The sequence below is a fragment of the Acomys russatus genome, chromosome 2, assembly GCF_903995435.1.
Source record: "Acomys russatus chromosome 2, mAcoRus1.1, whole genome shotgun sequence".
NCBI lineage: Eukaryota > Metazoa > Chordata > Mammalia > Rodentia > Muridae > Acomys > Acomys russatus.
The window spans coordinates 686362-753215 of record NC_067138.1 but is presented as its reverse complement, the minus strand read 5'-3'; the positions used below and the strand labels follow the sequence as shown (position 1 = coordinate 753215).

General features: G+C 51.9%; 5 protein-coding genes across 6 annotated transcripts; 2 read left to right on the top strand and 3 right to left on the bottom strand.

The window, feature by feature from the left end:
* Positions 1 to 8454: 8454 nt before the first annotated feature.
* Tln1 (talin 1) lies at positions 8455 to 40059 on the bottom strand. The gene is made up of 57 exons (XM_051157162.1): positions 39737 to 40059; positions 34023 to 34185; positions 33623 to 33720; positions 33186 to 33315; positions 32932 to 33084; positions 32612 to 32754; positions 32081 to 32208; positions 31363 to 31423; positions 30520 to 30624; positions 30173 to 30328; positions 28562 to 28663; positions 28353 to 28429; positions 27536 to 27716; positions 27269 to 27382; positions 27054 to 27162; positions 26646 to 26854; positions 26432 to 26530; positions 25274 to 25441; positions 24797 to 25091; positions 24072 to 24238; positions 23159 to 23287; positions 22610 to 22726; positions 22396 to 22509; positions 22100 to 22234; positions 21836 to 21964; positions 21583 to 21685; positions 21258 to 21466; positions 20859 to 20978; positions 20485 to 20682; positions 20174 to 20313; positions 19930 to 20023; positions 19760 to 19849; positions 19528 to 19650; positions 17717 to 17860; positions 17140 to 17301; positions 16802 to 16942; positions 16532 to 16713; positions 16305 to 16437; positions 15629 to 15730; positions 15378 to 15548; positions 15141 to 15290; positions 14934 to 15035; positions 14739 to 14858; positions 13512 to 13658; positions 13227 to 13393; positions 12952 to 13135; positions 12736 to 12861; positions 12526 to 12642; positions 11504 to 11689; positions 11311 to 11418; positions 10764 to 10869; positions 10326 to 10450; positions 10087 to 10212; positions 9891 to 9953; positions 9595 to 9777; positions 8960 to 9088; positions 8455 to 8852 (listed from the first exon to the last, which is right to left on the bottom strand). The coding sequence occupies exons 2-57, from the start codon at positions 34150 to 34152 to the stop codon at positions 8727 to 8729; spliced, it is 7626 nt and encodes a 2541-aa protein (XP_051013119.1). The 5' UTR covers positions 34153 to 34185; positions 39737 to 40059; the 3' UTR covers positions 8455 to 8726.
* Positions 40060 to 40336: 277 nt separating this feature from the next.
* Positions 40337 to 44832, top strand: Creb3 (cAMP responsive element binding protein 3). Of its 2 annotated transcripts, XM_051157126.1 has the most exons (9): positions 40337 to 40578; positions 40669 to 40825; positions 40906 to 40976; positions 41091 to 41180; positions 42767 to 42873; positions 43316 to 43384; positions 44180 to 44264; positions 44349 to 44433; positions 44513 to 44832. In XM_051157126.1, exons 1-9 carry the CDS (start codon positions 40432 to 40434, stop codon positions 44830 to 44832), a joined length of 1131 nt encoding a protein of 376 aa, XP_051013083.1. In that variant the 5' UTR covers positions 40337 to 40431. The 2 variants fall into 2 exon arrangements, with proteins under 2 accessions (XP_051013083.1, XP_051013090.1); XM_051157133.1 differs by lacking the exon at positions 43316 to 43384.
* Positions 43967 to 56947, bottom strand: Gba2 (glucosylceramidase beta 2). Its single transcript, XM_051157147.1, has 17 exons — positions 56529 to 56947; positions 52649 to 52740; positions 52340 to 52455; positions 49370 to 49588; positions 48894 to 49133; positions 48406 to 48508; positions 48113 to 48266; positions 47916 to 48041; positions 47556 to 47728; positions 47247 to 47351; positions 46959 to 47066; positions 46706 to 46857; positions 46486 to 46592; positions 46227 to 46369; positions 46033 to 46148; positions 45754 to 45945; positions 43967 to 45500 (listed from the first exon to the last, which is right to left on the bottom strand). The coding sequence occupies exons 1-17, from the start codon at positions 56861 to 56863 to the stop codon at positions 45222 to 45224; spliced, it is 2760 nt and encodes a 919-aa protein (XP_051013104.1). The 5' UTR covers positions 56864 to 56947; the 3' UTR covers positions 43967 to 45221.
* A 478-nt stretch (positions 56948 to 57425) lies between these two features.
* Positions 57426 to 62273, top strand: Rgp1 (RGP1 homolog, RAB6A GEF complex partner 1). The gene is made up of 9 exons (XM_051157104.1): positions 57426 to 57547; positions 57860 to 57994; positions 58403 to 58539; positions 58804 to 58887; positions 58985 to 59134; positions 59368 to 59514; positions 59724 to 59851; positions 60006 to 60195; positions 61546 to 62273. The coding sequence occupies exons 2-9, from the start codon at positions 57879 to 57881 to the stop codon at positions 61767 to 61769; spliced, it is 1176 nt and encodes a 391-aa protein (XP_051013061.1). The 5' UTR covers positions 57426 to 57547; positions 57860 to 57878; the 3' UTR covers positions 61770 to 62273.
* On the bottom strand, positions 61987 to 63010 carry Msmp (microseminoprotein, prostate associated). The gene is made up of 3 exons (XM_051157115.1): positions 62834 to 63010; positions 62530 to 62638; positions 61987 to 62167 (listed from the first exon to the last, which is right to left on the bottom strand). The coding sequence occupies exons 1-3, from the start codon at positions 62961 to 62963 to the stop codon at positions 61987 to 61989; spliced, it is 420 nt and encodes a 139-aa protein (XP_051013072.1). The 5' UTR covers positions 62964 to 63010.
* Between the last annotated feature and the right edge of the window lie 3844 nt (positions 63011 to 66854).

Below are 66854 nucleotides of genomic sequence, written 5' to 3'. Positions count from 1 at the left end.
GCACAGAGTGAATCCCCATCCGCTTCGCTGTCTGCTAACTAGACTCACACTAACTAGCGCACATATGACTTGAACTGGGAGTTGACCCCAGCCCACCGCTCGCTCTGTGTCTCTTAAACTCCGTGAAAGAAGAAGATGTCTCATCTATCCAATAAACCCCTAGGGTTTAGCTTTCTCCTTCTCCTCCAAGTTCTTCGCTTTTCTTTCTTTCTTATTTATTTATTTTATTTATTACATATGAGTGCTTTGTCTGCAGAAGAGGGCACCAGATCTCATTGTAGATGTTTGTGAGTCACCATGTGGTTGCTGGGAATTGAACTCAGGACCTCTGGAAGAGCAGGCGGCACTCATAACCACTGAGCCATCTCTCCAGCTCTCTTCACTTTTCTTATGCACAAAATTGTGGAGATCCTTTAAGCCACGAATTAGATGGCTCCTCGAAGTTGAAGTGGGCTCTGAGCTTGCATTCTTGCACAGTTCCTGTCACTTCCTGGGTCCGGTGTGTGGCCTTTCTTGTTCTCTAGTTTGTTCATTTATTTACCTACCTCTGCTGCCATGTGTGTATAACACAAACACACACACACACAAATATTAGGTTAGTGAAATAGAAAAAAATCCTCCAATGCCCCCTCTGTATTCTTTTTGCTCCTTCAAGATTAAAAAAAAGAAGAAGAAGAAGAAACTCACTCACATTTCTTAATATGGTAGAACCGCCTGCTCTTTGGGTCCCTGCCTACTTCGCCTCCCTCATCTGCAGTTCCCAGCCTCACTCCAGTACGCAGACTTCTTCTTAGCATTCACGCCCAGCTGTGGACAGGGGCTGGAAACAGCCATACTTTCTTGACAACCTCCACATTTCATGCATTCTGTTCCCGCTCTAGAACACTCTTCCCCTCAACTGATTCCTGTGGCCTTTAAGGCTCAGATCAAGTGTCAGCTTTTCTGGGAAGCAGTCCCTGGCCCCTTCCATCTGGCTGGCACTTGTTTTCCAGTGTGAGCGAGCTCTGATTCTCAGCCTGGTCTCCTGCTACAAACCTGTTTGTCGTGTGTGTCCTTCGGGGGAAAGGACTAATTACTGTTCTCTGTCCTGAGTCTCTGACCCCTTGTATGGTCCCAGGCTGAGAGCAACACTTCATAAACATTTGGCAGATGTGGTTTTTACACAGAGGCGTGCAGGCCCTCAAATATAACAACGAATATGGTGAAATATTTTTGGTGTCAGAACCCCTCAGGCAGCTGTGGTGGCACACTCGTTGGATCCCAGCACTTGGGAGGCGGAGGCAGGAGGATCGCTGTGAGTGAGTCCAGGACAGCTAAGGCTACACAGAGAAACCCTGTCTTGAAAAACAAACAAAAACAAAACAAAACAAAACAAAGCATCACAAAAGTAAAGGCTGGAGATGTAGTTTAGCTAATAGTGTTCGCCTAGCATGCCCCGAACTCTAGCATGCTGTGAACTGAGCAGGTGGCGTACACCTGTAATCTCGGCACTCAGGAAGTAGAGACAGGAAGAGCAGAAGTTCTAGGTCATCCTCTGCTACATATCCAGTTCAAGGCCAACCTGGGCTATGGTTAGACCTGCCTCAAACAAAACAACAACAACAACAACACACACACACATCTACTACACACCATCACGTTAATATAAATAAACTTGAATTTAAAAGTGTATCTTTGGGGTTGGAGAGATGGTTCAGAGATTAAGAGTACTGGCTGCTCTTCCAAAGGTCATGAGTTCAATTCCCAGCAACCGCACAGTGGCTCACAGGACCATCTATAATGTGATCTGGTTCCCTCTTTTGATCTGTAGGCAGAACACTGTAAACATAATAAATAAGTAAATAAAAAATAAACCTTTAAAAAATTTTCTTTGGGGGCTGGAGAGATGGCTCAGAGGTTAAGAGCACTGACTGCTCTTCCAAAGGTCCTGAGTTCAATTCCCAGCAACCACATGGTGACTCACAACCATCTATAACGAGACCTGGTGCCCTCTTCTGGCTCGCAGGCAGAATGCTGTATACATAATAAATAAATCATTTTTGGAAAAGGTATATCTTCCTCTCTCAAATTAGTGAAGCATAGCAATTATTTTTTCTTGGAGGGGGTTGAGACATGGTCTCATGTACCCCACCCAGGCTGGCTGGTCTTGAACTGATGAGGATGACTTTGAATTTGGAGGAGGGGGTTGGGTCTCTCTTTGTAGTCCTGGCTAACTTGGAAATTGCTCTCTAGATTGGCTAGCTTTGACTTCTTAGTCACCTTCCTCTGCCTGGGACCAAAGGTGTTTGCCACCATGTCCACCTTGAACTTCTTGTTCCTTCTGGGTAATCATTTACTCCTACATAATTTTGTTATTCATTGGTCATTTGGAAAATATTGATTCACTGAGCCACACAGATTTTCCAAATATTGACACATCTCAATAAATGCATTATATCAAGTGTCACATTCTTTAATATCAAGATTTGTCAGAGAGTCTACAATTATGTTGTAAGTTTGGGGAAGCTTTGAAGTCATAGTGTCAGAGAAAAGTTATTCAAAATTAGAATTTTCACTTGAAAATTTGAATTGTATAATTGGTAGCAAATACTGTCAGATCTTTCTCTGAAGTGACTGAGTCATCACTCCTTTTTGAGAACAGGTCTGCCAGATATCTAAGTCTAAAGACCATAGTTTGTCAGTCACTTTTGAAGTAAATGTGCTATTACACATACACTCATATATGGTCACACCAAATAATTCACATTTTAAAGTGCTCTGCTTTTCATCACCCTCCAGTATGCAGAAGTGTGTCATGCATGCTTTAGAGTTCATTGGAAGGGTTACCTAAAAGGCATTTGTGTAGGCATAGCTACACAATTCCAGCACTTGGGGAGTAGAGACTGAAGGCTGAGGAGTTCGAGGCCAGCTTTGGCTACATAGTGGATTTGAGGCCAGCCTGGTGGTTTACATGAGACCCTATCTCAAACAACAATAACAACAACATACGGAGAGGTGAGGAGAGGCAAAGCGAGGTGAGAAGAGGCAAGGAGAAATAAGTTTTTGCTTAAAAATTAAGATCCAGGGCCTGGAGAGATGGCTCAGCAGTCAAGAGCCCTGGCTGTTCTTCCAAAGGACCCAAGTTCAATTCTCAGCACCTACACGGCAGCTCACAGCTGTCTATAACTCCAGTTCTAGGACTCGACATCCTATCAGAGACATACTGTAGGCAAAAAACACCAATGCACATAGACAATTAAGAAGAAGAAGAAAAAGAGGAAGAAGAAGAAGACAAAGAATAATAAGAAGAAGACGAAGAAGAAGAGGAAGAAGAAGAAGACAAAGAAGAAGAAGAAGAAGAAGAAGAAGAAGAAGAAGAAGAAGAAGAAGAAGAAGAAGAAGAAGAAGAATTAAGATCCAGGGCCAGGGCTGGAGAGATGGCTCAGAGGTTAAGAGCATTGGCTGCTCTTCCAGAGGTCCTGAGTTCAATTCCCAGAAACCATATGGTGGCTCACAACCATCTATAATGTGATCTGATGCCCTCTTCTGGCCTGCAGGAGTACACACAGGCAGAGCACTGTATATATAATAAATAAATACATTAAAAAAAAAAAAAAAAATCCAGGGCCAGAGAGCTGGCTCAGTAGTTAAGAGCACTCGCTGCTTTTGCAAAGGACCTAGGTCTGGTTCCCATAGAGGCTCACAATTGCTCCAGAGAATACAGGGCTTTCTTTTGGCCTATGCAGACACTTTACAAATGTAGTGCACATATACACACTCAGGGTGAACACACATGAACATAAAATAAAATGAGAAATCTTTCAAACCTGGAAAGCACAGGCAGGCAGATCTCTATGAGTTCAAACCAGCCTGGTCTACACAGCAAGTTGCAGGCCAGCCAGAATCATATAACTGAGACTATTTATTTATTTACTTATTTATTTATTATGTATACAGTGTTCTGTCTGCATGTACACCTGCATGCCAGAAGAGGGCATCAGATCACATTCTAGATGGTTGTGAGCCACCATGTGGTTGCTGGGAATTGAACTCAGGACCTTTGGAAGAGCAGGCAACACTCTTAACCTCTGAGCCATCTCTCCATCCCCCAATGAGACCCTTCTTTTAAAAAAACAAAAACAAAAACAGAAAACCCCACGACTAACTTGTAGAATGTTTGACTAGTACATACAAGCTCTTGAGTTCAATCCCCAGAACTAAATAAACTGGGCATGGTGGCACACACTTATAATCCTAATACTTGAGAGATAGAGACGGGAGGATCAGGAGTTCAAGATTTCCCTTGCCTACATAGTAAGTTCCAGGCCAGCCTGGGTTATGTGAGCCCCTGATGCTGGTTATCTGGATGTGTGTGTGCTTGGCTGTACACGCAGGTGTGGAAGCCAGAAGTTGATACCAGGCATCTTCTTCTATGGCTTTCTCCCTTATTTTTATTATGCATTTTACTCTTGAGACAGGGTCTCATAATGGATATGGAACTTGCTACTTAGGCTAGACTGGCTGGCCGCTGAGGCCCCAGTACTTGCCTGTCTCTGACTCCTAGCATTGGGTTATAGCCACACCCAGCTTTTATGTGGGTACTGGAAATCCCAAATTCAGGTCTTTGGGGGCTGGGGAGATGGCTCAGCAGTTAAGGGCACTGACTGCTCCTTCAGAGGTCCTGAGTTCAATTCCCAGCAACCACATAGTGGCTCACAACCGTCTATAATGTGATCTGATACCCTCTTCTGGCCTGCAGATGTATGTGCAGGCAGAGCACTATATATATAATAAACAAATAATAAATCTTAAAAAAAAAAAAATCACACCCAAAATCATGTCTTCATGCTTGAGGCATCTCCGCAGCCCGGAGATGTTATTTAAAAGTTATTATTATTAAGGGGAATGAAGTGATGGCTTTAATGGTAAGAATTTACTGAGCTAGCATGAGGCTTGGAGTTCATATCCCAGCACCCACATAATAATCTGGGTGTGGCCTTTAATACAACTTTAACCCCAGCATGGTGGGAGGTGGAGACACCAGCCTAGACCAGGCTCAATGACAGAGCCTGTCTCTGGGATAAGATGGAGAGGAACAGAGAGAGCAGGGCACCAATATCTCTCTCTGGCTGCCTCACAGTGACATGCTTGTGCACACAGGCTCATGCATGGGAGCACACATATTTATACACAGTAAGTGCACATACACCTAAAGACAGTAAAATTAATCTTTTTTTTTTTTTTTTTTTTTTTTTGGTTTTTCAAGGCAGGGTTTCTCTTTGTAGTCTTGACTGTCCTAGACTCACTTTTGTAGATCATGCTGGCCTAAAACTCATAGCAATCTGCCTGCCTCTGCTTCCTAAGTACTGGGATTAAAGGCGTGCACCACTGCCCAGCCAATTAATCATTTTTTACAATTTATTCGGGACATTTTTTTTTCTTCTGAGAAAAGGTCTCATAGAGTATATAGTTCAAACTGGCTTTGAACTCTGGATTCTTCTGCCTCATACTGGAATTATAGAAAATGTCAACATGTCTGGGATAGACAGGGTTTCTCTGTGTAGCCCTGGCTGTCCTGGACTCAGTTTGTAGAACAAGCTGGCCTCAAACTCACAATGATCCGCCTGCCTCTGCCTCCCTGGGATTAAAGGCGTGCACCACCATGCCCGACTCACCCCCTCCCCCGACCCCCACCTTTAAAACCTTTATTTTATGTGCATTGGTGCTTTGTCTGCAAAGCATATGTGAAGAGTGTCTTACAGGCAGTTTGAGCTCCCATGTAGGTGCTGGGATTTGAACCCTGGTCTTCTGGAAGAGCAGTCAGTGTCCTTAACTGCTAAGCCATCTCTCCCACCCTAAGAGCATCCCCCCCCCCCCCCCCCCGCCGCCAAGAATATTCTTAAATAAGCACGACATGGTGGCTTATACTGCTAACCTCAGCACTCACGTGGCAGAAGTGGGTGGATCTCTGTGAGTCCCAGGCCATCCTGGTCTACAGAGTGAAACCCTGACGCAAAAATCCCCCACAAAACCAAACCAACAAAAAAAGAACATTCTTCAGTAAACTTGCATTTATGTCTTATACGCTAATGTAGTGAGTAAACAGCCATTAGAGGTAGCTTTACGCCACAGTATTTTTACACTGTGCAGTGTTGATGCTGTGAAAAAGCTCTTCTCAATGTTTCATTGTGAAACTAATTTTAAAGATTTATTATTTATACAGTATTCTGCCCACATGACAGAAGAGGGCGCCAGATCTCATTATAGATGGCTGCGAGCCACCATGTGGTTGCTGGGAACTGAACTCAGGAACTTTGGAAGAACAGCCAGTGCTCTTAACATCTGAGTTTTGACCTCTGGATAGTTGAAAGGGTCTTGGAGAGTCTTCAGATGGGAAGACCTCATCTGAAGAACAGCTGAAGGCGGCTGGAGCATCCTTCCAGGCTTCCAGGCTGTTGCTGTGGAGATGTACGTGATAGCGGGAACAAACAGCTGTCCCGGGCTCATGGCTGGACCTCAGTCTAGATTACTATTTGTGTGGGAGGCTGTGGAAGTGACTTGGTTTCCAAGGCCCTCAAGTCACAGTATTCTGACATTGAATCTGGGGCCCAGGGCCCACAGCAGTGTGTAGTAGAGCTACCAGACTGTGCGTCAGAGAAGTGATAATACATCTTGATTTTCCAGGGCTTAGCACAGGCATGGCTTGGTAAATATTGAGTGAATGAATCACAGGTGACAGGAGTGATGGTGGGACGTTGGCACGGTCCCTAATGGGCTGCCCTGGGGAGGACAAAGTATTTCCACCCACTTTAACCTTACGGTAATGGGAGGAAGCTGATGGTATAGGCTCCCACAGTAGCAGCAACTGAGCACTGTTTTCTACTAGGAGGGAGAAGTATTGAAACAGTACACTGGGCAGCAGGGCTGGCTAAAAAAACAGCCCCACAAAGGAACACTAACACAGGAGACTGTCCTGCTATGAGCAGGGGAGGGGTGGAGTGAATGCTGAGGGAAGCGGGAGACAGTATGCATATACCTCCTTGACTGGCTCCCTCATTGTAACCTTCAGATAAGCCAGGCGGCCATAGTCAGTAACCAACGCTTGCCTGGCCACCAGGGGGCACTCTGCCCTTCTAACTACAAGGTCTCAAATAGCCTCAAGTTCCCGTATTTTTGGTTTTGTTGTTGTTTGTTTTAAACAGGAGCACCCCAGGCCAATAAACAATTATACTACCAGAGAAGTCAAAAGTCGGATTATTTGCTTGAGAACTGCATTAGCTAATCTCTCTTTCCTTCCTCCCCTGCCACCTCTCATAAACACAAACACACAACACACAAATTTTTGACACAAGGTCTCATTATATAGCCAAACTCAGAGATGCACCTGCCTTTGCCTCTTGAGTGCTGTCCACCCCCCCCCCCCCCCGCCCCAGACAGGGTTTCTCTGTGTAGTCTCTTGGCTGTCCTGGATTCACTTTATCGACCAGGCTGGCCTCAAACTCAACAGTGATCCACCTGCCTCTGTGTCCCATGTGTTGGGATTAAAAGCATGCGCTGCCACACTTGGCTTGAGTGCTGGTATTTAAGGCACCATGCCTACAGATCACACACACACACACACACACACACACACACACACACACACACACACACTCTTCTAGTCTTTATTTAATGTGCATGTGCTATGTGAGTTTAAGTGAAGGGGCATGCGGTTGAAAGCAGGCATTGGATCTCCAGGAACTGAAACCAGTCAGTTGTGAGCCACCATGTGGAGTGTTGGAAACTGAGCCCATATCCTCTGTAAGAGCAGCAAGTGCCAGGCATGGAGGTTCACACCATTAATCTCAGCACTCAGAAAGCAGAGGCAGACAGATCTCTGTGAGTTTGAGACTAGCCTGGTCTACAAAAGAGGGTCCACAGGCCAGGAGTGGTGGCTCACGCCTGTAATCCCAGCAATCCTAGCACTTGGGAGGCAGAGGCAGGTGGATTTCTGTGAGTTCAAGGTCAGTCTGGTCTAAAAAGTGAGTCCAAGACAGTCAAGGCTGTTACACAGAGAAACCCTGTCTGAAAATAACAACAACAAACAACAAAACAAAACAAAACAAAACAAAGCACAAAGAAGAATGGAATTTGGCTAGGATCTAAATCTGAAATCTCTGTATACTCTTGACTGCCTATGAAGAATAAAGTGTACTGGTAATCAGTGAGCAGTGACGGTTGGGTACCAGGAGGAGAAAAGTGCTCGATGGGCGGAGCTTGCTCCTCCCTTCTCCCATGCCCCTGGGGAAGATCTCCCATCTCCTCACAAAGCCAGGCTGCAGCTGTAGGTAGAATCACCTTTATTGGAGCATGACCTGTGACCTGTTTGGGGTTTGCAACCCTCAAGCTCCATAGGTAACCGGGGTAGGGGATATAGTATCAAAAAGGGGTGAGTTGAGCTGGTGTGGGCACCGGGACTGGCTGGAGCAGCTGGCAGGCTGGAGCAGCTGGGCCTGGCAGGTTCAAACTGAGGTACAGCAGCGATGGGCGTTAATACTCTGGGAGGGGTAGGCACTTAGGGGTGCGAAGGCACTTGGAGTCAGAGAGAGGACAGGGCTGCAGGCGGACTGGGCAGGGCCAGGCCCGGGTTTGGCAGGCACTTTGGGGAGTGCTGGGGCTGGGCAGGCTGGGCCCTCACAGCCCAGGAGGCTTTGGTAGTGGCAGGCACAGTCTCTGGGCTGGGTCTGCTTTAAATACAAGGGACACCCTTATTGCTCATCCCGAAGCTCTGAAGGCAAAAACTTGTACTGCTGCTGCCGGATCTGGGCAAGCTTTTTCCGAGCCTCTTCTAGCTCTCGCTCCTTCCGAAGCATCTCTTCCTGTGCTGCGATAATCTGAGGAAGGAAGGGCCAAGCAACTCAGCAAAATGCATTAGCACTGGCAGGTGGGACAGTGCAGGCAACATGATGGGTTCCCAACAGTGTCCCTCTGAATAGCTCACCTGGGCAATGCCCCCGACCATTTTCTCCTTCACCACCACTGTCTCATTCTCCTGGTCTTCAAAAGCTGCAGCCTTCTGGGCCGCCTTTACCAAGTTATCTGAGGCCCTCTTCACTGCATTGCCAGCAGCCTGCACAAGGAGCAAAGAGCGACTCATGAGAGCTCAGGGTTCTAGTTCAGAGAGTCCCTTGACTCTGCAAACAAACGCTCTCGGGTGTGATAGTGTTAGCTGTCACCTTTACACACTGTGGGGCCACCTGGGAAGGGAGCATCAGCAAAGGACTGTCCGGATTAGGGTGGCCTATGGGTTATCGCTGGGGAATCGCCTTGACTACACTGACTGATGTGGGAAGACCTGCCCACCGTGGGTGGCACTATTCCTTGGGCAGGAAGTTTGGATTCTATGAGTAGGAAAAGCTCAACACTAGCTTTTTCCTAGTAGTGCACGGCTCTCGGTTCTTGACTGTGAATATAATGTAACTGGCTGCTTCAAGTTCCTGCTGAGCTCCCAGTAACGATGGTCTGTGACCCAGAACTGTGAGCCAAATACACTCTGCCCCCTTTCAACTGCTTTTGTCAGGGTGTTTCCATCAGCAGCAGTGCAGCTGAGGGACAGTGGGTGGGTCAGTTTCTTACCTGAAGCCGTTTCATTGCCTCAGAGTCCTGATCTGCTTTGACCTTGCAAGCTACCAGGAGCTGGGCTGTGGAGGCAGCTACCTGCTTGGCTGAGGAGATGAGTTTCTCCTGGCTGGCATGGCCCTGGACAGCTGCGTTGGCTGCCTCACACAGATTGTTGGTGGCTGCGGCCACCATACGGGCCTAACGGGGACAAAGAGTTAAGATTAAAGTGAGCCTCTTGCTCCGATCCAATCCAGTCCAGCTTCCTCAAGTCTGCCCAACCCAGAAAGACGCAGCGCGTGCTCTGCACTCACAGCAGAAATGAGGCCCTGGGACCACTGCCCGTCGTCCAATGCATTGGCTGGGATGGCGCCCACCTGCAGGAAAGAGAAGTGAGCCCACTGAGACCTAGCCTGTCCTGACCACAAAGCCTTTTGGGAGGCTGAGGTTTTGAGTGGGATGACAAAACCATGGCCACTGTGGCCTCCCTCTCCTGGTGTGAGCACTGACCTTTCCCTGAGCCACCAGCTCCCTCTGGGCTGCCGATGCAGCTTTTACTAGTGCACTGGTGGCTGCTGCAATGGACTTGGCAGCTTCCAGAATTTGCTCCTCAAAGTTCAAGGACTCATCTGCCTCCTGTAGAGAGAAGGTTACAGTGGGGCAGGGAGCGGGGGGAGGCTGTGAGAAAGGGGACAGAGGTGGAGACCTCTTGCTCTCGTGGGGGTGGAAGGGGAGAGAGCAGCCCTGACCTTGGGTTTGGCCCGGGGTTTCAGCTGCTCCAGCTTTTTGGCTGCAGCTTCAATGGCAGCTGCAGCTCCCAGGAGCTCGTTCTCAGCAATAACAGTTGGGTCCTCTGGGTCCACCCACTCTGTTCCTGTGGGTGAAGATGGGAGGAGGAGGCTGAGGCAGGGTGAGGATGGAAGGAGGAGGCTGAGGCAAGGTGAGGATGGGAGGAGGAGGCTGAGGCAGGGTGAGGATGGGAGGAGGAGGCTGAGGCAGGGTGAGGATGGGAGGAGGAGACTGAGGCAGGGTTGGGAGGTCAGAAGCACTGGGGGCTACTTAGCATCTCCAGGCTCTGTCACCTCTGAGGACTAGAAGCACAGGCTAGCTCAGAGCCATGTAACCAGGAAGCAGAGACTCTGCCTTGACAAGAGTTTACCTTCCCTCCCTGTCTCTCATTACCTTACCTTTCATGGCCTCAGCAGCCTGGATGAGCTCAGTCACCGAGCCAGCCACTCGCTTTGAGTGTCCCGTCAACTGCTGCTTCAGTTCTGGGTTTGGCTTCTGAAGGGTCTGTGGATGGAGAGCACAGTCAGATCCGAGGCTCCACCTTGATTTGTGGCACCAGGCAGACCGAGCTCCCGACTCTCACCAGAGCACTCCACACACCCTCCAACACCTCCACCTACTCCAGCACACAGTGCACCATGCAGCACACACAGTGCAGAGTGGGGCTGGGTCACTCACCGGCTGACAAGCAAGGAGAATGATCAAATGAGAAGAGATGGTAAGGGCGGATTAGGGGAAGGTCAGACGGGGGAAAGGAGACAAGAGAAGAGGAAGAAGAAGAGGTGAGTAGGACAAGCAAAGACCATAAGAACAATGGGGCCTGACAGACAGGAGATTTGGAACAAATGGATTTGGGAAGAGTTGGTAGGGCAGGTCTGGACGAGAGGAGCTTAGGAAATTGACTGTGCACGCAAAAGGCGGGAACAAGGAGCAATGGCGCCTTACCAGCAGCACGTGGTCCAGCAGCTCCAGGTAGCCATTGGCACATTCCCGGCCATAGTGCAGGGCTCGAAGCCTCACATCAGGTGCCACCTCTGGGTGGAAAGCTGCTTCCTGTCCCCAGAGCAGCAGGTTAGCTTCAGAGCTTCCGGCCTCCCAAAACCCTGTAGTCTCACCACCTCACCAGCAGCATTTCTACCTTGCAAGCCCGAAGCATATCTGCAATCGCACGTCGGCTCAGATTGGCTGTGGCAATGACATCTTCCTGTCGACAGGAGTTGCCAGCAGCAACAGCTTTGGCTGTTGCCATAGTAATACCCTTGGTCATTCGGATAAAATCTTCAGGGGTAGAGGTCTTGGCAGGTGGCTCTGGGGAACAGAAGACCTGTTGGGAAAAAAAGATTTTACAGTGTCCAAGACCGGAAGACAACAGTCACGTGATTTAGGTCACAAATCCATGTGTTCAAAAAGCTCCCCCCACCTTTTCCACTTGTCTCTCATTCATTACATCTCAACTGAAGTTCCCCTCCCTCCTCCACACCTCCCCTCTAGATCCCGGGGTGGGCCTCCCAGAGATATCAAGCTGCAGTAAGACTGGGCACATACCCTCACATTAAGGCTGGGGGAGGCAACCCACAAAGAGGAAAGGGGTGCCAAGAGTAGGTCAAGGAGTCAAGACAGCCTGCTTTCTAGCCTGCTGCTAGGAGTCCCGTAAGAACACCACCTACACAACTCTAACATACACACAAAGGACCCAAGTCAGACCCACACAGGCTCCTGACTGTTGGCTCAGTCTCTGTGAGCCCCTATGAGCCCTGCTTGGCTGATTCTATGAGCTTCAAAATGCTTTTCTAGGGTAGCTACTGTGGGTCAAGTCCTTCAACTATTCCTACATCCCGGGTAACAGAGAGCAGGGCTGGTCATGGTTCCGACTGAGACTGTGTCTGGGAACTAAGCCGTGACTCTTGGCCAGAGTGCAGCTCAGCAGAGGCACGGTGGGAGGTCATGTGGGAAGTTTGGTAACGAGCAAGCACTATGTGGAGGAATGCAGGCGAGGTCTCATCAGTCTTGTCACCCACTGCCCCTGGCAAGCACTGTGTGGAGGAATGCAGGTGAGGTCCCATCAGTCTAGTCACCCACTGCCCCGGGCAAGCACTGTGTGGAGGAATGCAGGTGAGGTCCCATCAGTCTAGTCACCCACTGCCCTGGGCTTGTGCTCACCGCCAGTTCCTGCCTTATGTGCTCTGTGGTGGCCTCTAGGGCCCGAGTGCCTTTGGTGGCCTCATCTTCCACAGCCTTCACTGTCTTGAGCAATGATGTCACATTGGTCACCATCACCTGAGGGCAGCAGTGGAATGGGGGTAGAGATCATGGTCAGAGCTGGAGGAAGTGCAGCAGCCATCCCCTCTGCTGCTCCTCGCTGCCTCCAACCTTGGCAGAGTTCTTGAGCTGCCACACGGCAGGGTCATCTCCAACTTTGCCCGCCGCGGCCTTCGTTGCACTGATGAGGTCTCCCAGGGCCTTGGCTACGTCCTTTACTGCATTGATCAGCACCACCTGTGTGGGAAGAGGGGCCTGGCTTGTGAGCTGGGGAAGGGCAACAGGAAGTTGAGGCTTTGGACAGAATTAGGGATGATAGGTAGATACCTGAGTTTCTGGGTCTTCGGCTCCCAGGCTGGCTGCACCAAGCTTGACTACATCAGCGAGACGGGTGATGGTGGCCACTGAGGACTGAGCAGCTTGTGCCAACCTCTCCTGGCTCCCAGCCGCGTTCTGCACTAGGACCTTGGTGTCCTCCACAAGAACCTTTGCTGTCTTTAAGATACCCTCCCTGGGGAGGCCCCAGCCTGGTCAGCTTTCCTCAGGGTCCCAACCCGCTGGCCCATGCCAACCCGCCTCCCTCTGGCCAGTTCCCTCCTCACCGGTGGTCAGCAAAAGTCTCAGCGCCCTCACGGTTAAGTGTGCCGGCAGTAGCAAACATGATGGTGGTGTCAAGGTCAGCAATGATGCCAGACACAGCACTGGCTGCTGTGATGCAGGCCTGGGTACCACGATTCCCAGCCTGGAGTGCAGCCAGGACATGGGAGACCTGGAGGCAAAGTTATATGGTGCAAGGTGATTACAGAGAACAACAGAGACACAGTGGGGAAGTACCCGGAGTTGAAAAAGACACACAACCCCGCCCCTCACCCCAGGTCAGCAGTCACCTTCTCGGATACTCTCCGCGCACACTCTATGAGCTCCTTCTTGGTGTAGACATCACTGGGGCTACACTGCAGGGCACCTGCCTTAGTGACCAGAGCAGAACAGCCATGGCCCAACTCCTGTACTCGGTGCTTGATATGGGCACCTATCTGTGAAGAGCAGAGGGAACATTGGTGATTTTATAAGGGAGCCGGGCAGTGGTGGCACCCGCCTTTAATCCCAGCACTAGGGAGGCAGAGGCAGGTGGATCTCTGTGAGTTCGAGGCCAGCCTGGTCTACAAAGTGAGTCCAGGATAGCCAAGGCTACACAGAGAAACCCTGTCTCAAAAAAACAAAAAACAAAAAAACAAAAAAAGAAAGAAAAGAAAAAAAAAAGAGTGCTCAGGGACCTCCACTTTATCTAGAGGAAGCTTTGAGGACACACAAAAAACTGGACCAGTGCGATAGCTCAGTCAGTGGGTAAAACACTTGTGTGAGCCTGATCACCTGACTTAGATTGCTCAGAGTCACGGTGGAAGGAGAGAACTGATTCTGGAAAGTTGTCATTTGACCTTCAAATGTGCACTGTGACATGTGCACATCTGTACACAGTGCACACATACACACTGATAATAATAAACAAATAATCTTTAAAAAGAAGCATACACCACAGACTAATGGAGTTGTAAGAAAAGGCTCCCAGCACAGACTCTTTTGGTTTCTTATTCAAGCAGGAGTCACCTCCTACACATGGAAAACAGTGAGAGGCACCACATGGTGAGGCCTGGTCAGGCACCAGGGGAGGAGGGAAGGCACACTTAGGCTTGGTTATTTGAGTCAGAGCTGCGGCTTATGATCCAGCCTATGTGGGCTTATGGAGGGGTTGGGGATTCGGTGTGTCCTGCTAAGATCCAGTTACTCGTGTTCTTGGAAAGAAAAGCCAAGAGCTTAGGCAAGGATGAGCGCCATGAATTGGCAACAAGGAAGTAGTAAGGAGGGAAGTGACTCTCAGCCCAGTGGAGGTCTCACAGGGTTGGCAGAGGCCAGAGAAGCAGAAGCCTGTGGATCCTGAGCTGTCCCTTTGTCGTGTCTACACAGCCCAGCTCACTGTTTATGCAGTGGCCTTGAAGGTGTGCTGTCCTTCACCTGACAGGCTGGAGGCTGGAGTGTGGGGCGGCCCTGGAAGCCGCCATGGGAACAAAGGCATGATCTGGAAGCTCCTGAGGAGGCAGAGTGGCCTCCGTGTTTACCTCTTCATTTTCAGCAGCCACAGCTGCAGGCTTGGCTTGCGAGGCCAGTCGGCCATAGTCACTGGTCAGCTGGTTGGCAAGGGGGCCCAGCTCCTCGGGGCTGGTGTTTGACTTTGTTACCTAGTGATGAGGGAAGAAGTGGTGTTCTGAGCAGGCCAACTCTCTGAGGGCAGTCCTCTGATGTCCCGAACTTACCATCTCTTGAACAGTGACAGCAATGGCCTTGGCTGTCCTCACCATGGTTGTCTGGTAATCTACGAACGAACCTTCTGGTTCACCCATAGGTCCTTCATCTAGCTGAGGGAGGAGGACGAGTCAAAGAGGAACTGTCAGGGCCACCGCTGCTGTGCCCCAAGTCCCTAGCCCAGGGCAGCCTCTGCCCACAGGTACCCTGGCCCTCACCTGGTTGATGGCCTGCGTGATGGAGTCCACCATGCCACCGACGACTCCTGCAGCGCTGGCTGCTTCGTTGAGTGTTGTTGTCAGGTCGTCCACAGCCTCTGTCATCATCTGCACAGCCTCCTCCAGGGCCTCCTGGGTGTGTGCTGCTTGCTATGGGGACGCACAAGTGAGGAAAGCCTGTAGCTCCTGCTCTTCCAGCTTGTACTAGCAATCACCTGTCCTGGGCCCCATCACTACCTTGGGGTTACCACCAGCCTCCTTGGCAGTGTACAGCAACTGCAAGGCAGACTCGGCCAATGTTTTCGTCTGGTCCAGAAGTGCCATCTGCTGTGGGTGGCTCAGGGTCTTCGAAGCAGCACCCACTGCAGCCAGGGTGAGTGGTTCAAAGTACTGAGCCATCTGGGACACCTGAAGCAGGAAGCTGGGGTTAGGGTCAGGTGTTCTCTTAAATTGGTCCCCTCAGACTCCCCACGTCACTCCTCAAGTACCTTGTGTCCCAGCTGGGAGGCTTCGGCCCGGGCAGCAGTGGCCAACGGCTCGATGAGATGGGAAATTTCCTGGACTGCAGTGAGCATCTGAGTGTGCAAAGCCTGGGGAGGAAGTACAACTCAGCCCTCTGGTGCACAGAACCCCACTCTTCCTTCCAGCTGTGTATGTGCGCGGTACCGGGGATGGAACCCAGGCTTTGTGTGTGCTTAGCATGTACTGTACCCCTAAGCTCCAGCCAAGCCCTCAGGCTTCCTTCCAGCTGTGTGTATGTGCGTGGTGCCAGGGATGGAACCCAGACTTTGTGTGTACTTAGCATGTACCGTACCCCTGAGCTCCAGCCCAGCCCCCAGGCTTTGTGTGTGCTTAGCATGCACCGTACCCCTGAGCTCTAGCCCAGCCCCCAGGCTTCCTTCCATATGTGACTCCTTACCCAGCCCCAGCATAGCCCAGCCCTTGACGGCTCTATAAGGAACGTCTCCTCCTACACACCCTTCTCTGAGCCTGACATCTCCATTCCTTTTTGATTTTTTGTTTGTTTGTTTGTTTTTCCAGACAGGGTTTCTCTGTGTAGCCTTGGCTGTCCTGGACTCACAAACATCTGCCTGCCTCTGCTAGGATTGAAGGCATGCACCACCGCGCCCGGCCATCTCCATGCTTGAACACATCTCTCCTCACCTCCTGAGAGATCCCCTCACGAGGAGCGAGCTGCTGGCTGACAGCAGCAAGAGACGCCTGGTCGAGGTCACGTAGGCAGCTATTCAGCGCTGCAATGGCCATCTCACACTCTAACTGCCCCGGGGCTTTGTCTCTGCAGACAGAGCACAGGTTCCACATAAAGACATCTCCTTAAAGGCTATTACCTCATCCTGTCCCCCAAATCTGGAATATAGACCCTTCAGTACCTCATGCTGGTAATCAGCTTCTTGATGGAATCTGAGACAGTGCGCGAGTGGCCAGCCAGCACTGACCAGCGTGGGGGGTCGCGGGGGTTGACTGCCAGAGCCCGAGCTGTCTGGATGAGCCCCCCGGCACTCTCTAGCATTGTTTTAGCAGAGATTACAATAGGCTCCATGGCGGCTCGGCCCTGAGGAGAGAGGGGGCGGAAGTCAAGTCTCATGACTTACGCTCACACAGATGAAGTGGCTCTTCAGTTCTCGGCCACACTGCCTCACCTCAGGGCTGATCTGGGCAGGGACGCTGGAGAATTCAGGGTTGGATGCAAATGCGCTCAGATTATCTACAGCTTCCAGCAGAGGGGCTGTAGCTGCCCGGCACTGGGCACGGTTCTCCTCTGTGAAGGCCCCATCTAGTGCCTGGAAGTGAACAGGGAGCCTCAGGACGCAGTGGGCAGACACAGTGAAACCCAGGCCCCCATCACGGGCTCGAGGACTGCTGAGTCTGGACAGGCAAGCACAGGGGGCTCTAGCAAGAGACCCTAGTGAACGACCAGGAGGCTCAGGCAGAAACGGTGGGATGGGTCTAGGAACCTGAAAACTCAAACACTTGAAACCTTGATGGTCTTGACGAGGTTGGCTGTACTGTTGGCCACCTCCTTGGCTGACTGTACAAACTGGCGCTTGGCAGTAGGGTTGGCGGTCCGGGCAGAAGCTAGGCGGCAGCTGTTACACAGCGCAGAAGTGTGCTTGGCCACAATAGTGGCTGCAGATAATACCTGAGGAGACAGACATGGAAAAGCTGTGACAAGAGCGGGAAGAAAGAACGCAAACCTAAGGGGAGCCACGTCAGAGTTGGAGGGTGGAGGACAGTGCCCTCGCAGTCTGTATGGAGTCGAGACATGGGAGAAAGGATGCTTAAGGATGAACTGGACTTGGGGGTGGGAGAAACGGACAATAAATACAGTAACACAGAAATATCAAAATGGGGCAAGTGAGAGAAAGAGCTCAGATATGCCTAAGTTGTGACCGTAGCGCCAGGACGTGGCAGGAGACAGTCAACAAGCGCTGTGTGGATGGTGGGACCGCGCCTCCTCCTCCTCCTCCCTCACACGTGCCTCCTCTCCCTCTTTCCTCCTAGAGCCTCCCCATCCTTTCTCAGCCTTGCCCGTGGTACCTGCTCTCCTGCATTACCTGGGCCTGGGTACAGCCAGGTTCCCCCAAACTCTGACAGGCCATCTGAATTGCCTGGTTTGCACGGGCAAACTGGGTGGGTTCCACCAGTCCTTGCTGTCCAGCTTGGCTGTTGGGGTCAGAGACACCCACCAGATATGCAGCCTGGGGAGACAGAACAGTGGCGGAGGGGAGCGGGGTTAGTGTAGAACAGGCTTCCTGAGTTCTGTGTGCACAGAAGCAGTAACAACAAACCAGAGTCACCCTGCTTAAGGCAAGTGTTCATTCTGTTAAACTGATGCAAACATTTCAGAAGGCTACAAAGAGAGATGGGCTGGGTATGGCAGCGCTGGCCTGTGATGCCAGCACCTAGGAGAAAAGCCGGTGAGTGTGAATGGCAAGCTTGCCTGGGGTACACAGGAAAATAAGAACTGTTCTTATTAGACTTCGTTTCGGTTTACAAGTATGTGTGTGTGTGCCAGATCACAGAATGAAAAGTCCAAAGTATAGCGCACTGTTAAGTAGCAGTATAAATATTTGAAAGGCACACGCACACACAGAGGCAGGAGGAGTGTATGCATGTTTAAGGCTAGCCTACTCTACGTAGTGAGTTTGAGGCCAGCAAAGAACTATCTTGCTCAAAAAGAGGAAAGAAATAAAAGACAATTCTAGAACAATAAGGCCATGAAGGTAGATAGCACCACCAAGCTTTGGCAATAGGTGGGTACAGCATTTACCATTTTTATAATGCGAAGACATCATATTTAATTTGTTCTTAAATCAACACAGAATAGCTTTGCTTTTTCTTCTATGTTTCCCCCAAAATAAGAAAAAACAAAACAAAACAAAACAAAAAACAAAAAACCAAGAACAACAACGAACACCAGGAAGACTTTAAAGTCACGCCTGGGGCATGTTAAGAGTACTTGTTCTTGCAGAAGACCTGGGTTCAACTCTCAGCACCCACATGGTGACTCACAACCACAACTTGCTCTAGGGGATCTTCTCATCTCTGCAGGCACCAGGCAACCACATGGTAAACAGACATATATGTAGGCAGAACACGCATACATATAAAATACATTTTTAAAAAGTATATAAACGCAGGTCCATTGAGAGCAGTTCTTGGCTGCCATGCAAGAAGAGGGAGAAAGAGAGAGAGAGACAGACAGACAGACAGAAGAGACAGAGTACAAAAGAGAGCTTAAATTAAAAATTTTTTAAATTAAAAAACAACAACAACAACAACAACAAAACAAAACAAAAAACCGAAGTCAAGCTACTTAGAGCAGGATACCCAGGACCCAGGATAACAGGGCAAAGGGAGATGGGTGAGGGAGAATGGTAGGCTTTTAGGAAAAGCAGCACCTGGAAAGAAATTCCCAGGAGGTTTCTGTTTTTGTGTTTTTGGGACAGGGTCACCTGGGATTCACTATGCGTCACTACGTAGACCAGGCTGGCCTCAAACGCAGAGATGCCTTGCCTCTGCACAGTGCTAGGGTTAAAGGAGACCGTGCACCTGACCCTCCCTCTCCTGTAACTTAGAGCGTGCTTCCGTGGGTGGGGAGTGTGCTCGGTGGTACAGTGCCAGCCTAACGGGCCACAAGACTCTAGTTCAATCCCAGCACCACTAAAAAGGCCTCACAGCTGGTCAGTGTCCTCAGACCAGGGTCACAGCAACCTGGACTGGTGGTGTTCAGCAACTTCTGATGACTGCCTCCCTCCCCTACAGGGGACCCAGATCTCACACTAGTGTCCTGATTTATACCCTTGAAAGGGAGAAAGGGCATGGCGAGCAGGAGTTGTTGCAGGGTCCATCTTAGGGGACGCACCTGTGCAGCTGCCTCAGTGAAGCCACAGAGAGCCTTGGAGGCTGTTGCAATGGCGTCTCCGAACTCTGGCAGATTTCCATTCTTGGCATTTTGGGAGATGCCAGTCATGGCCTCACCTAGGACCTAGGGAAGAGAGGGTGTCAGGAGGTTGTGACCACGTCTGCTGACACCAGTGTGTCCGTGCTAAGTCCACCTTCCTGTCCCTGCCTCTGGAGCTCCCCACCCCACTAACCTTTGAGTTCTCCATGACACTGTCCAAACAACCAAAGTAAGACATGTCGTTAATGGGTTGGACGGGGTTCTCCAGGAGTTCTCGGACCGTCTGTGTAGGGGAAAGTGACACGAAATTGAGACTGGCCCTCAGCCCCAGCTCCTCAGCCTGTCCTCATGCTAACGGCTCACCTCTAGCTCCCGAAGTGCATTGTCACACTCCTTCTGGCCAGGTGCCTGCTGGGTGCACATGGTGATGAGCTGGTTGATGCTGTCTGTCACTGCCCTGGTTTGGGGGAGGAGTGTGGAACAGAGTGAGTAGGCCATCTTCCGTGAGTCCCGTGTAGGTGGGACTGCATGGAGTTTTCTTTTGCTTTGCTACTGCAAGCCTCATGAGATATGTCCTCTGCGGCCAGACTCCCCAGCTCCTGCTTACCGAGCAGCTGCAGCTAGCTGACTCTTGAGGGTGGGGGCAGCAGGGTCCGTGGACAGGGCCTTAGCAGCCAGAAGAAGTTTGCTTGAAGACATGGAGATGCCCTTCAAGTTGGACACCACCTGGGCGCGGTCCTCCTGGCTCTGTTAAAGGGGAAGGTGTATATTATCCTGTCATAGCTGTCTCTAAAATGGACTTCTCTCCTAATACTCAATTCTGTTAGACTGCAGGGGAGGGAGCCAGGAGCAGACGCAGCCTCTGACTACCCCATGCTCCCCACTGTGCTCTCAATTGCATCCTCTGCCCTTTCGTACCGGGGCCTGTCCTGCCATCTCCACACCAGCTTCCAGGAAGGTGCTGAAGTCCTGTCCAAATCGACCGGAGGCCCGAGCCAGGTCCTGAGGAGTTCCCCGGGAGGCCTGCACCAGCTCTGTGGCTGCCTGATTTAATCCAGCAGCAGCTTCATTCAACCGGCTCTGAGCTTCTTGAAACGTCCCAGTGCTGGGAGGAAGCTGCAGGGTCAGAGGGAAGTCAGACAGGTGAGTGGGCATCAGGAGAGGCTGGGAGAGGCAGGCCAGGAAGGCGGGCACCAAACCTGGGGATATGAAAGGGGACAGATCTGGGGAGGCAGGGTCCACGGAGAAGAAACAGAAAGTTCTCCCGTGCCAGGCATGCCTGTTCCTCCTACCGAGTCACTCAGGAGTCGCTTGCTGGCATCTCCAACCGCTCTTAGGGCATTATCCACGTCTCTTTGGCCAGGCAGGCAGCTGACACAGCGGTTCAGTGCCTGGGTCACTGCTTTAGCCACCTGAAGTGGGAAAGAACAGGGTTGCCAAAGGGAATAGTTTGGGAAAGCCTTCGCTTCACACTGGGACATAGGAGATGACAGCTGTCCTGCCCCTGAAACTCAACAAAGAAAGGAACTTTTGTAGCTTAACACACTGTGGTCAGAGTTAGCCAGGTTTGTGCCTAAGTCTAACATCCACCAGCAGACCTGAGGACACATGGATGGGAAGTGTGTGTGTCCTGCCAGGGTGGGATCTAAGCGAGGGGTGGGGTGGGCATGAGCCCTTTCCCAACATCTGACCTGAGCAAGCCTCTGCTGGCTCTCTGGGTCCCCTGGATGGCCAGCTGCTTTCTTTGCCTCCTCAATGAGGCTGCTGGCCTTGTCCAGAACATCACTGGCTGTGTCAAGCACAATGGCCTGCACTGCAGGATCTGACGTTAACGCAGCTACGCCCCGAGCAGCCTGGGCGAGTGACCGCAGTCCACCTGCCACGTCTCGAGCTGCAATACCTGGGGACACGTGGAGAAGAGGGGTTTGCTCCGTCAGCCCTGCCCTCTAACAAGCCCCCCTTTCTCCACATCCCCATCATGTATGTACCCCATTCCTAGCCCCGCCCCCCACATACCTGCATAGTTCTCATTGCCCTGGGCAACCTCCCCCAGCAGCTTGGCGATGGCAGAGCTCACTGCTTTGGTGCTGTTGCCAAGATCTTGGGCACACTTCTCCATCTGCAGATGAGGGGGATGAAGGCTCAGGAGGAGGAGGAGGCGAGAGGGCATTGGAGGAGGCTCTTGGGGCTGGCAGTGTAGGTGAGGGTTCTATAGCAAAGCTGAGCAGACGGCCAGGCTTGAGTGAGGGCGTGGTGGAAGACTACTCACTGTTTCCCCAGGCAGGGGTTTAAGCTTGCCGTCCCGAGCTGCTGCCTTTACTTCCTGCAGGTCTTTCTCTAGATTCTGTACGACACTCAGTGCAGAGTCCATCTCCAGAGGTCCGCATGCCTCCTGGGCCTGACGGCGAGCAGCAGGGGTTACGTACCCCGGGCCTCGGGTTACACCCTCCCTCTTAGACACCACACTGCGCACGCTCTCCCAGGAGTCTACACGCAGGGCCTTAGCTTTCATAGTGAGACACAGCTCCCATACCTTCTGGGCAGCGGTGCGGAGCTCTGCCAGGGCAGTGCCCAGGTTCTTTGCGCACTGGCTCAGCTGCATGGCGGAAGCCTGGTCCTGAATCGTCGGCACTGAGGCTTTCGCGGCAGCCACCATCTTCCCACCTGGCTGTTGGAGAACAGATATGCAAATAAGGTGTGTGGCCCTCCCTCCAGCCTTCCGACAGACACTGGCCAGGACATAGCAAGCACTGAGGTTTGGCCTTAGCTACTAGCAGATCTTCAGATCATGGAAGATGTAAGGTCACGGGAACATGGGGAGGGTCTTGCCTGCAGGAAACTCTGGCTGGCAGCAATGAGAGCGAGCTGAGCACTAGGGCTGTCAGGTTGAGCTTGGCTTCCTCGGACCCCCTGAACCAGCAATGGAATCTGCTCTGCCACGGCCTGTAGATCAAAACACCATGAGTACCATGTTCTGGAAACAAGGAGAGTACCACATCTCTGCTCTGTCCTCCCTACTCCCACACACCCGTTGGAGCCTTACCTTACAGCTCTGCACCAGTAGGGGCTGGGGGCCCGCAGAAGCCTTGGGGGCAGAGGCTGCGTGCTGGGCTGCAGCGATGGTCTGCGTAGCAGAGGCTGCAGCTTGTTTGGCTGCATGCTGGGAGGACAGAGTAATTAGAAGACCAGGTGTTCCCAGGCCCTGGCCTACCTGGCCCACATTACACCCTAAGGAAAGACTGACTTTATCCATCCACTCCTGCTCAATCCTCTCACTGCATCTCAGCATTTATTCCTAACCTCCCAACCTCTGCCCAGCCCAGATGCTCAGCCTGACCTCTAGGCACTGCCCTCGCCCCTAACTCCGCCCAGCCCAGCCTGCCCAGCCTGATTTCTAGACCTTGCCCCCCACCTCCACCCAGCCCAGACTGCTCAGCCTGACCTCTAGGCACTGCCCCCCACCTCCGCCCAGCCCAGACTGCTCAGCCTGACCTCTAGGCACGGCCCCCCACCTCCGCCCAGCCTGGACTGCCTGGCCTCACCTCCAGGCGCTGGCCCCCACCTCCGGCCAGCCCAGACTGGCCGGCCTCACCTCCAGGCGTTGCACCAACTTCTTCTTGATGGCGTTCTGCGCGGCCGCATTGGTGGCCATGCGAAGGCCCTCAGCTGCTTCCCGCAGTCGCTGCTGCTGCTCCTCACTGTCAGGGTGGGCAGCTGCTCCCTGAGAGGAGAGACGGTCATCAAACACCACCACTTAAACTCAAAACAGTCTTGTTTGACCCCTCTAAATCCAGTTTAACGCTCACCTGTTTTTCTGACCTAATTTTGAATTACCTGCACCAAGGCAGTAACTGCTGAGAGCTGAGAACTGTTTCAGGAAGGACAGCAGGGTAGGGTGGGTGTGGAGTAGGGGCCCCAGGGTACTTAATTTCCACTGGCATGTGAGTCCTTTAGTGGAACTGTGCCTGTTTTCTTGCTGTTCTCCCTACAGAAGCCTCAGAATTCTACATAGCCTAGGGTGAGCAGGGTGGCCTGGAAAGAGGACGGCTTTCTCTGGAGAAGGGATCTCGGGAATCTGCAGCAGCTGCAAAGCCCATGGACCTTTGGGGCTCCATGATGGTCTTTAGAACCTTGTGTCAGTGTCTAATGTTATCTTGTTCTATATGGCTGGTGGAGACCCCTGGAACTGAAAAACAACAGCAGCTAAGGCTATCTGCATTCACAGGTGACCAAGACAAGACCCCAAGTAGATATGGTAGCAACACAAGAAACATGGGAACAGCAGACCTTCACCATGAAGGAAGAAAGTGTGCGGACATGTACAGTCAGAGTGGGCTGGGAGGCCCAGGCCTGGGAGCCTGGTTAGTGGCCCACCTGCAGGCTGGGAGCTGGGGCTTCCTGACCTCCTCTCTCCTATTTCCTGCTTTCGTTAGGTCTTCTCAGCAGACAAGGTCCTACCTGGACCTCTCTCTACGTCCCTTTAAGGTCCCACGCAAGGTCGGTACCTTGGCGGCCTCCACCATCTTGGCGGTTGCGTCGGCAAGGATCTTGGCAGCGCTCAGGAGCTTCCGGGAATTTTCCAGGTCACTCTCCCCCTCGGCATCGGCCTTGATGGCATTGACCAGGTCTGAGGTGGCTTGGGCCAGGATGCGAGCCTGTCGCACCATCTCCCCTAGAACACAGGATGCCCTCAAGTAAGAAAGAGGATGGGAGGAGGGGGAGCGGGGCCAACAATGCAGTGGGGCTTTCCGGGACAGAGAAGAGACTGGCAAAGGCCTCAGGAGATTCGGAGCTCCAGTTTTCTGGGTTAAGATCTTGGAGAACAGATCTCGCAGTGAATTCTCATGGGAGGAGGGGCAGTTTCCAGCTGGCATTTCTAGTAAATGTATTTTGAGACGAAGAGACAGGAAGGTGAAGTGGAGAAGGCTAATTTCCCCCTCTTCTTCCGTGTTTTCAAGACTAGCTTTTAACCATGCAACTTGCCACCTATCATTGTGTGTAACTTGGTATCTTCTTTAAACGCCCCAAGGAAGACAGAACAAGGCTAATACTGCTGCTTTACCAATGCGGAAGTGGAGGCTCCAGACTCAACAATGAGCCACAGTTACACAGCTAGAAGGTCACCGTGCTGATCCTTAGAGCTGGGGTGTCTGGGTCTGTAAGGCAATGTCTGGCGGGCTTGGGGTAAGCACGCTGGGGCTTGTGTCTCCCTGGAGGTGAGTGCTCTTACCAGCATCGCCCATGGAGCTGAAGATATTCTCAGTGACAGTGAGGATGGTGTCAGTGGCTTGGTCGTATCTGCCAGCGGGCCCGGCCCCTGTGGCGTGGGCCTTCACGTGCTGCAGCAGCTCGTTGAGGGCCTGGGTGACAGCGGTGGCTGCTGCTCCCACCCCTCTCAACAGCTGTCCATCTTCTGTAGCTGCTTGGGAGGCAGACACACAGCCCTCCACAGCCTTGGCCACCAGTCGCCCTGCCTCTACCAGCTGTTCTTGGCAGACAGGTGAGCTAATTGTAGGCGCTACCACCTATAGGGGAACAGAATTGCAGACATGTGGGCAGGAGAAAGAAGTCGTGTAATGGGGTGTTTGTGTCTTCACAATAGTCACTGGGCGAGATGAGGAGGCCCCATGAGTCAGAGAGGAAATGAGATGTGTGAATGTGTGACGGCACTAGCCAGAGGCACAGGACACAGCAAATCTGGGCTCACCTTGGTACAGGCCACCAGTTGAGAAGTGGACAGGGCACACTGTGTAGCTGCAGCAATAACCTGGGTCTGAAGCCCCGAATCTTCTGTGCGCTGGGCTACACTCTTGGCCTTGAGGACCAGAGCAGCTGCGGCACTCGCCACTGCCTTTGCTAGTTGCATTAGAACATCCTGTGAGAGAAAGAGTGGCCAGCAAGATCTGAGCCTGAGCTTAGGGTCCATGGATGCTTCTCACAGGCGTAAGCAGCTTCATTATTCCCACGGACTCCAATCAGAGGACAGTATACGCAGAAGCATTCAGAACCTACCCCAAGACCCTCTGCCTTGAGCACCCAGAAGGAGAGACCCTCACCGAGAACATACCCTCACCAAAGAGAAAGTCTATACCAAGGGAGAGACGCATGAGGCGGATACACTCGGACACTGTCAGGGAGGAAGGAGTGGGCGGTACATGGGATGGGCGATTCATTGTCTCCATGCAAGTAGTCAACCTGCAGTCTTTGGAGCAAGGCCCTGTCCTAGCCTATCTGATCTCCCTTCTCCAACCCTGCCAGGCTAGGCCTCCCCATCTCTCATCATGTCTGTCCCCTAGAAGGCTGAGGGAGAGGTGTGAAAGCGAGTGTATGCGGCTCAGAGAGGACCAAGCTGGGAAGGCCCAGGCCAGAGGCCGTTACCGTAGGGGAATCGGGGGGAGTTCGAGCCCCAGCCCCTCTGGGTACACACATCTGCATGGGAAATCCAGGATGGAAAGTCAGCTGTGGCAACTTGCCTAGGGTAGGGGGAGGGGCAGCTAGAGGAACAGCACCGTCAGTGTGGCAGGGGGTGTCTGAGACAGCTCAAAGCTGGGGCCATGACTATGACATCATCATCAGTGTGGCAGGGGGTGTCTGAGACAGCTCAAAGCTGGGGCCATGACTATGTACAGGGAAATCAGGGCTAAGATCATCATCATGAGGCCAAAGTGAACTAGGACATTATATGTGCATTTAGGGGTTCTGAATTCTCACCCCCAAGAGACTAGATATCTCAGTATCATCCCTGGAAACAGGATCAGGCTGGTTTGGACAGGCTAATTCACAGAAAGAGGGATTAAGATCTGGATTTTAGATCAGAGATTACCTCCTAGCAGTGGGGGTTCTGGGAGCTGGGTACATCACCAACCTGGAAGTGGGGGTCAGTGTCACTTTCCCCGATTTGCTGCAGCAGCTCCCCACTGGCCTGGCCCACGTTCCCAGCTGCCTGCAGCAGGTTCTGACGGGGCTGTGGAGAGGGGACGCCTGTCAGAAGCTGCTGATGTCTGGCCATGTGCCTGCAGGTCTCATGAGCTCCCAGGTCACACTTCCTCCACCCTCACCCCAACCTTGTGGGCCCTGACCTCAGCACTGGCTGGTTGAGCGCTACGGAGCAGCTCTGACACGGCCCCTGCAAGGCCCTTTGCTGCCTGCAGAAGGGGTCGGCCATTGCCGCCTTCGTCCTCCAGCAGGGCAGCCAACAACTTCACCCCACGGGACATTTCCGTCAGGTTGGAGGAGATCGTGGTGACTGCACAGCCCACCGCAGTATAGTCTGTCTCCGCAGGGTCTCCTGAGAACAGGAAGTGGAGGAAGAACCGAGATAGGATGGTGATGGGGTGAGGGAGGCACCAATGCAGTCAGCCGCGTGTGTGCTTCAGAGTATATACGCACACAGCCTTGCACAGTGAGCTCAGGCAGTCACACACCGAGAGGTCTGCACACTATGCTTGTACACACTCACTCTCCCGGCCCCTTCACGTCCAGCCTACCTGCTGTCAGGTTCACCACGGAGGCAGTGCCAGCTGTGATGGCGTCCACCTGGGAGTGGATCTCATGCTTTGATTCGTCCATCTTGTTCTTACGCCAAGCTTTGGAGGCCTGAGGGAAGAAGGCAAAACCTTAGGTCTGCTCTGGCTTACTTATCCCTCTCTGTTCCTTGGTCTCAGTTTGAAATCACTTGATTTCATCTCTATCCCATACTCACAGCATCCTGGCCAAGAGGGGGCAGAGTATCAAAGTCATCCAGAGTAGCCTGGGCGGCCTGCACAGCCTGCATGCTGGAGTTAATGGTTCCAGTGAGCGCCTGCTGGGCTGAAGTCTAAAAGATAAGGGGAAGAGTAACTGAAACTGGAATTTAGAAGAAGGAGCACAGATAAAGCCAGAGGCTGGGGAGGGGAGGACCAAAGACTGCTTGGTTATGACACTTGGGGGAGGGACCTGAGTGCCACGGCAGAGGCGGCAGCACTCTTACCAAGGGCGGCATGTGTCCTCGGTGCATCTGGCCACTGGTAATCTGTTGCTGGGCAGGTGGCATGCTGCCCACTTGGAAGTTCTCAGGCCCAGAGGCCCCGGAGCGCATGATGGCGGGCAGAGCCACAGAGCCGTGCTCCACCTTCCCCACTCGGTTATACTGCTGCTGCAGGACCGTGGACCTGGTGACAGGGTGAGCACCCACGATCTCAGCAGGCCTAGGGCCTAAGGCAGGGCTTCTCAACCTGCCTAGTGCCGGGAGCCTTCAACATGGCTCCTCGTGCAGGGTGACCCCATCAGCACAGCTCCTCGTGCGTGGTGACCCCAGCCATAAAGTTAGTCACTGCTACCTCCTAACTGTCACGCTGCTACTGTTATGAGTCATAATGTAAACATCTAGTATGCAGGGCACATGATATGCGATATCCACAGGTCAGGACCCACAGGTTGAGAGCTGCTGATCAAAGGTTCATAAAGTCATATAGCCTGAGCCTAGTCAAAGACCCATGGGCTGGAGAGAAGGCTCATAGTTAAGAGCACTTGCTGCTCTTACAAGGACCAGTTTAATTCTAGAACCCAAGTCTGACAGCTCACAACCACTGTTCTGGGGGACAAGGAAATCCAGTTCCAGGGACCCAACACCCTGTTCTGGCCTGAAAGCACCTGACTTCACCTACACAATTAAAAATAAAGCACATCTTTATAAAAGAAGAGAAAGTAAAGAACCATTCTAAGGATGTCCACCACCCAGTGACTCCCTGCAGTCAACCCTTTCTTTCCCTACTCAAGGAGTGGCATCAGCCCAACTCCCTTCCTACTTTTTAGGAGACACGGAGTCCTCCAACATAGTAGATTCTTCTTCTCCCTCCAGCCCAAAGTGGTCCTTGCTTTTTTTCTGTAAGAAGAAAAAGGGAAGAAGAGTTGAGGCAGCTAAGTAGGAGGCAGTCAGCCATTTTCTAGAACTTGGGTCCTGTTTCTAGAGGGCTGGCTTGAAGGCCAAGGAGTGCTCAGGCTGGGAAGCACGCACCTTTTTAAGGATGATGTCAATGTAGCCGGCAATGAGCTGTGCGATCTGCTCGCCCTCAGTCGTCTGCACTGAGTAGTAGCCATCCTGGTAGTCTCCAAAGTCCTACAGTGACAAGGTGGGAGCTGAGCAGGGGACAAGGACCCACCCAGGGTGGAAATGGGCAGGAGAGGCTTGAAGTCCCCTGATGTAGGTAACATCTATGCTACAGCCTTCAGGAAGCTGGCCCACTAACTTCTGTATCTGCCTCTTTAGAGGGGATGCTTTGCTTAAGCAGTGGCCTTTCTGCTACAGCTTCATATACACGCGTGCACGCCTTTAATCCCAGCACTCAGGAGGCAGAGGCAGGCCGGTCACTGTAAGTTCGAGGCTAGCCTGGTCTACCAGCCTGGTCTACAATGCGAGTCCAGGATGGCCAAGGCTACACAGAGAAACCCTGTCTCAAAAACTAACAAACACAAAACACAAAACAAATAGAAGCTTTCTTTACTCGTCCCCAGAGGATACAACTGGGAGGACATCAGCATGTTTGTTACATGAGTGTCCTGGAGGTTGGCAAAGGGAACCAAAGTAGAAAACCAGCACCTGCCATTTCTATTGCCACCATCTGGCACTCAGTTGTCAACTCCTAACCTCGGAACTGTAAGGCCGAGGGCAATAGCTGCTGGAACAGGGGGGGCTTGTCCTTCTGTAGCTTTTCCTTATGTCCATGCAACTTCCGCCTGCTGGCTAGACTACGTTCTGCCAGCTTGCTTTCTGTTTTTCTCCTTTTGAGACTGAATAGCACTGGATGGTCTGCTACTCGCCACTTACTCAAGCCTAGCCTCAGATTCACAGCAATCCCCCTGCTGCAGTCTAAGTGCTGGGGCTGTATGGATGACTATGCCCAACTTGTTTTTCTTTAAAAAAAAAAAAAAAAAATCGGACCAGGTGTAGTGGTGCACGCCTTTAATCCCAACACTCGGGAGGCAGAGGCAGATGGATCACTGTGAGTTCGAGGCCAGCCTGGTTTACAAAGCGAGTCCAGGACAGCCAAGGCTACACAGAAACCCTGTCTTGGAGGGGAAAAAAAAAAAAAAAAGACTCAAAAACCAAACCAAACCAAACCAAACCAAAAGTTCTTTTTTTACTTATTTTGTGGCACTGGAGTTGAACTCCCATCTTTGGTATGCTAGGCAAAAGCCTTATCACTGAGGATACACTCCCCTGTGGTGGTTTGAATGAGATGGCCCCCCACCCCACCCCAGTCTCAGGCATGTGAAGGCCACACCTGCCCCACTGTGATGGGGGATGGGCTTTCATCCTGCTGGAACCACAAGCCCACACAAACTCTTCCTTTTACAGGCTCCTTGGCCATGCTGCTTTATCACAGCAATAGGAAGGCAACAGCTCCGTCTCCAAGCCTCCGCCGGGTTTAAGAAGTATGCACATCACCCGTTCCACTCACACCCCACCCACCTGCTGGAGTCCCTCGATCCACTCTAGCCTCCGCTTCTCACATACTTGGTTCGTTCTCCAGAGCCATGTTCACTGCACCCCACCCTTCAAAGACCCCTGCACTTGCTCCTCTTGGACATTCCCAAAGCCCTTTCCCAATGGGATCCCAGCACCCACCAGAGTAAAGCTCTTGGGAGAAGCAGCCCAGCGTTTGATGTTGGTGAGGCTCCATTCCTGGATCACCTCCTTGGTCTTCTCATCCACACGCATCACACACTCCTTGGTGATGCCCAACAGCCTGGGCACTAGCTTATTCTTCCCCTTCATCTTTTCCTGTGAGACAGAGGGTGGAGTTGGTGTTACAGAGGACGTGGTTGTAATGGAGGGCTGACCGACAGGACAAGCCTAAGAGGGACATTCTTGGGAACTGCTGGGAAAGATGAGGCTGCGTCAGAGGAGTTCACGGAGACAGAAAAGGACAAGAGTTTAGACACACAGAAGGCAGTGAGAGGGTCAGAACCCACCTTGACTAGGAAGAAGGAGACGCCATAAGTCTTGAGGGAACGGGCCAGCTTCACGTAGCGCACCTTGGCCTCAATCTCACTCATCGGCCCACAGTTCTTGTGTGCCTTCAAGCAGGGAACAGGGAATGTTAGCAACCTGGGGACAGTGTTTCAGTGAAGGAGTCAAGCTGGGATGTTAGCTGGAACAACAGAGTATTACGGGCACACAGAAGGGTTAGGAAGGCAAGATGAGGAGATGTGATGTGGGCTGGCTAAGGCGCAGAAGCAGCAACATAAGAAATATGGCTAAGAAACTCGGAGGCGTTCTGGAGACAGGACAAGGGAGTTGAGGAGGAGAAGGGTCCAGGACCATCAAAGTTCAAAGAGGTGCTTGGGGCTGCGTATTCAGAGTGGGGATGACATGCTACAGGTGGACAAAGATTACATTTCACAGTAGTTTCGGTTGTAATAGCCCAGATGCTCCTATCTGGCTTCCACAGCGCAGGCACCATTACCCCACATTAGAGGCAAGGAAACCCTGAGTTGAACCAGGCATGGTAAGGAATACCCACAACCCCAATTTCAGAAGGCTGAGGTAAGAGGACTGCTGTGAGTCTGAGGCCAGCCTGGGCCTGAAGTGAGAGACCTTGTCTCCAACAAAATGCAAAAACTCAAAGGGGAAATCCCACAGCAAAATTGCTGATGAGCTGCCACTGAGACCCAAACCTTCTGCTTGCGCTGCATAAGACAGACGGGAGGACAGCTTGGAGGGCAGAAGTGAGGTGAGCAGAGACGGAGAGGAGGTGGTGGGCCACTCAGCAGCCAAGCTCCCAGGTTCCCAGACACTTCCCCTCCCCCATTCACCTGGAAGATCTTACGCTCTCCCTTCTGCTTCACATACTCCTTGGGCAGGAAGTCCTTCAGGCTATACCAGAAAAGGGAGGGTCAGCATGTGGTGACAGCACCAGGGGCCTGTGGGCCATGCGCGTGGGCCTAGAGGTCTGAGGAGATGACTAGGACAGCATCATCTCTGAGAAGGACTGAGGGACTTGGTCTGCACTGGCTCATACGAGAGCTCCGGAGTGCTCTGTGCCTTCTGTGAGGAGAGGGCACAGGAAACTGAAGCAGCAGGCTTAGTTTTCTGAGAAAGAAAGGGAGCCGAGAAGAGAGGACGCTCCCTAGAGGGATGACCATGGACTTAGGAACCCAAGAAAGGCTTGCTAAAGTCTTTGGACCCTGAGAAATACCAGTGAATGAGATCTGGGGAACCTTTTAATCTAAAGTTCCCCACAAGAAAAATGTCCTATTTTACTTTGGCTAATATAACAAACTCTTTAGAGATTCTAAAACAATCAAACAACCAAAAACAAGCTACAGGGCAAAGGGCAGAGGACTGAACATTCACACACTGAGGGGCCAGTAGGAGAAAAAGGCGGCTGAAAGAGGGGTGACCTCTGGGTGTCAAATCTTCATACCTTGGAAGAGGAAATAGGGGGAAAAGGCTTGGGGTGCAGACAGGCTATCTAGGTCACATGGTAGGGGGCCCCAAGCCATTGACAGGGTGTAGGTGTGGGTCACTTACTCAAGGAAGCCAGGCTTGTGCTTCTGCTCACTGTGAGGTCCAAACTGGATCTGGCATTGGAAGCCTGCAAACTCACAGGCCTTGTCAAAGGAGACAGGGTGGGAGCCATTTAGGATGTCATCTCGTGCCTGGAGAACACGGAGGGAACAAATGTACAGATGCAAAGCTATCCTTGTAGTCTCTGCCCTGCCCTATGGATGCAGGGCTATCCCTGTAGTCTCTGCTCTGCCCTACGGATGCAGGGCTATCCCTGTAGACCCTGCTCTGCTCTACGGATGCAGGGCTATCCCTGTAGACCCTGCCCTGCCCTACGGATGCAAGGCTATCCCTGTAGACCCTGCCCTGCCCTATAGATGCAGGGCTATCCCTGTAGACCCTGCCCTGCCCTACGGATGCAGGGTTATCCCTCTAGACCCTGCCTTGCCCTATGGATGTAGGGCTATCCCTGTAGACCCTGCCCTGCCCTACGGATGCTGGGCTATCCCTGTAGACCCTGCCCTGCCTCCCACCCCCAGCCAACTCTTCCCATACCTGCACATAAAGGAGGTTCAGCTGCACAGGGTCCCGGGAATCCACATTCTGGTCTGAGTAGAAGAACTTTCTCCGCAGCAGCAGTGTCTCATGTTCTTCTACTCCCTGTTCCCTCAGTGTCCGCCCATGGTCCAGCCAGTTCACTGGAACACAGAATACCCTTGGCACCAACCCCACAGGGCTCCTTGCTGCCTAGTGTCTGGGTTTTCACTTTTTCACCACCTGCCCTTCCTCATCGCTCCATGACTCAGGGTAAATAGGAAATAAATGGCTGCCCTCATCTCTTCTACGCGTCCAAGGACCCTTCTACTTCTGCTTACGCTCGTCATCTGTGTGCAGTTTCTGCTTTAGTTTTTCCATCTTCTTTTCATCTCGCAACAGGGTCTTGTCTTTTCTTAGGGTCCCTGTCCCCTCGTCCTTCTTTTCTTCCATCAGCTCTCGAACCAGTGAATATTCATCATGGTTGGTAATGCCTAGGGGACGGGGATGGCTTGGTGAGCTCCTCAATCACAAAAGCCTTTTGACAGAGTTGGGACCTCCTGGGCCAGGCCTTTGCCCTACCAAGACCCCTTACCAATTCGGGCACAGATAGTCATGAGCATGTCAGTGACCGTCTTGGAGTCGTCCACCATGATTGTCTTCACGGTTCCATCTAACATGCGGATCTTCAGGGGTCTCTGTTTTTTTCTGTACTCCATGGTGTCCTGTTGGAGCAGGGAGAGATGGTCGGCGCCATTCCAACTAGTTCACTTTACACAGCCAAGGAGAAGGAAGGAGATGACTGAATGGAAGGCTACGGTGGCTCATCCAAAAGGAGGGTGTTTTGACCACCTGACAGGGAAAGCCACATGGGTATGCAGGGAGTGTGCTGGCCTGGCGTGTGCAAAGCCCAGGGTTAGGGAAGGAACTAGGGCAAAAGAGGAAGAGGAAGAGGGGCAGAGACCAGTATGGGTTACCGGGTAGTGAGATAGCAGTCGAAGATGGGGGTGGTCACTGATGGGAGATACTCACCCCATTTCGGAGCATGTAGTAGTCCAGGGCTTTCCCAGCCTCTAGCCATATACCTTTTTTGGGGTCATCATCTGACAGAAATAGTCCAAAGTCGCTGGCTAGAAGAGAAGGTGGATCACCTCAGACTTACACCTCCACCAAACAGCCACACCACTGCCTCTGTAAACTCTTTTCTCCATCACCTTAGACTTATCCCTCCACCAAACAGCCACACCACTGCCTCTGTAAACTATTTTGTCCATGATCTTGGACTTGAAGAGGAGAGGAAACCTTGGAGCCCAGGCCTGAGAGGCGAGGGGACACTGCCTCAAGAGCAGGAGCCAAGATCAAGAGGTGGAGGATTTCTGTGTCACACCCCCCCCCCCAGTCCCCCGCCCGCCACCTAGGCAGCCAGACTCACGAGGGCCAGCCACGGCCTCTGGGATCCGCTCCCGAATTATGCGGCAGGCGTCATACACCATGGTGGATGGCTCAAACTGCATTGTCTTCACGACATTCCCAATGCTGATCTTCAGCGAAAGCGCAACCATGGCGGCGGCTTCTGCTCTTCAGCCTGGTTATACCTGGCCAGTGGCACCAGAGCGTTAGAATATATCCTCACTGGCGTCCCAGAGAGAGGACTACTTTTTTTTCTTTTTTTTTTTTTGTTTTTCGAGACAGGGTTTCTCTGTGTAGCCATGGCTATCCTGGGGACTCCCTTTGTAGACCAGGCTGGCCTCAGACTCACAGCGATCCGCCTGCCTCTGCCTCCCGAGTGCTGGGATTAAAGGCGTGCGCCACACCAGGCTTCCAAAAAGAGGACTTTTAAGGCACTCACCACAGCAGCGTAGTAGGTTGTTTGTCCTATTTAATACTTTCAAAAGGTGAAAGACAGCTAGTCTTGACCATTTAAGACATCCCAGAGAGGCTGGCCTCTAGAGGACAATAGCAGGCCTGAAATGCAGTGTCACCTGAGGACACTGTCTAGCCTGTACCACTGGAATTTGTGCTTTCTGGTTCTAAGTGCCTCTTGTTCCTGCTCACCTTTTTCCCAACCCCGCCTCTGCCTTGTTTTTTACTTTTCCGGGGTCAGTTTTTCCCTTTTCTTTGTCTCCTATTCTGCCCTGGGATTTTCAGAGTGCTGTCCTGACCCCAGGACATGACCTTCCCTCTCAGAGCTTCTGCCTTCTTCTTGGCAAAAATGCAGAATCCCAGGGCTTCTGAATCCTGCAAGCAGCCTGTTGCTAACACTCCAGGGTCCTGCTCTCTTCCACCCTGAACGATACATGCAGGGTCTCCCAGTGAGCTGTGCAGTCAAGGCAGCACTATGATTCTCTGTCTAGGAGGCTCTGAAATGACCTTGGAGAGGAGAAAGTTTCAAGGCCATCAAGACAAGGAGCCGAGACTTTTAAACTCAGTCGGCGGTCCTTCTAAGCCACCAAGTCGACCCTGAAGTCTTGCTGTAGCTCGTGTGCTCTCTTCATCAAGCCCTCCTCAGACAGCTCTCCACCTTCACTAGGCACCTAGTGCACCTCACCATTTGAAACTCCAGCTCCCATTTTCCTCTACCTTCCAGCCACTGCTTCTCAGCGGGCTAAAGAAGCCACCATGAGCAGCAGGGTGAAACAGGTCCAGGAGGACAGTTCTGCCCGGCGGCTGATGATGTGGCCCAGTGCACTATGGGATTAGTATCTCTTAACCAAGAAAGGCAGGGAATGCAGCTTCCCAGTCCCCACCTGGAAAACTTGCTAGGCTGAGTTGGGTAAGCAGGACTGGGGGGGAAAGGTGGGAACCAGGCGGGTGTCACCATACAGAAGGCATCTGAGACCCAGGTAAGTCAGAAAGGGCAGAAGATAAAGAGGTTGGGAGAGATGGGTCGGGAGAGTTCAAAGTCTTGAGAGAAAGCAGACACAGACGGAGGAAATACCAGGATCAATGGCTAGGAGAAAGTTTCTGAGTATATACACAGTCCAGGACTGCAAAAGAAAAGTAGCAGAGCTTGCTCTCCATTACCCCCGTCAGAGGACCCTCCCAAACTCCTCCATCCCACCTCTCTGCCCTCCTCATTTCCCAGTGGCGGGGCAGACCTGGCTGTGGGAGCGTGAGAGCTGGAGGGTCAGAGAAGCAGAGTCTGAGGAGCCGGAGCAGGACTGGAAGGGCACTCAGCCTAGGCTGAAGCTGCATGTGTGCCCCTCTGCCCCCACTTCCTCCGGACGTAAGGACCCCCACTTCTTCCTCTGCTAAGACCCTGATAAGGGAGTTGAGTCATGCCTGCCCTAACCTCTGGGCTATCCATACGATTAAGTGGGAGAGAAGAAAGTCAAGGCATTGGACATCGGGTGGCAAAGGACAAGACCCCTGCAACTATGAGTAGACGCTCCCCGTCCTGATCTGAGAACTCTGGTCCCTTTTATCATGTTTTATGAACAGCAACAACACCCCCCACGTCCCTCTCCCAGAGAACTCCTCCTCCCTCAATACATTCCTGAGATGCATTCCAGAGGCATTGGGCAATTGGGGGGGGGGGGTGTGGAGTACAGGAGGTCAAATCCCAGCAAGGAATGGAATGCAAGTATACCAGGACTGAGGAATTTTGGGGTGTATGGGGAATATCATCAGTGCAGGTACCTTCAAGAGGAAACTGCAGAAAGATAGGGAGTTACAGAAGAGGGCAAAAGGAGAGAGAAAGCCGAGACAGAGTCAGAATGTAAGAGGGTTGGGGGAATAACACTCAGTCTGTTACCAAATTTGGCCTCTGAGTCCTCAACCGCTGGGAGGGGGGAGGGGTTTGTGGGTGAGACTGACATATCCGGCCTTGGGCTGCTAGAGGCTCATTTAGGGCTGGACAGGGCAGCTGAAGGGCTGGACCTGACTTCCTCCAACACAGCCTCCATATCCATACACGTATTTTCATTCTTCACCGAGGCGCCTTAGCCTAGACACAGGACTCTTTGCCACAAAACTACCTGCTGCCTCTACATGGATCTTAACTTGGGTTCACGGCCCCTACAAAAGACCTATCTTCTTGTAGGTACCACATGACACACACTATTTCTTCGCCAGTGCACCAGGCCCCGACGCCCAGGTCCCTGATATTTCCCCTTCCATTATGCACACATTTTCCCTCCATTCGTTCTCTGAGGGCCTGTTGTGGGAAGGCCCTCAGCCAAACTTTCAGTGGCTGGGACCCAAGATGAATCAGACCTAGACTTTGCTTTCTGTAGGTTGCAAGCCTTCCAGGTGGGTGGATAAGCAAAATACAGAGTTACAACAGAGGGCAGGATGTGAAAAGAGCCAAAACATGTATGCTCAGAAAAGGGATCTCTTTAGGTTAGGGAAGTGGCAGCGAAAAGCATCCATGAAAGGTATCATTTGAAGTTAGGATTTTAAAACCATGAAGATAATGAAAAGTAATAATGGTTTGTCATTTATTGACTATAATTGCATTGTATACATAATTTCAGTTAATCCTTACAACAACCTTGCAAGGTAGGTATCGGTATTTCCATGTTTACAGATAAGGAAACCCAGGCTCAAGAATGTTAAAATACTTTTCCAAACTTCTTGTCCGAACAGTAAGTTGTGAAGCCAAAATCCGGACCCAGGTCTCTCTGCCTCCAAAGCCAAGCTCTCTCCATTAGGTCTGCCGAAGATGAGTCAAAGGTGGTGTCCCAGGCAGAGAGAATAGCATTAGCAAAGGCGGAGAAGCAGGAAATCGTGGAGGAACATTCAGGAAAGTGAGTAGGCAAAGCTGGCTGAAGCACAGGGCACCTGCAAGGGAGCAGTGGTGGGCAAGTCAGGGTTAAGACAGAAAGGCAAAAGCCAAGAGGAGATGGGGGGGTGGTCAAGGCAGCTCGGAACAGGGGCATCCCCAGAACTGGATTTGAGCGCAACTTTGGGGCCAAGTTAGGAGGAGACCGTGTTAGTACAGGAGACTATAAAGCAGAGTGGAAGCTGTGTGGAGAGGAGCTGCCACTGAGAAAAAAGGTACACTGACACCCGAGCCTCTTCTGTCAGCTCGCAGAAGCCTGAGCCCACAGTCAGCTTCCAGTGCCCCGCAGCCATGCACTGGCAAGATAGCTTCAGGGTTGGTAAAACCAGCAGGGGAGGGGGTGGGGCTAGGGTGGGACGTGGGGGGGGGGAGGATGCAGCTGTGGGGAAAGAGGGACGCTCTGTGGTGTCTGTAGGTGGGGTTACTGACATGATCAGGCTGTGACTGGGGATGACTGGGGGTTAAAAAAAAAAAAAAGACTGGGAAGGAGATGGTAGGAAACAGACATGTCTGGTGAGCAGGCGAGCAACTGAGCCAGGTGGGGGAAGAAGGAAGATTCTGTGGACAGTGACTAAACTTGGGGAAGGACAAGAGTGAGGTCAGAGGCCAGGTCAGGAGTTCCAGAAGAGTTAGGGATGTGGTAAGTGGCTAAATTAGGCTGGGGTCGGGGTAGTGAAGGGACGCTGACAAGTGTCTAAGTAACCCTGGACGTGGGAGGAGGGGCAGCGTTGGGCAGATCCAGTGGTTGAATCAGGCTGGGCAGGGGATAGCGCTGTGGTCAGTGGCAGGGTCAAGCTAGGAGTGACATGGGGGTGTGGTCAGTGGCCTGGCTGGGCGTGGGATCAGTAAGACCCAGTTTCCTCTTTGGGTATCATTTCCTCTTTTCCGTTGGGGAGTGGGGGAAGGGGATCTACAACTGGACCTAGAAGTTAAAGGCGGTTCAGAGGCCAGGGGGACACACAGCAAGAGCTGGGGGGGAGGGTGCTCAGTAGGTGACCGGGTGGCATGCAGGTATGTGATGATGCAAAAGCTCAGGTCTGAGGGACAGAAGCTAAAGGAGGATGTGTAAGAGATGGGGAAAGAGAGCGGGAAATGGAGGGTTAAGATGAACAACAGGAAAAGCGCTAAAAGACCAAGAAAGTATCTATAGTATAAAGGGTGTGCAGTGTAGGGCCATGGAGGGCTGAGAGGCGGAGGGACGCTGTGGAGTTCAACTGTCAGAACCCAGTTGACAAGTGTTTCCTTGGTCAGCTTCTCCCTCAGTCACGGGCCTCCTCGTCCCTACCTAGCCTTCCTCACTCATGACTAGACCTTGTCTGACTCCTGGGTCTCTTTCCATTTTCCCACCTCCGACCTAGTGCACAGCACAGTCCAGATATCCCTCAGAAAGCCGTGGAGTCCCAGATGTTGGCAGTTCCAGCTGAAGCCCAGGCCTCTGGCCTGAAGTTGGCCTGTCACCTCTTTGGGTAAAAGAAGCCTGTGTGACTACACAGGAATGAGAGACCTCACCAGAAAACAAAGGTGGCTACTTGCTGCCAACCTCTTACATGTTACCTGTTCAACCGTAGCTGCCATCTCAACCCCCAACCCTGCCACCAAATCCCTAACATTAGTCCTGACTTTAGTGTGTTTCCGAATTCACTGTACTTTGAAATTCATCCCTTTCCTAGCAGACACTCATACTAATCTAGCGGTTTTTTTTTTTTTACTCTAGGCCCAGATCCCCCAACCCTAAATACTGACCCCTAATCCCAAAGCTCACTTCTAACTTGCTTCCTAATTCACCTCTTCACTGTTTATTCTTAACACTGACCGCGACAATGGCTTTTAGTCCCTAAAACGGGCTTCTAAGCCAATTCCCGTTGTTGATCTTAAATCCGACCCTGTACTCTGACTTGTGCTGCTCGGTCCGGAAAACAAAATAACTGACCTCAATCTAAATGTCACCCACGTGAAGCCGACTTGACTCACCATGTAGCTAAAGTTTTAAAGGTGGTCCAGCTCTTTCAACTTCTAAACCCGGCCGCGCCTAACCCCAAACTCACCCAAAGCTTTTCCTAACCATAGACTCACTGATCGGCTAGCACCAAAGCCCATCCCCGCCCAGTGTCCCACAGCCACCCCATTCCTACGCCTTCCTCCCCAAAAACCTAGCCGAGACAGAGAACTGCCTACTCCCACGAACGAAAAGGGCCTGCCACTCGCCACACGGCTAGCTTACTTCCAAACCCAAACCGAAACGCACTGGGAGACGCTGACCTCCCCAACCGGACCGGACACAGGATATGCAGGAGGAATTGGGGGGGGGGCCGCCCCGCCCGCCGCCCCACCTAGAAGCTCGGGCCCAGCCCTCCCCGGCCTACCTGCGCTGCCCGGCTCTGCGCCCCGCCCGCCGGCCCGCTACCCTGCTTGTTCTCCCGGTCGCTCGCGGGGATCCGGCCTCGCCCTCCCTTTCGACACTCTCGGTTCGCTTCCGTCCTGGAGACGTTTCCCCCACCCGCCGGCGGCGCCCTGGGTCCGCGCTCTATGGTCGCCGAGACCGCAGGAAGCTGCTCTGGCTTTCAGCTCTCGATGCTCGCACGCCCGCGAAGCCTGGCCGCCCCTCCCCAGCAGGAAGCGAGGGCGCGGCGCGCTGGAGAGAAAACGCCCGAACGAACAGAGCCAAAGTTCTGATTTTAGACTCTTTAAGTTCTTTTTTTTTTTTTTTTTTTTCCTAGCTCGCGGCGAAGGCGGGGCCGGATCCTCAGAATCCCCGCCCTGGGGTGTGGGAAGCTGTAGGGAACGTCCCCACAATTTGCATAGCCCGCGGGACGTGGCTTTAGTCCAGGAGCCACTTCCGACTTGGAGTCGGGAACTCCAAGTCCCAGGATGCCACGGGACTGTGAGCATCACTTCCGTTGTGTTGGAAGCTGAGGAGACTAGAAGCTGGGAGGTGGCTGTGGTTTATGGCCGAGAGCGACGAAGGTAAGTAGACCCGGCTTGGCAGACCGAGAGCGGCCGTGCCTAACGTTCGGAGACTGGATCTGCGTGGAGGGATTTCTATCCGTAGATATCCCAGATGGATCCTGGTAACCAGGACCTGCTAGCTTTGGATCCTGGTGATCAGGACCTGCTGGGTTTCCTGCTTGAGGGAAGCGGAGATTTGTGGGCTGCGACTGAGCAGGACGTGGAGGCTCCGCTGGACTTGGAGCTGCCGCCTTCCGAGGTGGGTGGGCGTTCAGAGTGGGGAAGCTAGCGACGACGGCTGTGAGACCCAAGGTACGGAGATAAAGCAAGGGCCCTTTGAATTTGTTAGAACTCGGTGCAAGCACTGAGCGACTGGGAGGTAGAGGATTTCCTGAGCTCTCTGCTCAGCCCCTCGGCATCGCTGGATGTTTTCAGCTCTGCCAGCTCCTCCGTTCGCCATGACCACAGCTATTCCCTCCCACAGGAGCATGTCTCCATAGATCTAGGTGAGTGTGAAATGTTACGCCATGGGGACGAGGAGAGAGAGAGCTCACAAGCCTAGCTAGTCCTACTTTCGCTTTTGCAGATACTGGGAGCTTCCAAAAGGAGGGGTTCCACGTAACTCCACTTCGTGTGGAGGAAACAGCAGCAGAACAGGTACTACTGGACTTGATTTGTCAGGATTACCTCACCTTGCAGAGGGCCAGGATTCGCACATTCTGCCCTGACATCCTCATGCTTTTCTCTCTCCACTATATTCTACAACCTTAGGAGATTTCTAGGCTGGTACTGACCGAGGAAGAGAAGAGGCTCTTGGAGAAGGAGGGGCTTACTCTGCCCTCAACACTTCCTCTTACTAAGGTAATGTTCCTGTTGGTGGAACAAAAGCTGGAGGGGGTTAGGGTGACCCCAAGTAGGCAAACTCCGTTTATTTCTATCAATCCCTTGAAAAAGGACTGAGGTCAGGAACCAAGCCAACATGCTTCCAGTGGGAAACTGGGACAGGTAGAGAGAATAGGCTAGATGCCGAGGTAGATCCCTATCTTGTGGGGCTTAGACACATGTTGGTGTTCCTTTCAAAATCATCAGCTCAGTAGGAAAAGGCCCTCGCTGTCAGGCCTGATGACCTGGTATCTGTCCCTGGGACCCACATGGTAGAAGGAGAGAATTGACTCCTCCAAGTGCCCTGATCTCCACACAAGCACATAACAAGAGATAATTTTGAAAATGTCAGCTAGCATTAGTACAGAGCCCCGAAATGGACTGCAAAGGAAGGGCCTTGACAGAGTCTAGTGTTATTGTAGTACGTCACCTCTTGCTCCATGGTAGAAGTGTTTGAGAGGCTCTGGACCAGTCTAGCAAAAACAATTGGCAAAGATGGGCACGGTGGCTCAACACCTCTATAGTCCCAGCACTCTGGAGGCAGAGATAGAAAGGTCTTCACAAGTGCAAAGCCATGTCCCAAAGTGTATGCTAGAATTGTAGGCATTCGCTACTGCAGCTAGTTTTTGTAGCAAACGTCTATATGTCGTTTACGTTTTGCCTTTTTAATGTTTTCATGGTACCTTTGGTTATGTAGACCTTTAGTTATTTGGGGCAGGAGGTTTAGGAGTTAAAGGCCAGACTTAGCATCATGTTGAGTTCAGGCAAGCCTGGGCTACACGAAACACTGACCCCTGTCCCTCTACCACCATTACAAGATGCGGGAGCAATGTGTTAGTAGGAAAGAAAATGTAATTTGGAAATTATCAATAGAGCTGCTGTCCCCAGGACAGTAACTGTCTGGTCCTCCTTCACACTGGCCACCACCCAGTGAGATTTGGATGTAGCACCTCATGCATGCTTGTCCGAGTGCCTAGCTTACAAGCATGTACCACCACACCTAGCTTAAGAGGAATTTTTAAAAATTAATTAAATTAGAGGCTGGAAAGATGGCTCAGTGGTTTAGAGTACTTTCTGTTCTTCTAGGGGACCCGGGGTTCGAGCCCTAGCAACCACATGGCAGCTCACAACTGTCAGTAACTCCAGTCCAGGAGGTCTGACGCCCTTTTCTGGCCTATGTGGTACCAGGCACACAAATCATACATAGATATACATACAGGCAAAACATCCTACACATAAAAATAGTAATAAAAAAAAAAGTCTAGGCCAGGAGTAGTGGCGCACACCTTTAATCCCAGCACTCAGGAGACAAAGGCAGGCGGATCTCTCTGTGTTCGAAGCCAGCATCGTCTACAAAGTGAGTCCAGCTAAGGCGACACCAGCCCTTGGATATGTTCACACAGAAGATGAATGCCTATTGATCAGAGAAGCTGTGGAGTCTTTGATTGGGAAGACAGTTGAACTCAGCTGCTTTCCAACATACCTATGTAATGTAGGCAGGTACATAATAATATACAGGCATATAATAATACACCTTGGGTGGCCTTTTCCCCATCTTCTCTTAGGGGGAGGAACAAGTTCTAAAACGAGTACGGAGGAAGATTCGCAACAAGAGAGCAGCTCAAGAAAGCCGCAAGAAGAAGAAGGTGTATGTAGGGGGGCTGGAGAGCAGGTAAGAAAGATCATGGGGGGGTGGTTAGAAGCCTTATGTAGGGGGCTGGAGAGCAGGTAAGAAAGATCATGGGGAGGTGGTTAGAAGCCTTATGTAGGGGGGCTGGAGAGCAGGTAAGAAAAGATTGTAGGGGAGGGCAGTTAGAAGCCTTATATAGGGGGGCTGGAGAACAGGTAAGAAAGAAAGATCATGGGAAGGTTAGAAGCCTTATGTAGGGGGGCTGGAGAGCAGGTAAGAAAGATTGTGGGGGAGGGCAGTTAGAAGCCTTATGTAGGGGGGCTGGAGAGCAGGTAAGAAAGAAAGATTGTGGGGGAGGGCAGTTAGAAGCCTTATGTAGGGGGGCTGGAGAACAGGTAAGAAAGAAAGATCGTGGGGGGGAGGAGTTAGAAGCCTGATGTTTTTGAAGGGAGGACACAGACATGTTATCTATGTTGTCCTCCAGGGTCTTGAAATATACCGCCCAGAATCAGGAGCTGCAGAACAAAGTACAACTTCTAGAGGAACAGAATCTGTAAGCAACCATTTATAGTTATAAATTCCTTCCTTCCTTTCTTAAGAAAATATTTATTTAGTGTATGAGCGCTCTATCTGCATGTACACCCGCAGGCCAGAAGAGGGCATCAGATCTCATTCTAGATGGATGAGATCCACCATGTGGTTGGTGGGAATAGAACTCAGGACCTCTGGAAGAGCAGACAGTGCTCTTAACCACTAAGCCATCTTTCCAGCCTCATTATAAATTTCTTAATGCTTTCTCACTGTTCCCATTGTTCTACATGATTTCTAACTGGATAACTCCTAAATGCAGAAATCTGGTGGTTGGCATTCACCAAGTCTCAAACTCAAGTAATGGAGAATCACTTTATAAGAAGCTAAGGAGAAACTAGGATCAAGATAGAGAAAGAGGAAGTAAAAGACTGAATAGAGGTCCCCAGCATCAGAGCAGTTGCAGTTATAGGGATGGGATTGGATGGGTAAAACATTCTAGGTGGAGAGAAGACAGTCTCTAGCACGGGGTGCACCCAGAAGGTGTACACTGTCCGTGGGAGGGCTGCATGCGTAGCTGATCAGCCTTGGAGACGTTTTCTTGAAGGTTTAAGTCAGGGCAGAGAAATTTTATTTTTTGTTTCAGTAAGGAACTACAGGCATTTGTGCGCAAAGAAGTTATTTGGGGGAGAAATGGCAAGGAAGTTAAGAGATTGGATCCACTGCAGCAGTGGAGTGGGGGGCCTTAAACAGCAGCGTTCACTGCACCTCAGCATGCTAGTCCAAGGCATGCTAACCACTGTTTCTTCTCTTCCCTTAGGTCCCTTCTAGGTCAGCTGAGGAAACTTCAGGCCATGGTGATTGAGATAGCAAACAGAACCAGCAGTGGCAGCACATGTGTCCTGGTGAGGATGGGACGAGAGAGCCTTTCCTTGGCAGAACCAGGCTGTATGACCTGAGCCCTTCATCTCCGTTTTCCTGTGTTCTAGGTCCTCCTGTTTTCTTTCTGTCTTCTTCTGGTACCTGCTATGTACTCCTCTGACACAAGGGGGCGCGTGCCAGCTGAGTATGTCGGTAAGAGCACACCTGAGGGCGTGGGCTGTGGTAGAGGGCTTTCGTGGCGTTGTCTCCTGACCAGTCTTTGTCTCTTCAGTGTTGCACCGCCAGCTTCGTGCCCTCCCCAGTGAGGACCGTCAGCAGCAGGAGCAGCAGCTGCCTGTCCTGCAGCCAGAATTACCGAAGCACAGCGCACACCAGTTGCTGGGTCGCTCAGAACACATGCTCCTGGCTGCCAACTTCTGCCTACTTTACCACATGCCTCAGGCAGAGCCGCCCCTGGACTGGGCACTCCTTGATCTTTCCTCAGAGACCTCAGACCCCAACCTTCCCCTCCAGGCAAATCTTTCCGAAAATGGGGCATGGCTACCTGCTCGCAGCCCTTCTGTCATCTTGCAGGGCAGGTGTTCAGGCTAGATGAGGGTCTGGGAGTCCTTAGCCTGAGGCCTGCTGTCGTCTTCAAACAGCAAGGAGCAGGGGAGCTGGCTTTTGCTCCTGGGCCCCACTAGATGCCTGGGAACTCAGACGCACCACACTTACTAGTTTTCTGGGTCTTTTATTGATACCCATGTTTATCTGTTGTCCCAAGAATAGACTTGGAGAAATGTACTGGCTTTGAATATTTCATCCACCGAAGCAGCAGGTAGGGAAAGAAATAAATAAGTGGTTCCTCAGCCCCTTGTTACTGGCACAGTCAGGAGGAAGAAGGGCAGGGGCACGATTGTCCAGTTGGCTCAGGGCTGCAGGAGTCGTGGGAGGACGGGGCGCAGACCAGTGCAGAGGCCGGGCCTCACAGTCCAGAGTGCTCACTCTGGACTCAGGCTTGACAGAGGTTTCTTCGGTCCACATTCAGGCTCTGTGCTGAGTCCTGTCCGCTGTGTGACCACTGGCCTGCTGCTCTCTTTATGCTGCTGCTGTTGCAGGGCCAGCTGCATGGCCCAGATGCTCAATGGCCGCATGTAGGCCAGGGAGCGGAACACTCGCTGCTGGCAGTACGCCTCTGGGGTCTGGAAAGCCAGGCCCAGGCGTTCCCATACGGTGCGGTAACAGCCTTCAGCTGTCCGGAAACCTTCCCAAGTCAAGCCCTGTGGGGAGAGGTAGAAGTCATACATAATAACTGGCTCTCTTGGGACACTTACTGCTTAGCCTAGCAGATAAAATAGTAGGCCATTTGCCCTAAAGGCAAGAGGTGGAATGTGGAGCAGGGAAAAGGGACAGATAAGGTGGCATTAGGGTGTCTTTGGGATAAATTTAGTGGAAATACATACATACATACATTTAGAGGAAGTTTCCTGGATCCATTACAAATGATGAAGGGATGGAAAGGGACTATATTACCTCTTGGATCATGGTGGCTGCCAGGCCGTAGACCACACCCACCCAAACTTCATCAGATTGCACACTGGATCTATCAGGGACACCATGAGGCTGCATCCCATTCACAGCCCCCATGGCTCCTCCTGCAAAGGCCTGGACATTGAGCTCAAAGATGGTTTGGAGAGCACGGACCACATGCAGGGTAGGAAATACCTGGAGGAGCAAGAGCAGGGGCAGAGTCTCTTATACATGCTTCCCGCCTCCAGGGAGCCCCTCTTTCTGCCTTTTCTAGTCTCTCACCTCAGTGTCCCCTTCTCCTAGGCCACAGGCCCTCAGGAACCACTGTCCAGCACACTGGTCGGACATGACGATGCGGGACTGAGGGTGGGAGCTACTGTCATAGTTGTAATAGCGGCCTGGAGTAGAGGAAGGGCAAAGTGACGCTGCTGTGTCCCTGTAGTTGGCTTAAGATGTCCCAGGTTGCTTTTACTCACCGTTCCAGAGCAGTCTTTCGTAAGCTTCTCGGCCTCGACAGAGAATGTTAGAAAACTTCTCCTGGATGTCCTGGGCCCCACATACAACAGCCATCTGAACCATCACAGCCACAGCTGCCAGCCACAGCCCTCCACAGTAAGCACTGCTCAGGGACAGGGACTGGGTGAGACTGGCAGCTCCAGCCCCTTCCATGAATGAGCACTACCATCCTACGTGCCCAGTTCCCCACCTCAGACCTGGAAACCCCCACCCCCAAACCTGGGGCCCGTGGTGACCCATCCGTCATAGGTCTGGTCTGGGTAGCCTCCGTTCTCAATGAGGCCATCTTGGTCCTTGTCAAACTTCATTTCAGATTCCATCACAGCCTATAGAGGGGCAAGACACTGAAGACTTAGGTTCTAAGAAAGATACCAGCCATCTGAGTTCTCCCAGGACACCAGCCATGTCCCTGGTAGACTGGACACTACTCATTCCTTACCAGACACACAGGCCACATGTCCTTCAGGAAGCCTTGATCGCCCGTCAGGTAATAGTCGCGATAAACTTGCAGCACAAACTTCAGGTTCAGGTCCTTCCAGTCCGCAGTATCATGAATCAAGTATGCATTGACCCGGAGCCATGGCTCGTCATCTGTTGGAGGGGAGGGGACCTGGTTTGTCTCCACTGGTGGACAGGGTAGAGGGTATAAAAGTTGATAGACAGAAGCTGACATTGGGGTAGCGGAATCTTACCTGGGTCCCCAATATCGTGAGGGATAACATTCTTCCTTTTCACAGGCGCCATCACGCCACTCATCAGGTACCGTCGCCGTGTCAGGTCCTCCTTGAAAGTTGCCAGAGCTGAGGGAGCAGACACACAAGTATGTGAGGGAAGCAGGGAGTGAGCAGGTGCTGTGTGTGTGACCCCAGAGAAGAACTAATAAGCAAGGTACAGGTATGCCTAGGGGAAGGGCAAGGACATGGCCTCTGAGAGACAATAAAGGCTCAAGGGTAAAGAAAGCTGAGGCCAGTTACTCTCACCCATATCATACTGTAGACTGAGCTCAAGTTTGGGCCACAGCATGACGAGGGCAAAAGAAGCATAAAAGTGGACGTCATACGTGTTGTACATGCGATACTCCTGGCCTGTAGGAATGAGACAGACACTGTTGCCAGCATCCAAGCTTCCCCTTGGGTGCTCTTCAGAAATTGGAAGGAGGGCACAGTCAACTTTCCATGGGCCACCTTTATCCCTTCCCATCAGTACCTTGGGATAGGAAAAGTCTGTCATCTTGCGCTGTGCAGGACCATAGCTAGCCTGACACACCTCAGCCCACCAGCAACCCGTACCCTCAAGATAGCCAAATCGCCCATAGTCCTGCAGAATGGGGCGGAGCTGATGCATGCTCCCTCCCAGCTCCTCTGGTAGGGAGTCTTCAGGAACTTCCAGCCATACTGTGCCTCCATCAGCCAGGAAGTACAATTCATTGAACAATGCAGATTTGTACCAGGCAGGTAAGGATCTGGGAAGCCAAGAGGAGGGAAAAGATTTTTTTGAGCTTCTGAGGAATAAAGGATTGGATTCTAGAGTTCAGAGGAGTAGGGGCACTAAGTGAGTCCTGGCCCAGCCCTACTGCCTGGTGGGCAGACACAGATCATCCTGTTTGAAATTAAGTGCCTAGCAGGAAGTACAAGAGGGCTCACTGGCACCTGTCATCCAGCACTGGGCTCTGCCATGCCGAGATTCTCTTCTCCCAGTCTGCATATTGGCACAGTGCGTAGTGGCTGAGAGCAGGTGCCACGTCACCATCTGAACCAAAGAACCGTGTATACCGCCTGGGATGGAAAGAAAGCGTAAGAACAGGTGCTCTGGCCAGAGCCCCGGGCCTGTGGGTCCCTGCATTTACCTGTAGTGGACCTGGCCCTTAGCTCCAAACACGATCCTAGGCATGTCCCAAGCCAGTGAGAACTCCAGGCAGCACCGACCTCGTGGTGGCAGCTTCCTGGAGATACACACAGCCCCAGCGACACCTTCTCCTTTCTGTGTTGGGGTACTTTGGCCTAAGAATCACAGAGGAATCACCACAGGCACCTCCGTGAGCCCCACAGCTGGGAACTGCTAACTCGAGGACCTTCCACCCTGGTCCTAAGACAGGACACAGCCTTTGTTCCCAACACCTCCCAGCCAAGCCCCCATCACCAGCAGGGGAGTCCAGCTGTCCATCTTGCAGTAGGTCCTGCCACACCTGCTGCCCAGTGCTGTCAGGGTCAAAGGCTGTGATGTAGGATACTGTGGTATCTGCCTGTTAAGGAGCCAAAGACTCTGTGAGGGCAGGTACAAGCACACTGGATTCTTTTTTGTTTGTTTTTGTTTCTTCGAGACAGGGTCTCTCTGTGTAGCCTTGGCTGTCTTGGGTTCCCTTTGTAGACCAGGCTGGCCTCGAACTCACAGCGATCCACCTGGCTCTGCCTCCCAAGTGCTGGGATTAAAGGCGTGCGCCACCACCACCCAGCCCTGCACACTGGATTCTTACTGGCACATCTCTTCTACACTGTCACCTCTGAGTGCCAGAGACTGAGGGCTGTGAGGAGTTGACGAACAGAGACTATGGGACAGGGAGTAGGTTTGGGGCCAGGCTGTGAGGCCGGGGCTCCCAGGGGGCAGCATAGAGTGGACTCCTCCGTTACCGTGCATCGTGCAGCCACAGCCATGGTGTAGGGGTTTGGAGGGGTTGGATGGTGAAGGAGTAACCCCTGTATGGTCGTCCCGTCCTGTTCCAGGCGGAAGGGCTCATTCCATAAGCCTCCTGGGGCATCATCTTCACTTCCTAATCCATTCCGCATGGAGAACATAAGGGACACATCCAGGGCTTCATCTCCTTCGTTTTCTATGTCCCACACAAAGAGGCCTACAGGGAGGCTGCTGTCCTGGGGATAAAAGACTGGACTCAGTCTCAGTGTCCCCATGTGTGGCTCCACTCACTCCTCAGGACCAGCCATGGGCATGGAGAACCTTCTCAAATATTCCCCACTAGATCCCCTTCCATCTTCCTTGCATCTCCCATATTTCCAGGAAACTGGTGGACCAGAAGATCTGGAAGGCTAGGGAACCAGTGTGACGTTCACAAAACCGGCAGCAGTGGTGGGTCTGGAGGAAGCCTCACCTGGTAGTCATGGGGCAAGATGGGTGTGACTTGGCGGCAGGTGAGGGTGACACTCTGGCCGGGAAGCTGATAGACTGTCCAGGCTCGGGGATAGAGGGCGTGGTAGAAAGCAAAGCAACCACACAGGCCCCAGTTCCAGCTGCGCAGGACACTTGGACGCTCCAGGGACAGAACTTGCTGATACACAGTCCGCCCATCCCGCCGCAAGCATACTGTAAACTTGATCAAGAAAGCAGACAGGCTAGAACAAGTGACACTCTGGTCCCCTCCCCTAAAACACTCCTCCCTTCTCGGGCTGTCATCTATAGCCTTAGATTGTCTTTCAGGCCTTCCTTCCAGCTCCGTGAGCCTCCATCATGTTTCCTGCCTCTGCCTTCATGCCTAATCTCAGTACCTTAGTCAGGCCTATACTAGCTCTGCCTCTTGGTAGCAGAAAATGATCTAACAAAGTATGTGCCAATCCCTGCTTAGAATGTTTCACTGACTTCTAAAGCACTCGGGCTGAATTCTAAACTCTAACCTGGCTTTCAAAGCCCGAATAGCCTGGCCTCTGCCTCTTCATGGGCGGTCTGGTCACACAAACACCTTCAAGACTCTGCCTATAGTCATCGCCTCATCTTTCAAGGGCTAAGTCAAACACCCCCTCTTCCTCCTTCCAACACGGAGCCATGGCCATTCCTCTTTATCCTAGTATTTGGTAAGTTAGTCACTGTTTTTATTTGCTATCCTGTGCCCCCAACTGTCCCATGGCTTATTCTGAAGGCGGGGGCCAATTCAAGCTTATGGAAGTGGACATCACAGAGCCGGCGTGTGTGCAAAGAGCAAATAAAGTCTTTGCAATGCTGTCTGCGTCACTAGCGGAGCACACACTCTCACAGTGGCAGTTTCCATGTTTTCCAAGTTTTATTTCTCCAGTAAAACTGCAGGCTCCAGAGAGGAGGAATGCTGAGGGCTTAGCAGCTCTTTTGTTAGCTCCCAACTACGCTTGGTGTTTTTATCATATAGAAGATTTTTTTTTCTCTTCTATCTTTTGAGATAGAGTCTTGCTCTGTGGCTCAGGCTAGCCTTGAACTGGTGATCCTCCTATCTCAGTGCTGGGCTTACAGGTATGGGCCTGGCCATAAAATAATTTTTCATGTTGTTGATGAAGTACAAATGGTTAAGACCAGCTCCTTATCGCAAGAAGGACTAACTCTGAGTGGCATCCTTTCCCTACCACACTGTCTTGAGCACGTTACTAATGCCTTCTGGGTCCCAACTCCTCATCTGTAAAATAATGCTAATGGTATTTTGTAGGACTGTTTTTAATATAAATGTCCCCAAAGCCCACCACAGTGTATTGACACAGTACACAGGCAATAGTCACTGCAGAGCCATGTTTCCGAAAGACATGCCCCTTGGAATACAGAAGAGATGAGGCATGGGCTGGGGGTGGAGCTCAGACATTGAGCACAGCCACTGAACTTAATTGAGAAGAGAAGGATATGGTTTAGGAATGGCCAGTCATCTGTCCTTCACAGATAAACTGAAAGCTGGAGGTATCTCTCAGGAAAAGGGGATCAGAAAGGGAGGTCATGTGAGAGCTATGGTGAAGGGCAGTTCATATACTGCCAGTTCAGGCCCAGATACAGAAATAGAAACGAAAAACCTGAAGCTTTAGAAAAGTGAATAAGGTCAGAGAGAAGGGACATAGGAAAGTGAGGAAGGTCAGAGACTCCCAGGGACAAGAGAGATGCAGCCGGGGGCTCACCTTTGCCTAAAGGTTTACAAATCCAGGTAAGGAGACTTAGTGCTGGACATCTTTTTTTTTTTTCTTTCTTTCTTTCTTTTTTCAAGACAGGGTTTCTCTGTGTAGCCTTGGCTGTCCTGGACTCACTTTGTAGACCAGGCTGGCCTTGAACTCACAGCAATCCGCCTGCCTTTGCCTCCCAAGAGCTGGGATTAAAGGTGTGTGCCACCATGCCTGGCTTGGACATCTTTTTATCACCATGACTTTTTAGGCTTTGTTTTCTTTCTTCTGGTCTTCTCAAATGTTCTTTTTCTTAAATAAAGTTTCAAGCCAGTCCTGAGTGTGGTGGCGCACGCCTTTAATCCCAGCACTCGGGAGGCAGAGGCTGGTGGATCGCTGTGAGTTCGAGGCCAGCCTGGTCTACAAAGTGACTCCAGGAACAGTCAAGGCTACACAGAGAAACCCTGTCTCGAAAACCAAAAAAAAAAAAAAAAAAAAAAAAAAAATCGAGCCAGCCCAAGATGGCTTAAGCAAGCAAAGGCACGTGTCACCAAGCCTAACAGCCTGAGTTTAATTTCCAAGCCCACATGGTGGAAAGTGAGAGCCAACTTCTTCCTACAAGCTGTCTTCTGACTTTCACACCCATGTATGTCACAGCATGCAGATGCCATAGTAAACAGTCTACACAAGTTTGCATGGAGGGTCTCTCCTCCCATCCGGTAGGCCCAGGGTTGTCAGACCTGTGTGGTTTTACCTATTGAGCCATCTCACCACTCCCCCTGCCCTCCCACCTGCCCCCACCCCTGTTTTGAGAGACAAGGTCTTAGGTCATCCAGGCTAGTCTCAGCCTTACTTCCTAACTAAGGCTGGCCTTGAACTCCTGATCCTTTTATATCTGACCCCCAAGTAAGGATGCACCACCCCACACAGTTACAAATGTTCTTTTAGCCAGTTTAAATGACCCAGGGATTGTCTACTCTTTGGTGGGTACTGGCTGAGCTAGTTCTCAGAAGACTGAGCTAGGCAGGAGACATGCATGGGAATTATCAGCGGGTTTAGTCTTTCAAGGAACATGTGTTCTGTGTTCATCTTAACCTATTGTCTGTCCATCCTAGCACAGGCTGGGTTCAGCATCCTGAAAGTGTCTACTGAACTGGACCATTGGTTGTCTGTCACATCCTATGATTGCCAAGAGTCACTCCTTTGGCTGCCCGACCCCCACTCCCTTTCCTGGCTCTTACTTGGTCTGCAATGACTGTCTGGTGCTGGTACATTCCAGGGTTAAGCTGCCAACGACAGAACTGGCCTCTCCAGCCCCGGGTGATAGTGCCTCCTCCAATGCCACCCAAGGGACAACCTACAAAGGAAGTTAAGATGGTTAGTGGAGAATTGGAGGAAGAAAGCAAGCCCACATCTCCTGCCTGGGCTCTGGAAACCTAAGAAATGGAGCCATGCATGTGGCATGCATAAGCTGGAAGCCCTTTTGCCTGACTCTGTGGATTCATGGACGTGAGGCCCTCTCTGCAAAGGGCAGCTGGGCTGAGACTCACCATAAATCTGTCTCAGGGGTACACAATTGAACATGTCGATGAAAGGGGTCTTCTTTTCCACTTGAGTCTTCCGGTACCACCACTTCAAGTACCTGAGGGGCAAGTGTCAATGTGAGTAGACAGTAAGTGGGCTCGTTCCCTCCCTCCCTTTCTCTCTCTCTCTGTCTCTGTCTCCCCCCCACCCACAGGGTTTCTCTGTGTTGCCTTGGCTTGTCCTGGACTTCTTTTTTAGACCAGGCTAGCCGTCCACCTGCCTCTGCCTCCGAGTGCTGGGATTAAAGGTGTGCGCCACCCCTCAGCCTAAGTGGGCTGTTTCTTACCAGCTGCAGCCCTCTCCCTTTGCCCTGTCACCCACCGTGATGTCCCATGGATGCCAACCTCCATGACCATTCCTATAATAACCTTAGCATCCTGAAGGCTGAGGCAGAGGATCACAAGTGTGAGGCTGGCATGGGCTTCATGGTATCTTCCAAGCTGTCTTCCTCTGAATTACTCTAGTTCAAATCCCTCTCTTCCCAGTTGCCCAGGCACTAGTGTACGATGCCTGCTTTCTCCATTCTGAGAGAAATTGACTGTTCTAACTCCACAGCACTGTTTTTTTTTTTTGTTTTTTTTTTTTTTAAGATTTATTTATTAGGTATACAGATCTTGTTATAGATGGTTGTGAGCCAACATATGATTGCTGGGATTTGAACTCATGACCTTTGGAAGAGCAGTCAGTGCTGCTAACCTTTGAGCCATCTCTCCAGCCCCCACAGGAGCTTTTGTCTGTCCTGGAAGGCCCAGTTGCCCCTTCCTGGCTACATCCTCCTCTTCACATCCCCCTGATTCCAAACAAGTAGAGGTTGCCAAAAGGACTTCCTGTTTTAAAAATGATTTTTATTTATGATTATAAAAAGTAAAAAAGTAGAGAATATACCAGGTAGAAGAGAAACAAATCATCTCAGCTGAAGATAACTATTTATAGATCCTAGACCATTTCCTCTTAAGCCCTACCCCTGCCCCCTTCAGCATTTAACTAAGTTTTCAGATTTTGCTTTTCCAGAAACCCAATCAATTAACTGGGCATGATGGATCACACTTGGGGTTGAGGGCAGCCTGGGCTACATGATGAGTTCTGGGACAACCTGGGCACCAGAGTGAGAACCTGTCTCAAGAGAATAAAACAAAGTCAGAATACCCACCACAGTAAAGCTTTCTGAAAAGTCACAGTGTTTTCCTGTTCTTGCTCCTTGCTCTGTGCTCACAGGAGAGCGATGAGGAAGGTGACATGTGAGTGGATATCTGCAGTTCCAAGGCTAGCACATCTGCCTCAGCCTGCCTTCTAGCCTTGTTCCTCATACACTCTCACTCAGGATGGGCCGCTAAGCAAGCCCTGTCAGTCTTTCCCATGTCCACTCTCCTTAGCCAATCATTTTGTGCCCACCGTTCAGTCACAGCAAGCAAATTATCAGGCCCATGAGCCCTCAAGCTTTTGTTTTCTCACCTACAAAATGGGAATAACTTCTGCCCTGGGAACCGTGTGGAACCACGGAAAGACCAAATAGCCTAACAGATAAGAAAGCCATCAAGTGGGACGTCTGTGACAGGTATGATGCCTGTCACACACATCTCAGCTCCTAATGACACTGCCTTGTAACTGCAGTGTGTTCCTCACATGAGCATGACAAATGTTTTAGTTCCTTGTGTTAAGGGACAGTGACCAAGACTGGCTGAATGTCACCCACAGCTCTAAGCATGGGGCAAGGCACAGGACCTGCAGCCCATAAGTATCTGAGGAATTTGTAAGTGAATGGATGTACAAACAGTGGACGTGGAGCAGTGGACGGCAGACTGGAGCAAGAGTTGGGAGGGGAGAAATATAGTAAAAAGAACAGAAGTGGTGCGTTCTGGGGGCAGGGGAAAGAAAGGCATGGGAGACAGAGGATAAGGTGCTATGGTGGTAACGCTTGAAAGTCCTCGCCAGTTTAGAATAGGACAGCAATGAGAAAGCAGAAAGGATTGGAGAATTACAAGGTAGGAAAATAGGCCTAACGAAGGACTATTTGGTAGTAAATATTTATTAAGCGACCCTGGCTAAAGGACGCGCAATTGAATTCTCACTAAGCTGAGACCCTGATACCTATTCTGCCAGCACTCCTGACAGGGTGCCCTCAGGTCTCCTCGCTAGAGGGGTACCCTGACATATTCAGTTCTCCCTGTATGTCAATCCGAGCTCAGAAATGATCCTTCTGAATTCTCGTCTCTGCTTTCTCCTCAGTGTAGGGCCTCATCCCATTCCACAAGTTCTGTGTGGGTGATTCCCACCCTATCAAAGTATGGGGAGCCAAGGTCCAAGGGGCTGAGCAAGAGCTTGAGGCCTCTGTGACTCGCTCATGGTCAGTGGCTAGGATGAATATACACCTGTTCTTGCCCTTTTCCTCATCACATGCCACCCATGGTGCCTGTCTCAGTCCGGAGATCCCATCTGATACAAAGGCTTTTGGAGTCCAAGCTGGACTGGAACACTATGATTGCTAATTTTACTGACAACTTACAAGCATGCCTATGAGCAATGGTTCTATTCGGCTAATTGATGCGGAGAGGTACACCTCAACTGTGGGTGACACCATCCCATGGGCTGGAGTCCTGGACTGAGTAAGGAGGAGGAAGATAGCAGAGTTCTACCCTTTGTTGCTCACTGCTACTGGCTATGCTACAGCGTGTTCTCTGCCATGACAGAGTGCAATCTCAAACTGTGAGCCAAAATAAATCCTTAAGTTACTTTTGTCTGGTTTTGATCATGGAGACAAGAAAAAAGTAATTAATACAGTCAGTTTCATAAAGAGCCTGGAGAGATGATTCTTTGAGATAGGCTGCCCGCAGGAGCCAGATGTCCAGGCAGCACCAGGCCTGCCGGTTGCCCAGGGCTAGGGTTAGGTAAGTGGCCTTCCCACCGCAGTCCCACAGCACTGCCTGGGGCAAGGAAGGTTTCCCTATTTTAGAGGCTTTTGGGGCTGAGTTTCTCAACTTTTATACCTCCCTCCCCAGTGCTGTGTTTCTATGTGAATTGACTCAGAATGGTGCTCTCTGTCTTCATCTCCATCTCTTCCCTGTTACTAGGTATGGTACTTCATCACTAGTCTTTGAACTCAGTGGAGAATCCAGAAGGTTCCATAGTACGGGCTCTGGAGTGTTTGTAACCTCTGGGGTAGGAGGAAAAGCTAAGGCAGGCTCGGACAGACCCACAAGAGCACTGGGGCTGCTCCGGCATCGCTGGTAGAAGTCACCCTTAGAGGTCTAGGGAAGGATTTCAGTGGGGCCCAGCTCTCCTCCACTGTGATGCTCACGCTCAATTTATCCTCCTGTCTCAGCCCCTCAAGTAGGTAGCACTACAGCGTGCACTGCTTTGCCCAATTCCAACCTTACTTCTTTGTATCAGAAGCCGCCTGTCACATACAGAGGTTGACAACAGCCAGGAAATCAGAGCTTGAGAAAGGAAGCAGCATAAGCCGCTGAGGGGAATGCAGGCCGGAGAACCTCCTCCTCGAAAAACAAAACACTGTATCAAGTACTACAGAAAACGGGACTTGTACCTTGCTACAAAGTATAGCTAATCTCGAAGGAAGTATGGGAAGGAGGAAGTGCTTGGGAGGGAGCCTAACCAGGAAAGCCAGACTACAGGACTACACATTCCTTCTTTCTGGCGAAGAAGACAAGATGCTAGGAAAAGAAGGTGGCCAAAATGTTCTACGGTCCCACGCTCAAAAACTGCAGGACTAAAGAGTGCAGGGGACGTGGCATACTTGACTGGAACCAGGCGCCCACCCTTTCCCACTTTCGCAGGGAGTCGAGTGGGAACAAAGGAATCAAGGCATTCTAGGCAACGGAATCTACTCACCTCAAGCCCATACCGAAATGCTTCACCAAGTTGCTTAGAGAGATGTTGTTGGCCTGAAAGGGTTTCCTTTTCTCTGCAAATTCGTGAGCCAAGCAGATTCGCCAGCCGAAAGGAGGCACCTGGTAGCCCCCAGCTTTACCCTCGTAGGAGGCCATCAGCTGCCCCGAGTCCTCTGAATTGCAGTAGCCTGGCTCATTCTGTGGTCCACTGTCTTCAGGACTCCCGCAGTCTGTAACCCGCACAACGTCAGTGTCCCCGGTATCTTCAGTACAATAAACTCGCGAATCTCCTTTGGCACAGCCGATTTGCTCGGAGGGTGGTATGCAGGTTACCATGTTCGCTGGATCCTGGGTCCTCACGACCCTGGTGGCCTCGGGTTCCTCTGACACGTTTCTGGCGTTTCGAATCGCGGGTGCCAGTTGCAGTTAGGTGCAGTACGGGGAGGGCCGGACGCTGGGGGGGGGGGAGAGCAGTGGGAAGCTGATCTCTGGATTAAGTCGGAGCGCTCTTGCAGCCGAGGCAGTGGCCAACGCAAGAAGTGGCCACCGGCTCTCCTTGGGTAGCGTCTCTAGATCCTAGGCGGGAAGGGTTGGGCCTTGTGTTCATTGGGCCGCGGTGATTAGCTCGCCCGGCCCGAGGCCGAGCAGCTCCGCGGATGGGGGCGGAGCCGCGGTACCTGCCCCGCAAAGCACCGCCCCTGGGGCCCGCCCAGGAGATGGCGGCGACCCTCTGCCCCGCCCCGGGCCGCTGCTCCAGGGTCTCCAGGGCTGGGCTCCCGCTCCCTCCGGCCGGGATCCCCCAGCGCCCGCGCTCAGGTGCCAGCCACCGCTGGGAGAGTGACCCGCAGCCCCGGGACCACGAGAGCCCCTTCCGGCCGGAAGCACCCCGCTCCTCCGACCGGCCGGCCGGAAGGGGTGCCTGCCTAACCCCGCCGTGTGACAAAGGAAGTCCCGCCTCCGTCGCGCCACCGACACCAGGGACGCTAGCGATCCCTGAGCCGGTCTTGGAGGGGCGGGCAGGTGAGGATGCGCGGCGGTGTCCTGGACTAGGACGTGGAGCCTCGAGGGAAGCGGGGACAGAGACCAGGGGCCTGCGGGAGGCGGCGCACGGGGCCTACCTACCCCGACTCTGGGCGCTGAGAGGTCTAGGGCTAAAGCGACACCCTCCAGTGGGCAGTACGGAGTCAGTATCCGCCGCCTGCCAGCGCTTCCCACCAGCATCGAAACTTGAAAAACTCCATTTCTTGCCCCCTTGGGGACCTAACCCTAGGTCTCAGATACTCCTTCCTCCCTTCCCTTGTACTGACTCTTGGCACTCTGTTTTCCTTCTAGATTTGGTTCTGGAGCTGCCATGATTGAAGTGGTAGCTGAGCTGAGTCGAGGTCCTGTATTTCTGGCCGGGGAGGCTCTGGAGTGTGTGGTGACGGTCACGAATCCCCTGCCCCCGACCGCCACTTCTGCATCCAGGTGTGGGATGCTGGTACCGAAGGAGGTGGATCTTCCGGGAGGAAGCCTAGTGTTGGAAGGAGGTGGCTCTTCCGGGAGGAAGCCTAGTGTCGCTCGTTCTAAATCAGAGCTTTGGTTGTCCCGTAACTACCATCACCACCTCCTTGTCAGCACTCACTGTGCTCTTGTTGTAATGAAGGGCTTTATAACAAAAGATGTGGGTGACGTGACCCCTTTACCCTCTTTTGCTCCTCTCTCTGTCGCTCCTTTTGAACTCGGTGAACTTTTCTTTGTGTAATGGTTACACTTCGGGGGTTTCCGGATTCCCTGGTCACTATGATGGTCCTGTCAGACGGTCTTGCAGGGAAAGTGCCCTTTGTGAAGTGCCAGGAGCAATCTTCTCATTCCTTCTTTTTTCCTCTTCCACAGTGAGGCTCTGGCCTGGGCCAGTGCCCAGATCCACTGCCAGTTCCATGCCAGTGAGAGCCGAGTGGCACTGCCACCCCCTGACTCTAGTCAGCCGGATGTCCAGCCTGACAGCCAGACTGTCTTTCTGCCACACCGAGGTTAGAGACAGAGTATTTATTTGTCTTGGAGGGGAAGGAAGTCATTGTCACCCGAGGGTAAAGTTAAGCTGTGCTTGCTTGTATGATATGGTCACCAACACATTGGTGATGTGGAAGAGGTAGCTCGCTATTGGGGGCTACAAGACTGTTCCCGTATCACAGCAGAAGGAATTGGTGGGTTTCTCCTTGCTCTACTTGCTGTGTGACCCTGGTCAGTAATGGGCAACAGAGTCATTTCATTGGCGTCTCTATTACTTTTCCTAGGTGAGAGGGGTCAGTGTATCCTTTCCACCCCACCAAAAATTCTGTTTTGTGACCTGAGGCTAGAGCCTGGAGAGTCCAAATCATGTAAGTGATCGTTCCCTAGCCCCGGACTGCCTCCTGCGTGTCCTAGAGGGATGACCCTGGCTGCCTCTAGCTGCCCTGACTACTGCTTCCCAACCAGACTCCTACAGTGAAGTGCTGCCCACAGAGGGACCACCTTCCTTTCGGGGCCAGTCAGTCAAGTATGTCTACAAACTGACCATTGGCTGCCAGCGTGTCAATTCACCCATCACTTTACTCCGAGTCCCTTTGAGAGTTCTTGTCCTGACTGGTAAGTTAGGTTCCTGGAGGGGCAGGGTGGAGTAGAGGCTTGCAAAGTGTAGTGGGAAGACGACCTGCAGGGACCCCTGGTTTCAGGGGGGGTGTTGGGGAGAGGGTAGAGAGTAAGTTGAGGTGTACGCCTCAAGCATGGCTCCATTCAGCCTTGTCAGGTTGGAGTCTAAAACTAGGTGTCTGTTTGTACGTCTGATTCCTCCCAGCGTTGCCTCCACTCATCCATTCTAGGTCTTCAAGATGTTCCCTTCCCCCGGGACGAGGCTGTGGCTCCATCCAGCCCGTTCTTGGAGGAGGATGAAAGTGGGAAGAAGGATTCATGGCTAGCCGAGCTAGCTGGGGAGCGCCTCATGGCTGCCACCTCCTGCCGCAGCCTCCGTGAGAAGCCTTTTAGAATTGCCCCTCTCCAGCCCTTTCCTCGGTGGGCGCCTGTCTGAGAAGCCTCCCTGCCTGCCACATCTCTTCATGGGTCCACTAGTGTCTTGTACCCATTATAAAGAAAAGCCTCATGGTTTGGCCCCTGAGGCTCAGTCCTAGATGTGCCCCAGTAGAAACTATAGCCTTTTTTGGTATCTCATTCTCCCCAGATCTGTACAATATCAGTGATGGCCGAGGCAAAGTTGGAACATTCGGTATCTTCAAATCTGTGTACAGACTCGGCGAGGACGTGGTGGGGACCTTGAACTTAGGGGAAGGAACTGTAGCTTGTTTGCAGGTGAGAATGGGGCAGCTTTTACTGTGCTTGGCCTGAAGGGCTAGGGTGGAAAAGGCACCCTACATAAAGAGGGGTGGTTTGTAGAAATGGAATTGGGGTTCCTCGGGGCTACCTCTAACCTACAGTTGGTATACCCCTCTCTTCTTGCTCCCAGTTCTCGGTAAGCTTGCAAACCGAAGAGCGAGTGCAGCCTGAATATCAGCGGCGCCGTGGGACAGGAGCTGCCCCTTCAGTGTCTCATGTGACTCACGCCCGGCACCAGGAGTCCTGCCTACATACAACTAGAACCAGCTTCTCTCTCCCCATCCCTCTCTGCTCCACCCCTGGCTTCTGCACTGCCATCGGTGAGGACCTGACCACTATAGATGCGCTGACCCCTAAACTCTTAGCAGCTTTATAGGGCACCGCTCCTATCCTGGGACGCACTGACCTCTGCTTCCTTAGTGCAGTGAGTCTTGATGGTCTCCGGTCCTACTAGGTAGTTGATACTGCTGCCCTTAGTGGCATCTCTGGCTAACATGTTAACACCAGTTTCCTTAAAAAACAAAGTATTTGGTCAAAGCTTTCTGCCCTGTGCCTTTTCCTCTTTATGGATACCATCTGTTTTTTCTTTTTAAAAAATTTTGTGTGTGTGCGTGCGTTTTGTTTTGTTAAGACAGGATCTCTCCTCTCCCTTTCCCCCCTCCTCTCCTCCCCATCTTACACCCCTTCCCCCCATCGGTCGCTCTGGCTGGCCTTGAGTTCACTATGTAGACCAGACCAGATTGTCTTCTCTTCTCGAGCTAGGATCAAAGGCATGCACCATCACACCTGGCAAAGAATGTTAAATGCACTTAATTATTTTATTTTGTGTTTGGATTGGGGCATCTGCATCGAAGCATGTGTGTGTTTAGATCAGAGGAGAACTTTCTGGAGTTGGTTCTTTCTGCTGTATATGTCTCGGGGGGTCAGATTCAGGCCATCAGGCTTGGTGGCATGTCTCCTTAACCTACTGAGCCATCTTGATGATGCTGAGTTTTTCAGTTTACTAAACACATTCTGCCATTTTCTTTCACCACCTACCATTTGCTTGCTTTTTGTTTGGTTGGATTTTTGATATTAGGGTCTCAGGTAGTCCCCCAGCTGGCATCAAACTGACCTTGAACTGTGGTCCTCCTGCCTTCACCCAGCACTGGGACAGGCGTGTGCCACCACACCTGGTCTTCTACTTGGCTTTTAGAGCAGTGGTTCTCAACCTTCCTAATGCTTTAACACAGCTCCTCATGTTGTGGTGACCCCTAACCATAAAATTATTATTATTATTATTTATTATTTTTTTTGGTTTTTTGAGACAGGGTTTCTCTGTGTAGCTTTCGCCATCCTGGACTCACTTTGTAGACCAGGCTGGCCTCAAACTCACAGCAATCCGCCTGCCTCTGCCTCCCGAGTGCTGGGATTAAAGGCGTGCGCCACCACGCCTGGCCATAAAATTATTTTTGTTGCTACTTCAGAACTGTAACTTTGCTGCTGTCATGAATCATAATATAAATATCTGTGTTTTCCAATGGTCTTAAGCAACTCCTGTGAAAGGATCGTTTGATACCCCCCAGACCTCTCCCAACCTCCCCCCCCGCAACCCCTGCCTCTAGGGGTTGCAACCCACAGGTTGAGAACCACTGTCTCAGAGCATCGATCTCTGTCTTTTTCTTTCACAGTGTCCTTGAAGTGGCGGTTACATTTTGAATTTGTAACATCGCGAGAACCGGGACTGGTACTTCTGCCCCCATTGGAGCAGGCTGAGCCTGTGACCTGGACAGGGCCTGAGCAGGTGCCTGTAGACACCTTCAGCTGGGACCTCCCCATCAAAGTGCTGCCTACAAGCCCCACCCTGGTCTCCTACGCTGCTCCGGGCCCTAGCACCAGCAGCATAACTATCTGAAACGGGCTCCCATGTCCACCGTATCTCAAGATACTGAGAACTCAACCCCTGGACTCCTGTGGGGCCCACTTTCCCCACCTGGGGCCCAGCAGCCCAGGCAATGAGAAACAGGCTTTCAGCTGTAGCATTAACTTATTTATTTGGAGTAAATTGGCAGCTGCTAGTGGTTTTCCTGGAAGTGGCAGCAGCAGTGAGCCGTCAGCAGATGGGTGATCCTTCAGCTGGAGTGGGGAGCAGGAGCCCCAGGAACAGGGGTGTTAGCGGAGCCCCATTCTAAGTCAGGTCCTCCCCCTTTGCAGGGCAGCTGAGGGTCAGATTTTTGCACCAGGGAAAACTGACAAGTTCCTGCCTCCTGGCGCACTTCACACCCCGCGGGGAAGTCAATGGGATGCTGGGACCTAGAGAACCAAAGATTGGGAGATTTAGTACAGTGAAAAAGCCACCTTTATGGCCTGCCTTCCCTCTCGGAGCCGCCCTTCCATATCCTCGTTCCGTTCCCCTCCTCCCCCCCCCCCCCCGCCCCAGTCCCCCCTCTGCAACTCTAACCAGGCTCTCTAGTCCCACCGAAGGACTCTTTAATGCTCCAAGCAGGAGTGTTTCCCTCCAGAGCTACCTTGACCCCCCTCTCCCGTTGGTGCCTTCACATCTGCAGCCTTATGATGCTCTTCTGTTTATTGTCGCCTCGCAGAAATCTAGTCCTTCCCTGGCCATGCCTCAGTCACTTCAGAGGCATTCCCTCTGGCCATTCTTGACCACTCACGTGTCACAGCAGCCCACACCAACAGGATGCAGACAGGTACAATGGAAGCAGTCCTTGCGGAGCCAAGATTCACCCAGAGTGAAATATTTCCCCTCGTAGTGGCAGGGGGCTAGGGAAGAATGAGATGACATGGGGAGTGTTAGCAGCGGTCTCCTGTGCTCTGGGGTGGGAGAGAGTCGGTGCATACTGCCCCTCTGTGTGGTCCTTCCTGTCCCGCACTTGAAGGACCTGATACTCTAACACAGGGTCCTCTCTCAGCCCGCATCACTGCCCTCACCTTCCCCTAAGCATCAATCCACCTTACCTTGAGCTTGGAAGTAGCACTTGCTGTTAACTCCTGGGTGCTGTAGGAGCAGAGACACCACCAAGCAGGCGGCCCTCCAGCCTCCCAGGATCCCCTTGGCCTGTCCAGCCCAGAGCATCCTTAGAGCCATTCCCGCTGCTCAGCTCTCAGACCCTTAGTGCCTTCTGTTTAGATCCCTCTGGCCTTATCCCTGCACGTTCCTCGTCTGGCTTCTTGACTGGTGAATTTCTCTCTCCCTGGGCTCCAGTCTCATACCATGGCAGTGCCCTCTGCTCTCACAGGCTGAGCATGTTTATAAAGTGAGGACCCTGGCCCCCTGCTGAGGAGAGCTGGACCAGCTGTAGCTGTTTCCTGAGGTGAGGGCATGAAAACAAGAGGTCCAGCTTTTAACAAGCTGTGAGCTGATTCATGCCCCAGCGCAGCTAGGAGGAAGGAGGTGACCATGGAGGGGGCACCTGGACCGGGCACCTCCCCAGGCTGAAGGGGGGGGGAAGGTTGAAGGCCCCAGGTGGTTCCCCAGATCTCCCTGACCTGCTGAGAGGAAGCATTCCATCAACCCTCCCTCCACCACCTCCAGGGGTGTGTGTGCTGGGATCCCTGCCTGGACCGGAGAGAGGCGTTTCCTGGTGATGGCTAACCCTGTGCCCCAGCCAAACCAAGGTTCTGCAGAGGGTGGCAAGTGCCAGAGGCTCCAGGAGGGCAGGCATCTGGAGTGGAGAGAGTGTTCCCTTCAGATCCCAGGGCAGGGTTCCCTCAGCATCGTGAGGGAAAGGCACCCAAGATAAGCCTTCCACCCCCCCCCCCACACACATAAATGGACAGCAGACACAAGATTGTCCCATCTCTGGCAGTGCACCTTTGAGGGAGGCACCCTAACAGAAGTCACCTTTCTTTGCCAGAGGTGCCCCCTCTTCTCTCATGATGGAATGAGGCCTTGTAGACTTAAGTCCTTTACAGTCTGAGTGTGTGTAGGCTCTGGGAGACCGCTGACAATCAGACCATGTCTCCACTCACTGGCATCTGACCTCGCACAAGTCGCTTTGCCTCTGTCGCCCTCTTTTCTCATCTGTACTCTTGAGAAATGCCAGCTCCGGGGCTTGTCATGGGATGGTCTTACCACCAGCTTTGGCCCACGGCCCCGAAATGAAACTGCTGGTGTCCTTTCACTTAGACGACAGTGAACAGCTCTGCACAGCTTCTGTTGTGGACTATTCAGGCCCACTTCTGCCTCCCACATGTGTGCCCCGAGGCATCCCCACTCACTGCCTTCTTCAGAGACAGACGTGGCCCTGCAAGCGTTTGGTTTGAGTCCTTGACATCTGGAAGGTGATGCTGCTGCCGCCAGAGCTGCTTTCCCACCTCAGCACCCAGGGAGAAGCATGTCTTAACCTCCCTTCAGCTAGCTTGAGGACTCGGCTCTTTCTTGTTTGGACCCTGCTCCCCCAACCCCCATCCTCTCACGTGGGTTCCAAGTGTCCTTTATGACCGCCTGTGATAATAGTTTGGCTGTCACTAAAGGCCCTGGTCAAACTGGATTTCTCCTTCCCAGCTGCCCCCCAGGCAAACAACATCCCTTCAAGCCAGTGGTCCCACTCACTCCACCGCACTTCTGGCAGGCTCTTTGAGAACCCTGCCTGTCACCTCTTCATTCAGCAGCCATTGTCAGCACACCTCTAACTCCTCCAAGACCCCTTTCGCCTTGTGGGGATGCAGTTCTCAGTGTCCTGGGTTCCATTCCAAGCACCCCACCCCCACCCCATTCCCCCAAAAAAGTTGAGTGAAAGGTAAAAACAAAGGAAAACTTAGCAGAGGAGACCCAGTAGGGTCCTGTGTTGGGCAAGGCCTTGGCTGTTCGCTGTCGTGACTGGAGAAGGGGTCAAGCTTAGAAGGCCGTTCTGTGGTCCTCCTTTCGGGGAGCCTACCTGGAGGCTGAGCAGTAACTGGGTGCAAGTGGTAAGCTGGAGGCGGTGGAGGTACTGGGAATGGGGCCTGGTGGGCCAGGGCAAACAGCAGAGTGGGGATCAGCCTCCTGGAGTGCAGAGGAGGCAGGCATGTGTTAGGAGGCCTGGCCAAGCAGGCGTCCTCTCTGAGGTGGCAAGGCAGTGGGGAGCTGGCTGCTGGCCTGGGCATTGGTGTGAATGTGTAGGGGGATCAGTGACTAGAGCCAGCTCACTGAGTCCCAGGGGAGCAGCCTTTGGGGCAAGGGGTGGGGCGGAGGTGAGGGTTGGCACCGGCCACCTATGCAGGGACAAGGAAAACATCCGTTGGAGGTGGTCCAGGCTGTGTTCCAACAGTGCAAGGCAGGTGCTCAGGGTTAGGAAGTGAGGGCTTTCCGGGCCTGAGTCACCCCAACCCTGACTGCTCTGCCCAGATGGAACAGTATGGCTTTGGAAGATTTGAGGACTGGAGCCTGGGGTGAGGGCAAGAGGGTCTTGAGAAAGCTCAAAGGAATCATGGGAGGGCCTTTCTGCCCAGCTGGCACCGCAGTGCAAAATGTGAAGGCCCTAAATTCATAGCTTATGGTTGAATAGAAACAGGGAGCCAGGGTAAGGCTCCCGGGAAGCTTGAGGGGAAAGACAGAGGAAAGGCCCACAAAGTCTTCCTAGAGAGGAGGAGGCAGGTGGTGAAACTCAGGTGGCTTAGGCTTCTGAGGACCAGGTGGCCACCATCCCAGCAAGTGGAAGGGATAACAGGTGAGGCCTGTGTGAAGGGAGTATCCTGAGCTAGATTATTTGGATCTTTGTGGTAGTTTCTGGTTCTAAAGGGGCTTTCTGTGCTGGAGAAATCACGTTTGGACTTCTTAGGTAGAATCGAATCATGTTGGGCTGTGACAGCAAAGGTAGTGGATAATGTAAAAATGAAGTTATCTGTGTCTACTGTAATAACCAGCCCTCCTAGGTGCCCCTCCCCCCAAGTAAGGCTGGTAGGATTGTTCCTATATAAACAGCCCAGCACCAAAGAGGTAGGAGGGTTGCCACTCATATGCTGCTAGCTTGGGCTACAGGGCAAGACCCCATTGTAAAAACAATTTGCTCTTATTGAATCTTAAAATCTTGAATAAAAGTTGAAAATCAATGTTAAGCGTTTGATTTAAAACCCAAACTTAGGTCACTGAGATTAGTTTTATGGGGCTGGAGAGATGGCTTAGGGCTTAAGAGCATTTGTCCTTGCAGAAGACCTGGGCTTTGGCTCCCAGCACCCACATGGTTGTACATAACCATTCATAATCCCAGCACCGGGACCTCTGACACCCTTTTTTTCTGGTTTTGGGCCCCCACCATGCACACGGTGCACATAGATACATGAATGCACAGCACTCATACACATCAATTAACCTTTTAAAAGGCTAGTTATGTGGCCAAACATAGTAGCTCAGGCCTGTAATCTCAGCACTTGGGCTGGGTGCGGGGGTGTGTAGGTGTGTGTGTGTGTGTGTGTGTGTGTGTGTCTTGAACTGAGCAGTCTGAGAAAGAAAAGGAATTAGTTTCATGGTTTGAGTGTTTCCCTCTGCTGGTGTAGGCCTCTGCCTTTGGGCTGCACTAGTGTCAGGCTTGGTTCTTATCAGAAGAACATGTCTGCTTCCTTTTCCTTTATTTGTCTTTATTTTTAGCCTTAACTTCTTCTCCACAAACCTTTAGCCTGTCCGGTGTATCCTGACCTAAGCAAAGGGCTTCTTGGGATGGGGGCATTGGATTCCAGTATGCAAAGGAAAGCAGGTCACAATCCCATCGTATCTCACCGGCTGTTTTGCGCTGTGGCTGATAAGAGGAAGATGAGCTGTCTAATTCAAATAGCATTTTACAGCATCGCCACTTACTCTGATTTCTGAAATGGGATTTGTTGGTGCTGTCTTGGAAACTGACACTAAATTCTATCAGAACCCGTATAATTTGTGCTCTCTTGCACCAGAGGCAATCGCAAGGGTTAGGGTTTTTGTAATTTAAGGGAGTTTTAAACTCTGCAGTTGTCTTTGGTTCTAAATAAGTAAATCTGGGTCAGTTAATGAAAAAAGGAAAGAAAG

Coding starts and splice junctions, on each gene's coding strand:
- Tln1 (XM_051157162.1), bottom strand. CDS start 34,152: ATGGTTGCGCTTTCGCTGAAGATCAGCATTGGGAATGTCGTGAAGACA. Junction 16,943..17,139: donor ACCTCGTCAAGACCATCAAG/GTTTCAAGTGTT, acceptor GTTCACTTCCAG/GCACTAGATGGGGCCTTCAC. Junction 12,862..12,951: donor CCGAAGACCCAGAAACTCAG/GTATCTACCTAT, acceptor CTTCCCACACAG/GTGGTGCTGATCAATGCAGT.
- Msmp (XM_051157115.1), bottom strand. CDS start 62,963: ATGGCTCTAAGGATGCTCTGGGCTGGACAGGCCAAGGGGATCCTGGGA. Junction 62,639..62,833: donor GTGCTACTTCCAAGCTCAAG/GTAAGGTGGATT, acceptor ATTCTTCCCTAG/CCCCCTGCCACTACGAGGGG. Junction 62,168..62,529: donor GGTGTGGGCTGCTGTGACAC/GTGAGTGGTCAA, acceptor TTGGTTCTCTAG/GTCCCAGCATCCCATTGACT.
- Rgp1 (XM_051157104.1), top strand. CDS start 57,879: ATGATTGAAGTGGTAGCTGAGCTGAGTCGAGGTCCTGTATTTCTGGCC. Junction 57,995..58,402: donor ACCGCCACTTCTGCATCCAG/GTGTGGGATGCT, acceptor CCTCTTCCACAG/TGAGGCTCTGGCCTGGGCCA. Junction 60,196..61,545: donor TGGCTTCTGCACTGCCATCG/GTGAGGACCTGA, acceptor TTTCTTTCACAG/TGTCCTTGAAGTGGCGGTTA.
- Creb3 (XM_051157126.1), top strand. CDS start 40,432: ATGGATCCTGGTAACCAGGACCTGCTAGCTTTGGATCCTGGTGATCAG. Junction 40,977..41,090: donor AGGAAACAGCAGCAGAACAG/GTACTACTGGAC, acceptor CTACAACCTTAG/GAGATTTCTAGGCTGGTACT. Junction 44,265..44,348: donor GTGGCAGCACATGTGTCCTG/GTGAGGATGGGA, acceptor CCTGTGTTCTAG/GTCCTCCTGTTTTCTTTCTG.
- Gba2 (XM_051157147.1), bottom strand. CDS start 56,863: ATGGTAACCTGCATACCACCCTCCGAGCAAATCGGCTGTGCCAAAGGA. Junction 49,589..52,339: donor AGACAGTCATTGCAGACCAA/GTAAGAGCCAGG, acceptor TTCTTGATCAAG/TTTACAGTATGCTTGCGGCG. Junction 48,042..48,112: donor AAGGGCCAGGTCCACTACAG/GTAAATGCAGGG, acceptor TTTCCATCCCAG/GCGGTATACACGGTTCTTTG.